General features: G+C 45.1%; 1 protein-coding gene across 2 annotated transcripts; it reads right to left on the bottom strand.

The window, feature by feature from the left end:
* Positions 1-6,400: 6,400 nt before the first annotated feature.
* tnikb (TRAF2 and NCK interacting kinase b) lies at positions 6,401-59,063 on the bottom strand. 2 transcript variants are annotated; one of them, XM_030756031.1, is made up of 33 exons: positions 58,594-59,063; positions 53,322-53,387; positions 38,134-38,190; positions 37,920-38,045; positions 37,674-37,784; positions 37,064-37,154; positions 36,812-36,942; positions 35,327-35,381; positions 34,756-34,834; positions 34,477-34,652; positions 34,320-34,386; positions 33,729-33,927; positions 33,384-33,500; positions 31,729-31,815; positions 28,474-28,671; positions 26,985-27,287; positions 24,831-24,947; positions 21,867-22,109; positions 21,451-21,557; positions 21,241-21,356; positions 20,783-20,859; positions 15,363-15,544; positions 14,333-14,447; positions 13,468-13,608; positions 12,433-12,541; positions 11,853-12,029; positions 11,616-11,759; positions 11,287-11,421; positions 11,104-11,204; positions 10,814-10,963; positions 10,027-10,186; positions 6,789-6,928; positions 6,401-6,676 (listed from the first exon to the last, which is right to left on the bottom strand). In XM_030756031.1, exons 1-33 carry the CDS (start codon positions 58,699-58,701, stop codon positions 6,593-6,595), a joined length of 4,269 nt encoding a protein of 1,422 aa, XP_030611891.1. In that variant the 5' UTR covers positions 58,702-59,063; the 3' UTR covers positions 6,401-6,592. The 2 variants fall into 2 exon arrangements, with proteins under 2 accessions (XP_030611891.1, XP_030611892.1); XM_030756032.1 differs by lacking the exons at positions 13,468-13,608; positions 31,729-31,815.
* Positions 59,064-72,089: the final 13,026 nt, after the last annotated feature.

Consider the following 72,089-nt stretch of genomic DNA (forward strand, 5'->3'; position numbering starts at 1 on the left):
AACATATAAATAGTGGATTTTCTCTAATGCCACCTAGTGGTCAAAGAAAGTACTCCCTCCATCTTCTCAGCACACTCTCCTCGCTCCTTAGTACACTTACTACTACCACTACTACTACTAATAGTAATAATAATATTTTGTAAAGGTGTTTTACTCTTCGTATGCTGTCAGGTTTAGATTCTCCATAATTTCAAGCATTTATTCTTACAGTAGTGAGGACTTCTGATCAGGGGACCGCAGATGAAAATGAGCTTTTAACTATATGTGGTACAACATATATATTCTGTGCATTGTCAAATAAATTTATATTACATTGAAATGTACCTACAAATACACAAATGAACTAATGAAAATAAGGTCAAAGAGATGAGATGACCTGTTCAGGGTAAACCTGACCTCCTCTCACCGAGTAACAGCTGGTAGTAGATAGCATCATCAATGATGTTTTCCAAAAAGCCACAAAATAAAGAAGTTTATGGTACAAAAGCTACAACGTTTTTAATGAAAAATGGGACAAAGTCATGTTTCTTACTGTGTTTCATCACCTCTTTTCTAACAGCTGTTAGTGTTTGGGACCTGAGGAATTCATCAATGGCTCTGTGTTTCATTTGTATTCATGTGTATTCAGTATGCAGCAGACTGACAGCTTTACCCCTAAAATGCTCAAAGCTATCATGGAGAACTGTTGTTAGAATATGTGCAGAATGTAGTCTGGTGTTAACCTTCTGGAATAAGCCACACCTTCTCTGAAAAGAACGTGGATGGCAGCATATGTTGATCCAAAACCTTCATGTAACATTCAGCATTAATGGTGCCGTCACAGTTGCCCCAGCCATATGCACCAATGCCCCCGACACCTTCATACCCCAATACTGGCTGTAAACTGTGATAAACTGCTGATGTCCTCTACAGCTCCAGGGTGGTCTGAGGTCCAAAGCAAACCTGAGATTCCTCAGGACAGTTTTCCACTTTGCCTCAGTCCATCTCCAGTGGTCTCCACAGAAGATGGTACATTTATGGATCTTAATTATTTGTTATTTCTTTAATGGTAGAGTTTGAACCTAGTGTGTGGATGCAGTGATGAGCTCTGTTTTTGATGCAGAGCTGCCTGAGGGTGAAGGAGTGTCCAAGTGTCTACAGTGCTGTGATAAAGTATTTGCCCCCATCCTGATTCATTAGGTTTTTGCATATTTGTCACATTTAATGATTCAAATCATAAAACAAATGTTAATCTTAGACAAAGATAAGCCAGGTAAATACCAAATGCAGTTTTACAGTGATGATTTCATTTGTTCAAACCTACCTGTCCCTGTGTGAGAAGTAACTGCCTCCTAAATCTAATAACTGGTTTTACCACCTTTGGAGCAAGAACTGCAGTCAAGCATTTCTGATAACTTGAAACGAATCTTTGTCATCACTCTGGAGGAAGCTTGGTCCACTCTTCTTTGCTGAATGGTTTGAATTCAGCTACATTGGAGGGTTTTCCAGCATGAATGGCCTGTTTAAGGTCAAAGCATCTCAATCTTATTCATGTCTGAGTTTTGACTCGGCCACTCCAAAACCTTCATTTTGCTTTATTAGCCATTCGGAGGTGGACCTGCTGGTATGTTTTAGATCTTTGTCCTGCTGCATAAACCAAGTACGCTTGAGCCTCATGGCATGAACTGATGCGGAGACATCATCCTTCAGGATATCCTCACAGAGAGCAGAATTCATGGTTCCATCAATTACAATTACAGCAGATCGTCCTGAAGCAGCAAAGCAGCCCCAGACCATCACACTACCACCACCACGTCTGACTGTCGGTCTGATGTTCTCTTTATGAAACCCTGTGTTAGTTTCTCCAGATGTAACGGTACTCAAACCTTCCAGAAAGTTCAGCTTCTGTCTCGTCAGTCCACAGAATATTTTCCCAGAAGTCTCGGGGGATCATCCAGATGTTTGTTGGCAGATGTGAGATGATCTTGTTGGTCGGCAGTGGTTTTCTCCTCGGAGCTCTCCCATGGAGGCCATTTTTGCCCAGTCTCTTTCTGATTGTTGAATCATGAACTCTGACCTCAGCTGAGTCCAGTGAGCAGCAGCAGAAGACCACACTGAGTGTCACACCTGGGGTTAGGGTTAGATTTCTGCTGCGACAGCAGATGGAAGGGCAGAAATGGGCGTAAACACCATGAGAGCAAGGATTCATCCTGCTTATATGAGCGGTTGAGGCTGGTGGTGTAACGGTGTGGGGGATATTTTCATACCCTACGGATGTCTGTGTAGATTCTCAGTCATCCAGGTCATAGTAGTCTCTGGAGCTTGAAAAAGGCGACTGGACTTCTTTTTGTTTCTTGAAGATGTTTCACCTCTCATCCGAAAGGCTTCTTCAGTTCTCAACCAAATGGTGGAGAGACCCAGGTATTTAAACCCCTGTGGGCGTAGTCCCCTGGAGGTGGTTATGACCCTCTATTGATCATGTGCGTGAACACATGTGCCCAGGTGTGAAGGGGGCGTGGGTCATATTTAATCAGTGGTTTCAGTTGAAACCAATTTAGGACTCCGCTCCATTGTTTCCTGTGGCCTATTGAGGTCACTGGAACAAAGGTGTGAATGGGGGTTGAGACATCTGGGAAGGGAGCTCAGGACAGCACTGTAAGCGGGGGAAAGTTGGTGACGTAATCCACCTCCTCTGTTCAATGATGGTTGTTCACAGTGGACATAGATGGCTTCTTTCACTCCTCTTTCAAACCATCTGTTTTCCCTGTCCAAAATGTGGACATTGGCATCCTCAAAAGAGTGCCCTTTTTCCTTCAGATGCAGATGTACTGCTGAATCTTGTCCTGTCGAGGTGGCTCTTCTATGTTGTGCCATTCGTTTGTGAAGAGGCTGTTTGGTTTCACCAATGTAGAGGTCCGAGCACTCTTCACTGCACTGAACAGCATACACTACATCGCTGATCTTGTGTTTGGCGGGTTTGTCCTTGGGATGAACCAGTTTTTGTCTTAGGGTGTGACTTGGTTTGAAGTATACTGAGATGTCATGCTTGGAGAAAATTCTTCTGAGTTTCTCTGACAAGCCTGACACATATGGGATGACAATGTTGTTCCTCTTGTCCTTCCTATTCTCTGTAGTTTGTGTTTGGCCTTCATTCCTGTGCATCTTAGCTGATTTGATGAAGGCCCAGTTGGGGTAACCGCATGTTTTGAGGGCTTTCTCAATGTGTGTGTGTTCCTTATGCTTCCCTTCTGCCTTAGAGGGAACACTTTCCGCACGGTGTTGTAGGGTCCTGATCACCCCAAGTTTGTGTTCCAGAGGGTGGTGGGAGTCAAAGAGGAGATACGCCCACAGGGGTTTAAATACTTGGGTCTCTCCACCTTTTGGTTGAGAACTGAAGAAGCCTTTCGGATGAGAGGTGAAACGTCTTCAAGAAACAAAAAGAAGTCCAGTCGCCTTTTTCAAGCTCCAGAGACTACCCTACGGATCTGCATCGTGGATGTTCAGCCAACAAATCTGCACAAACTGCGTGATGCTGTTATTTCAATATGGACCAAAATCTGAGGAATGTTTTCAATGTCGTATTGAATCTTTGCCATGAAGAATTAAAACAGCTAACCTGGTACTAGTAAGGTGTAGCTAATTCATACATACAGCTGCTACATACTGGCTGCTCTAACCTCCAGTCTTTGTCTCAAACACAGCAGCTCTGAAAACGTATCAGATACATTAAATCTGATTAAGTAGAACATCTCAAATCATCAACTCCTATTGGGCCAGAAGCTGCCATGTGACTGAGGTATGAAGAAAGAGAGCGGCTCAGGTGTAGTTGCTGTACAAGGAGAGGACATTTATTGAAGAATTCCCAACACCACAGATGTGTTACCAGGTCGAGGTCGTCTTCTGATTCAGACGAGGTGAAAACTCACATGCATATCACACACCTGTACACACACCTGCTCACCTCCACACACACACACACACTCAGAGGCTGACAGTCGTACATATGTTCACAGTCTTGATACGTACAAAAATTGAAATACAAATACAAATAATACCACAATAAAAACATTGTACTGTTTCAGATTTTTTTTAGAAATTCTTATAGCTATGTTCTGTACTCTATCCTGTAGAAAGACAACTAAGCTTTAATAAGTGAACATTATTTTTTGTCTTTCTCTAAAATGATCAGTTGGATATCATCATCATAAGGAAATTCTTACAGTATATATCTCTTTTTAATCTATGTGACCGTGCCTCCTGACCTTTATTCACAGGGTGCTGCGAACACCCTGCACATGTAAAAGGCTTCAGCTGGCCTTAACGAGCCATCACTCACTCCCCGCCACCTCCTTTAAAAACAACAAAAGAAGGTCAAGTAAAAGATGGAGCAGCATCCTCCGAGGTTCAGTTCCCGCCTTAAAAAGACGCTTCTGCTCGCTCCGCCCCAGCTGTGCTCTGGATATGATCATGAAAACATCTTTAATGGTAAATGCGTGAGTCTCCAGTGCACAGTTCAGTAGATAAAAGCCCTGATGGTGTTTCCAGCTCAGAGGTTTAGGATACACTGTCACCCCCCCCCCCCCCCCCCACACACACACACACGTATTGCCTCAAATTTACAACTCATAACAAGTGACAGTGGGTAAAACATGGATGCCATCATGCAAAAACTAAACAAGGCAAATGAACTACAGAGAAACCCAAACCAAGTCCTCTTAAGTATAGACAGATGAGGCAAAGCAAGAAAAGGTGAGACTGTCATCACTTCCTGTCTGTCCTCAACACCAGAGTGAGTATTTACACAAGTGCACACAGAGCAGCGTGGACAGACACAAGTAGAAACTTCCAGGAGCTGGCACCTACTCTACAGCCGAGTTTTCCCAACGTGAATATTTCCGTTATTGTGTTGCTATTGCAGCAATAGTACAATATCTACAACCTCCCCACCTGGGAACAGGCCGGGGCCAAGCAGCCGCCTGTGCAGCAGCTCCGGGACGCTCGCTGCAGTATTTCAGTCTCCGACGATGAAGAACAGCAGCGGGGTGTTCACACTGTGAGAAACGCCTGTCTGTGCGGCCTCATGGCTTCCCGCTTTCGTGAGGAGCTACATTAGAGAAACTACCTGCCCATCATCACACATATCACAATGATCGTCGTGACAACATGCAGCAACATTTTCATCATCTGACTTCAACATTTGGATTGTCACTCAAAGCTTTTCCACACTAAGTCGGGGCATTTTTAAATTTGGGGTATGTGCACATCCTGAGTCCTGATCTCACACCAGTGTTTCATTAATACCTGCATCCTTCACTGTGAGGACGAGCATCCAGTAATCTATAGCATCTTTTTATTAGTGAGTGATGTGTGAGATGATTAATAAGCTCAGTGTGTCCTTTTTCAGCCCTGTAACCCAACATGTCACAGTCATGTTGGTAGATTCTTCGGTGTAGTGGAGTGGAGAGCTGAGCAAGAAAGCAAAACTGTAAATGACGCAGTCAAACCCACTAACTGTTGATGCCTGAGCAGCTTAGTTTTGAAGAATAATGGATTTTAAAATAGAACAAATAACTTGTTAAAATCTGCGAAATCTATGAGTTGAACTCGAGCCAGTTTTTGGCGTCTGAAAAGGGACAACATTCATGTGACAGACATGGATCAGGACATACCTGAACCAGACTGATGAAAATAAAGATTAAAAAGAATTGCAGCAGATTCGAGGCTGTTAGTCATTGATGGTCACACTAGCTTCTCACTTCGATCTCTTTCTCTGCCTTTGAGTAACTCTTGAAACTATTTCTCTGTGAGGATTCTTTCAGTTTTTCCTGAAACATGAACTGAAAGATTCTGGAAAGGTTACAGTGTTTCTCTGCACTAAATGTTATATGAAGATTAAAATCTCAGGTTCACTTCCTATCATCACGTCTCCATCATAATCTGCATGTTTTAATCTTAATCAAGACAATTTTAGAAAGGAGGCTGAAAAAGCGCGAGTATTTTGGAGGGCCCCATCTCTGCAGAAACCGCGGGAGCTGAAAAATTCTCATGATTGTCAAAGTTTATTTGGTGCAGCTCAGACTCTGAACAGGCTTAGTGTGGATGTTTGCTCTTTAATCACAGTAAGAGAAGCAATATCAGCTGTGGGCCTGGTTTCATGCGAAAGACATCTTAAACTCCTCTCTGTAACATGTGACCTGCTGCAGGACTCGCAGTGTGAACACCCCATAATAGAAAGCCACTGATGTGCTACACTGAGAACCTCTGCAGCTCCCGGTGAATTGAGCGGGAGCTCGGAGGCCGCTCGGCCCGTCCGTAGGGGAGGAGGCGTCGTCCGCCGGCAGCACGAGGAGTTGCCTTTGCTCAGCAGGTGGTGACACCATCCACAGGGGGCTGCGGCGCCCCCTACAGCTGGAGGGGGTGGGGTGGGGTGGGCACACTCCTGCGGTTTCCTCCTGATGCTCAATCATCTGTTCAGCAGCAGATTATCCACAAACACACATACAATTTTACACACACACACACACACGCCGTCCTCCTCTCATCCCTCCGTCCCTCAGCGGCCAGTGTTCGGGGTGAAGAAGACGAGGGCTGCGGATCAAAGGAGGTCGAAGGGTTACCAGTTCATCATGGAGCTTCTGTTGAGGGTCATGAAGAAGACTTGACTGCTGCCTCCAGAGCGCACCGAGGCGAAGAACACCTGCGGGGAGAAGGCGGCCTTTGTTACAGGTGTGTTTCAGGTATGTTTTACTGTGATGGCTGATGCACGCCATCTGCCTTTGAGTGTGGTGTGCAGATGCTTTCGGGCACACCTTGTCGTTCCTCTCCGTCAGAAACTTCAGTCGCTGAGCTCGCTTGTGCATGAAAACTCCGTCGAGGTGTCCCGTCTCCACGGACCGGATCTCAATGGCCTTCTCTCCCCAGCCCATGATCTGGTTGGAGTGGATGTAGGCTGCAGGGGGAGGAGAGGGTGTGCGCGCACACACACACACACACACACACACACACACACACACACACACACACACACACACACACACACACACACACACACACAGAAGGGGATTGGACAGGAGAAGACTCAGCACCAGTCTCACACCCAGGCCAGTCACACCTCGAGGCCTCCTCCGCCTCACTTCCGGGAGATTATTGCAGCAGTTTCTGACGGACTGGAGAGATCAGAGTTCACAGAGATGCATCACGAGCCTGCTGGGTGTTCGCTTCGATTTAAAGGAGTTACCTGAGCTGCCACATTGCACCTGGCTGTCCAGTAGCTGCATCATTTTAGTGGTTCGCACGTTAAAGTCAGCCAATCAGAAGCTGGTTTAAGCTACTTTCACTGAGAGATGTGATTCTGCAGGGCGGAGGCCGAGCTGACGTAGCTTCTAAAATGTACATTTCCAAACAGTTACAGTTTGTTTGTTTGTGATGTTCACTACAGCTTCGAAAGTTCAGGGTCACTAAAACAAGCCCGATGCTGCCTCTCTTGGACCAGAAAGAGTCTTAATGTTGAGAGTTTCACTTCCTGGTTGGCTCAGGGTTAAAAGATACTTGCTCATTTATTCTGAGCCAACGTAGATGTTTCTCTGCTTTAGTTCAGATTTATAGATTCATTGTGTCAGACTCCAGGACCTGCCTGAGGATCATCACGTTTGTATGACTGTAGCATCATATATAAATGTACCACAAACAGGAGCTGCTGTTTGTGGTACATTTAAATATTTGAATGGATCATGTGTAGTGCATGAGACTCGTCTGAGATCTTGGATCATGTTTTATTTAGGTCGGGTCCACCTAGTCACCTGGGGTCATCGCAGCTTTGGCTTCTTGTTGCTTCTTTTTATTTTCAGGTCCCACATCCTGGGGACGGGGGCTCGACTAGCAGCTGCTGAGCGCTGCGTTTGTGCAGGATTAAATAGCTCAACGCCGGTTTGTACTCTTTATGGCCCGTAGCTGGAGGGGTGGGGGAGGGGCCGGAGCCAGGCTTGGCTGTGAGAAAATCTGGTCTGACAGTAAAATACACAAAAACATGTCAACGGGAGACGATGTCCACACGGAAAATGCAACACACACAGAAGCCACAGTGCTGCAGGACAGACACACAGTCGCACATATGCTTCATTGTTCAGGGTTAAGGACAGAGAGATCTGTAAGAGTGAGCATGAGCGCAGAAACACAGAAGCTTTGATTGACTTGGATCATCAGATTCAAGATGCATCCTTCGCGCTCGGCTGCGCTCCGGCTGGATTCAGCCCGACGCTTTGCCCTCGCACTGATCTCAGGCAGAGTGCTCAGCTCGTTTCTGTGGATCTCACCAACATTTAGTCTGAGCCAAATCACTTCAGAGCTCGAGCAATCAAGGATGAAAGCAAGAGCAAATGTTTCACAGGTAACAATGAGACACAACAAGTAAACACAGTGAACAAACAACACAAACTAAATCCATAAAAAAGTGAAAGATTCTCATAAAGGAGGACGACAGTGAGCTGGGAGTGAGGAACTGAGGCAGAGATCAGCTCATGCAGCCCATGGATGTTCAACACTTAACGTTAAAGGGATGCATCGAGGTTTTGGGATGTCACATTTTGGTCAGGTTACTCTTTCTGTGATGAGAACAGTGACACTAAAACTCTCCACGAGCAGATTGAGACGTTACAATGTGAGGAAAGAGCTGCTGATGTGTTTCCACACATCAAGTTTGTTGGAGTTCACCGAGCTGAACGCTGGATGAGTGAGAGTGGAGCACTGAACAGTCTGGCCTTTCCTGGCCTGAGGTACACTGTGCATTATTGTCCAGATGGGACTCTGATTTACTAAATCAGCATCATAAGACTTGAAACCAGTGACTGAGACCATAAACTCATCTGAGTTTACTATGGTCATACATAAAGTTAGAAGCAGTATCACTCTCCCGTAGACGTCGCTGTAATCAAACTTCTTTTTGCAGTCAGCAAAGTCGCCCCCTGCTGGCCATTAGAAAGGTTTGCATGCTGCCCATAGTAATGTGCAGCCCAGTAAGTTAATGGTGGGTGTGAAAATACATGTGGTAAAACTAAATACCAGTAATGAAGCCACCAATCAGAGCCTTGGATTGCATACAAATCAATGTGACTCGTTAGCAAATTATGTTGAGTTTAAGCTAAACAGCCCTTCTTCTTAAAGAACTGGCTTAAACTTGCATTCTTTCTAATGGCCAGGAGGGGGTGCCTCCTCTGGGTGCAAACAGAAATCAAACTGTAATGAAGTCTATGAGAAAATGGCCGAGTTCAGATTAATTTATGGTCTCAGTTGCTACTTTCATGTCTTCCTGAATAAAACCTGAGGCTGGGGTTCGCTAGCATCCAGAAGAACAATAAACCAGGTATACTTCAGGACGGCATCCTGGACGTGGTTTATGACTCATTTCCATCCCTCACTCATGATGCTAGTTTCAGAACACCACAGGGGTGATGGTGGCCGTCTCCAATGCTTCACAAACAGGACTTCACAAAGCAGTCTGTGACGCCGCAGCATCTGCCTCCCACTTTTATTTACAGTCTGTGGCATTAAAGCCCTGCGACTGCTTCCTGCATGTACACATGTTCAATACAGGAACACAAGAAAAACTTCTGCATTATATTATCATCTTCTAGCCAGAGCATGTTGATAGTATAAAGAGCTTCATTATGATTATTTCTTGTAAAAGCTAAAATAAATAATGAAGTCAGTTCTTTTAATTCTTGTGCTGATTTTAAAATAAACCTTCCTCAAATGGTAAATGCAGTTTATGGAGGTGATGGAGGAGTTTTTGTTCTCATCAGCTTGCCACATTGAGTAGATCAGCTCCCCAAAACCTGCTGTATCCCTTTAAGCAGGTAATGACACAGGTGAGACTACAGTCTGTGCTTCTTGTTTAAAGGTGAAAGCAAAAGGCAGGAAAAGGCAGGCGTGTTGCTTTGAGCGGAGAGGGGGTGTGGTAGATAGTGAAGTGAGAGATGATCTGCTGAGACCGCTCATAAGAGGTCAGAGGTCAGTGGGATCAGGGAAAAGCGAGCTGATTGGTTGACGTACCGACGGAGGTGGGCATCTCGCCCCACTGCAGCACCACGTCTTTGGTGATGCGTCCATAGGTGTTGACGTAGACGCCCTCGTCCTCGTAGCACAGCAGCATCTCCATGCCGTCCGTCTTGGGCAGAACCACGATGGCGTGCGGGGTCACCTGACCCTGAATCTGCCGGGGTGACAGACGGGAGGGGGGTGGGGTCAGGGGTGTTAGGAGCTGCTGGACCCCTCTAACATCTCCCCTTCCCCACCCTGAGAGAGAAGAAACTGCTGCAACAATAAAGCCTCCCGCTCCTCAGCCACGCAATTGCCATGGAAACAGACATGAGCACAGCGTGATTCATGACTGCCAAAAGCAATGAGAGGCGGTTGCTGTGGTTACTGTCTCCTTCGCCCGTCCATCTCTGACTGTAACCAAGCCAGGGTTAAAAGAGGACACAATTCACCCTCTCCGTCTCTTTCATTCATCCTCTGGATTCAAACAGCCGTTCATTCATTAAAAACTCACTCACTCATTCATTCATTCACTCCTTCATCTGCTAACTCACTTTAACATCTCCTCTTTCATTTCTCACTCGCCCTTTCACACATTCTTTGTTTACATCATGATTTTGTTGCTGGGACCGTCACACACTCACCATCTCATTTGTTCAGCTATTATCTCATTCACTCTCTCACAACACGCAGTCAGCAGTTTTACACACACACACACACACACACACACACACACACACACACACACACACACACACACACACACACACACACACACACACACACACACACACACACTTACATGTGAGGGGATGTAGATGTCGTAGGGGTTTCCAGAATCCACATCAATTACATGGAACCCAACACTAGAGCCATAGATGACCTTTAACCTCTGCCCTTCCTCGACAGTCAAGTCTACCAGCAGGGGGCGGTGCTGCAGGTCAGTGAAAGACTGACAGACAGAGGAGAAGCTGATTGGCTGAGGGGCAGTTGTGTATTTACAGAATTAAAAGAACTCTGTGACACCGAGGTCACGCTGAACTAGCAGGAGAGGACAAATGGTTGACAGATGATAATAAACTCACTGATTACCTTGAAGGCCATAAACTTGTGGTAAGGTTTGGGTGCCCAGGCATATATTTCAACTGAGTTCTTCAGAGCAATCACCAAGAATTTAATCCTCTCATACTTCACTGCAGAAACAAAGAGAAAACACTGATAATAAAAAAACTCTGAGGACAGGTTCACGTCCTCGCATAGATGATCTGAACGTACCAACTTTGTAATGCACGCAGCCCTCCAGGTCCCCGACTGTGATCCAGCCCTGCTTCTTCTCCACTTCAGGGTCATTGTGTAATATCCTGTTCCTCAGCCACGACAGGTAGTAAACACGCAGCTTGTTCTTCTTCCCTAGTTTGACAGAAATACACAAAGCAAACATGTTACTTTGTGTATTTAATGTCCTCATTCTCGTTACATAATTATTACCTAAAAATAATGTGGTAATTTTCTGGTTATAGATTAAATGTCGTGAGCGTCCCTGTCACTTTAAGGCAGTAACTCTATGACGTGACATCAGCTGCTGCAGAAGGAGGCGTGTCAACCTGAGATGGTGACCAGGACGTTGAGCCCCTCCAGGACGTCCATCTGTTGGAAGCGCCTTCGATTGATCAGGTTGTAGACTTTGCCTTGACCACTTCGATCCAGCAGCATGAGGCCATTCTCCGTCCCCACCAGCAGGTTCACTCCTGCACAAACACACATGTACGCCTCCTTTTTACTGCCTACATATCAGCGTGTGATTAAAAATGATCCTGAAGACGCTCACACGTCAGCTTTACCCCAGAGAGCTGCGCAGAGGATCTCCGAGTTGAAGCGTTTCTTGTATTTGCGGATCTCGGGTGTGTCGCTGTGCGGCCTGATGTTAGTTGGGTTGACGTTGACCACAGAGATCTTGCGGGCCTCGTTGAGCCTCGCCTGCTCCTGCTCCTGCTTCAGGAACTCATCCACAAACAGCGCTGCAGCACAAAGACAACAACGCACACCATCATCATCATCTTACAGTGGTGAGAGTGCCTTTACCTTTTTATTTGGACTCTATCTATCTATCTGTCTATCTATCTATCTGTCTGTCTGTCTGTCTGTCTGTCTGTCTGTCTGTCTGTCTGTCTGTCTATCTGTCTGTCTGTCTGTCTATCTATCTTACATCAGGCTGTGGTGGACGTGTGTTGCAAAGCGGCTTGCAGATGTGTTAAATTCAATCTACAAACCACAGTTTTTATATTTTTGTCCCTCGGATAATGTAGGTGTTTTTTCCTTTTCAGAAATATTTGCAAAAAAAATCTGAGATTTTTTTTTTTGCTGCCTCTTAGAGTCACCCAGGCCAGCAGGGGGAGCTGTGTGAGGCCTCCTTAAACCTACCTGAGGCAGAGTTTTTATCATCGTCATCAGTTGGGGAGGTCCCGTACACCCTTGGATCAACAAACGGGGTGAAGGAAGCCTTGGAGCCTCCGCTGCCTCCCATCCCATACTGCAGGTCACAGAAACAGATTTTACGGTCAGACACATGTTTGTCATTTAGGCTCAAATCAGTCTAAAAACAGGGATCAAAATCTAGGAAACAAAGATTTGTTTTTCTCCAAAGCATAAACGGGTCCTCATCAGTGTTTCCTTTATTTTGTCAGAGACCTGTATCAGGTGTTCAGGAGCAGGGAAGGGGAACTTCCTGGATCAGAGGCTGGAAAACAGAGAGGGGGCAACAAAGAGAGGGATCAAACGGGTGGAGCAGTAGGTCGAATCAAAAAGGACAGGGCGGGAAATTAAAGTTGCCACTTTACTCACTGATGAGCCAGCTGAGTTTCTTGAACGCTAAATTAGAACTGAAAGAAATTACTTTCCACTTTGAGTGCATGATTTTAAATGAAATATTTATCCAAATGTGGAGCTTTTGGGCCTCTCCATGTTACATTTGTCAATAAAACATTTGCTGAAATCTCGCCAGATTCATTTATATAGTGCTAATTAACAGCAACAGTCCTCTCAGAGCCGACAGGGTCACCGGCCGAGAATCCATTTCCCCAGATGTGAAAACCAAGGTGAGTTATCCCTGAGACCCATTGCAGGTCCGAGGGGACAAAACAGGATTCCCACTGAGTGACTTAAAAATCCGAGCAGTGCTGAAATCGTCCCTAATGGAGGGTGATGTTGAACAGGAATTATGGCTTTAGTTTTATGGCCAATTCTCTGAACCAGCACCTTTTATTAATATAGCTCACGAGCTGCATTAATGTCAGGCTCAAAGGGCTGGAGGTAATTTCCCACCCTGATGAAGCAGCAGACGGCTGGTTGGTAACGGGGAGCGTGGGCAGGTGTTGGGGTGAGCAGGTTTGTAAGGATATGGGTGGGTTTGGGGGGGAGAGGTTTTCAGGGCTGGTATTTGGGTGCTACTCCACCTACTTGGACCCCGGAGGCATCCCCTGGGGAGACCAGGGGGGAGGTGCTTTGCTGCACTAAATCAGGGAGATTGGTGCTGCCAGAGAACAGTTTGCTGGGGAAACCGTTGCTGGCGGTTGAGCTCCGCCTCCGTTCCCTGTGTTTCTGGAAAAAGAGAGAGAGGGGCGGGCTACTGTGCAGCGAGGCTGTGGTGGTGGAGGGAGGATGGAGCCAGCTGGATGCAGGCCTGTTTGTTTTGGTGTTATTTTTAAACTGGGGAGGGTGGGCACAGACAGAGCCCCCCCGTGTTTCATAGAGAATCTAGCAGAGCTGAAACATTATTTGAAGAATTATTTACCTCTAAAAATGATGCAGGTGACCCATACGTCATGAGGCCCAGGTTTACTCCGCCCCCTTACACTCTCCCCCACCTGTCCTGTCTACTCACAAACTGTCCTGTTGTAATAAAGGCTAAAAAGGCCCCAAAATATAATATAATATAAAATTTTGATCCGTATCTGAGATTTGAGGGTAAAACTGTGCATTAACCAAGACGGCGGCGCGCACAGACGCAGCGGCTCACGGCTCTTCCTTTTGGTGCTCTGTTTTGTACTTTTTGTCTGTATATTTTTAGATTATTATATTTTTATTTTAGAAAGTTTGACTTTCTATTGCATGGCACTGAACAGGAGTGGCCCTCCAATCTCATTGTGCATCCTGTACAATGACAATAAAGCCGTTCTATTCTTTTATTCAAATACACCAGAATGACCATCTAACATCACTGCAGCTCTCCTCGCCCAGAGACAAACCAAAAACTGCTCAAGTGATGAGTGTCGGCTTCTGTGGAGTCAGCGAGGCATCGGTCAAAGGTTAAACTGAGATTCACCTCACGCATCACCAGGGTGCTGTCCTGGGAGCTGTTTCCATATGAATCGTCGTTGGTGTCGTTATGATCTCCCGTCGTGCCGAATGACTCGTTGGTACCCTGACTTGCTGCAGGCCTGAAAAACAGATTTTTATAACCATCAACATGCAGACTTTGGCCTGTGTGTGTGTGTGTGTGTGTGTGTGTGTGTGTGTGTGTGTGTGTGTGTGTGTGTGTGTGTCCAAGTACCCGGAGAAACCCCACCCAGGAAGGCTGGCAGGTCTGAAGCACTAACCAGCTGCAGCCACAGCCTCATGACAGGAACTCATAGAAACCACTTACATGAATATATGTGTTTATAGACACTACAAAAAGCCGACCTTCAGAAAACTCTGGTTCCTTGTTTTATTGTTTCTCCCAGGAAACTCTGATAAACTGCAAAACCCTCAAGCTTTATTTGGAATATCAGGAATATGCAGCCATACGTTTTGTATATTTATCTAAATTTGAAGCACAGCCTACATTTACAGTCTGCACACTGTAATCTGTCACAACGACCCGGCGGGGCGTGTGCAGCTAATCTCTGCACAGATTATCAGCTGTTTCACTGTATCACACAGTAACAGTGAATCTTAGAGCGCGCCAGAATAAATAGATGTGAGATGAGACACGTGCAGCTCGTCTGAGCTTCCTGCATCAATAATTTAGGAGTGAACTGATGGAAAGACAAACGATGCCTCTTAGCAAATAAATAACAAGCTGCAACCAAATGTTGGTGCAAACAAAGTGTCCTCTGATTGCACTGCTCTCTGTGCTGAGCACCATCAGCCGTACCCCAAATAATCCTCCTAATAATATGGCCAATATTTACCAAATGGTCATAACGATTTATTCAGTATGATTTTAAATGTGTGGCTGAGCCCATAAACCCAAACAAGGGTTCTTATGTTTTAGCTGATTTCTTCTCCACGCATAGACCAAAAATGTTCAATATTCATGCACTTCTTTGGGTGCAAAAGGTCACTGATGGATTTATTTTCATTTCACTCACATGATGCGCGGGATATCACTGACAGCCACAGTTCCATCATTAGCCCCGCCCTCTCCCTCCTCATCCTCGCTGCTGTGGGAGTCCTCGCTGGACGAGGAGTAGTCGGTCACTTTGACGGGCGGGCGGCTGGTTTCCTCGCCCTGCCGAAGCTCTCTCAGCTCTTTGGCCAGAGCCGTCAGATCCTGCAGGAAGACAAATCCAAAAGTCATTAAACACTTTTTTTTTTTCCTGATACGAGAAGCCAGCCGTCTGCAGACCCAAAATAATCATGCAACAAACACAAGCCGACCCTTATGAATAACCAGGAGCAGCCAAAGTGTGACCGTTTTATAACTCAGGAATTTTTGTCTTTTTCCATTTTGAAACCTTAAATTCTGTTCATTTCAACCAATTCAATGATATAATGTGATTGGTCCATCCATGGATGCTGAGAGGCTGCAGCACCACAAAAGCACAAAGCTCGGGTGTGGAGACAATTTTGCATTTCATTACCTCTTAGATTCATATCACACGGAGCACAAAGTGCTTAATTAGCCGAGTCCGAGTGCTGAGAATGAAAAAGTAAAAGCAATTCCAAATGACATTTCAGACTTCAGCTGAGACCCATTCAGCACCAGAGACGAGAAGAAGAATCTATAATGAAAGGTTATGAAGAGCTGTACGAGAATTCATGGCAGGAAACATTTTTACTAGGCGTGGGACTCGATTAAAAAAATTAATCGAATTAATTACAAGCTTTGTAATTAATTAATCAAAATTAATCGCATTTTAATCGCATTTCAATATTTGACATGAGAAATATTAATTTAAGTTTGGTTGATGAATAAATCAATATACATAAGCTTAAACTTCAAAATGTTGTTTATTTTCCCACCAGTCTACTACACAGACCAACGAAGGGCAGAAGTGCTCCTGTGATAAACTCCTGAAATTAAAGTTAAGCATCATAACTGGATAGTTTTATTCAACATTAACGTCTCACTTAATATAGTTGGAAATTAATCATTCTCTCAGCTGTACTCCTTGATGTTGTTATGCTTGTTTTAACAGCTTATTTTGAATAAAATAATTAAAATTAAACCACAAAAAGGAGAAAAAGTTCGTTCTCCATTTAACAGCTGCTTTTACACAGCTGTGCTTCACAGTCATGGTTGCTAGGAGACATGAGCTACGCAGAGGTGAGGGCAGCTGATATGAAGGCTAGCTGCTCACTTCCTCCCTTTGTGGTGTGTTTTTTTTTTTTTTTGCCTTTGTGGTCTTCGTGGGCTGCGAAAGACGTGGGCCGGGTCCTTCGCAGGATGCGGCCCCTAATTTGGACATTGTGCGTCGATATAATCTGTATGCCTGGAACTCGCGCACTGAGAAACGTTCCACGGTGCAAAGTGCGATTAAAATGCGTTAAAATTTTTAACGCGTTAATTTCCCCGTAATTAATTAATCGAAATTAACGCGTTAAAGTCCCACCCCTAATTTTTACCATTACGAATATCACAGCAGCACATGGATACATCTGTATCAAATATGGCACCTGATTATATTTCAGTGTGGAGCTTCACTTTAAATCTAAAACAAAGCTGAAATGTTTCTGACTGCAGGTGATTAACGCTTCAAAATGATCAATAATTAAAAGAAAATCTGTCAGTTTGATCTGGAACAAAGTGCTCCAGGCCGACCCAGCTTTCGGATTATTGCCCCCTGCTGGCCATTACAGGGCATGCAGGTTTAAAGCTCGTCCATCTGTTATCTGATTACAAACTAATAATCTGACCCTAATTTAGTGATGCAGTGAAAAGTGTTTAAAACACGCCTGAAATGTAATTTTGTAACCCTGCAAAGCTTTAATGCAGGGATGTCAAACTCAGGTCACGCTGATCTGAAGAGAACCTCCCCTTTCTGTCAGTGTAAACATGCTTAACTACGCCTGTCATATCTTCATATAAAACAAAGAAGGGCAACTTCAATAATACGTCTCAGTTTTTCTACATGATAAAGAAATGCTGCAGACAGAAATGTGTCATCACAACGTAAACTGTAAGAAATAAATGTGTAAAAAATGTCTGGTAGCTCATCCACCAGAAAACAGGGAAGAAAAAACATTTAATCATTTATCTGTTTGCTGTAGTATGAATGTGGGGGAGGTCATTATCAGGAGGAACCTTATAAAAATACAGTTAAAAGTTGAAAATTTATGCCCTCCTTCACATTTTCCAAAGCTGCTCAGTGGGCCACCTTATGTCTGACACCCTGCTTTAATGTCTCAGCTCTCCTGCATCTTTGCTGTGCTGCAGAGGCTCAGAAGCTCAGAGCAGAAAGCAGATGGGTTTTTGTGCCACCATGCAAACTGTTAGTGAGTCCTCGATGAGAAGGGCAGCGAGCAGGAGGACGGTGAAGTGAGAGGAGGAGGACAGCTGAGCTGCAGATGCCACCATGCCTCAGAGGGGGAAGGTCAAAGTTCAAAATGCTTTAAATTGAGCCTATGTGATATTTTACAGTAAGCAGCCAGAGATACATGCACGCTGCTGTGTCCCGCCTCCACACATTCAGACATTCAAACAGGTAAGAACAGCTCTGTGATGGTTTGATGCTCTAATGAAAGAAAAACCAACCAGCAGATATTCAGTCTTTACAGGTGAGGTGCTGTATTCACAGGTAGTAATGCTACTCTTGGGCTAACATGAACGACTGAATGCAATTTAAGGTAAACTGGAGGTGAAGTTTTGACTGTATGACTGGTTTATTAAAATGTATTAAAGCTTCACACCTGTGCACACCTGAGAACACCTGTGCTGTGTAAGCTCTATAAACGACATCTGGGTGGCTTAGTGGTGAAGCCGGCGACCACATACAAATGCCGCGCTGCAGTGCGGGCGGCGCGGGTTCGCGTCCCGGCCCGTCGCCAATTTGCCTGCGTGTCTTCCCCTGTATCTTTCCCCATTTCCTGTCTCTCTCCACTATGATAAAAAGCCGCTGTGGCCAAAAAAACAAAACAAAAAAAAAAACAACTAAATAATCTACACAAAATGAAAAAAGAATACAAACATAAAATATTAGAGATAAAAAATAGATTTTATAAAACAACATGAATACAAAATATTTTAAATTTTTAAAAAATTATATCAAATATGATTACTCTAAAAACATTTATTACAATTTAAATAATCAGAACTATAAAAATAAATATAAAATTTTATAAAATAAAACAATTTAAATGTTTTCTGTAAATATTCATATAAATAAAATATTGAAATATAAAATAATATAAAAACACAAACATAAAAATGTATATGCTTTTAAATCTGTAAATAATCAAATGTTATTGGATGCAATAAAATAAATATATTAAATATAAATACTTTAAATATTAGTACACTCTCTCAGTCACTTAAAATAACCCTGGAGGGGGAACAGGGGATTGTTTTGTTTGTTAACAATATCGCAGCAAAGCTAATTGATTCATGCCACAAAGGATGGCCACTGACCCTGAGGTCACCTGATTACTTATAATTGGGTCAAAGTCAGAGGTCATCTAAGATTCACACCACAGACGCATCCTACAAATCTCAGCTGAATTCGAATCTCGGCGAGGTCAAAGGAAAGTTGCTGTCATGGACAATAAGACCTGTGTGCTGGAGAATGACACGTTTGTGAGACGGACAACATCCAAACTAGCTAGTGTCTGTTGGGGGCGGGGCTTGTTGTGCCTGGCCACTTCCTCCCAACCAGAGACTCATTTTACAGCTGCCAGTGAGACATCTACATGTGAATATCTACAATTCACAGCAAGGAAAACGTGCACAGGAAGCTAACAGGAAGTGGACACGTTGGGGGGGGCCTTACCAACTCCTCCTGATGAGAGAGAGAGAGAGAGAGACACAGAGAGTGGAAATGAGAGCAGAGAGGTGACAACAGGAAGCACATGTTTCATACAACAGTGAGATGAAAGGAGGATGTCATGAGTCCCATCGTAACTGATCCCCCATCAAATACAACTTCCTGTCTGACACAACAGGAAGTCACAAGAACAGAGGAGAGAAAAGAGGACGCGGCTTTGACACGCTTCTCACACGTCGAGATCTTTTAAATTTATTAATAAAAAAACATGATCCAGACCAAAACCACTCTGTTACACTTGGTAACATCAACGAAAGACATGGGAATGTTTTCAGAGAGCGGACACGCTTCCCGAGGAGGAAGTTTGCTGGGACACCAGGACAGCTCATAAATGTGCTCACATTCATTTATTCTGGAGAACTTTTGAACATTTTTGAAGCCGAAGGATGAAAACAAACTGAGGACATTAAAACAGAGTGTTTTAGAAATATTGAGGAGCTTTTAGAGAAAATTGGAGCTGACAGTTTATAATCTGCAGAAACAAAGATGGTTTCCTGAACTTTCAGAGAAAGCGAACCCGTTTTTGAAGATTTTAATATTTTGTGGAAAACAAATTATTTGATTTAAACTGAGAACTTTTGAGGAAGTGGTCTGAAAAACAAGGTGTTTTACAAAACTAAGAATATTTTGGATAATGAGGAATTTTTCTTGGTAATTAGGAACATTTTAAGAAGAGAAAAACTTCAGTGAAGACATGGTTTAAATTCTTTGGGAATTTTAATTTGCTTGAAAAGCAAAGATGGATTTTTGGAGGTGTGGATGAAACTAAGGCCTAGAAAATGTGGATATTTTAAAAGTTAGGATTTCTTTTGGAAACTGAGAATATTGTTAGAAATTCTGGAGAAATGGGGACTGATGAGAATATGAGTTTAGAAATATTGAGGATATTTATGGAAACTGGAGACACTCAGAGGGGATTATGATGACGTTTTAGAGATTTTTGAGAACTTTCTAAGAAACTAAAACTTTAAAGACCAATAAAAGTATTTTTGGTATGAAAAACGTCTTTAGTTTATTACAAACATGGCATGAAAATAGGTGAAAATGTTTGCTGTCTGAAAGCATTTAGAGGTTTTCAAAGGATGCTTTGACTTCATTGTTTCTACTTAAAATATAAGTGAATGAAATCAATTTTGCATTTATCATAAACATTATTTATTGACCTTGTTTTTAGCTTGGATTCAAACCGCTGAGCCTATGAGTCACTGTCAGAGAATCAAACCTGTGGAGCTAATGTCAGGACTTTATTCATTCAGAAACTTTCCACATATGTGAGGATGGGTGTAGGGTGAGATGATGAGGAGGAGAGGATAAAGTGAGAAAGAGGGATGAAGGAAACATCACTAACCTCGTCTACAGCTTTCTTATAGCTCTGACGGAGGGTGGAGGAGGGATGAGGACAGGCAGAGGTTAGTTCAGAGAGAAGAGTCACTTTACTGAATGAGCATTTTTAAGCACACGCGGGTTTGTGGGACTGACACACACAGACGAAGGGCTGCAGGAGTGTGTGTGTGTGTGTGTGCACTCACTGCAGGCCTGCTGGGCCGGGTCATCTCTCTGCTGTCGTCTTTGGTGTCGTGACCTTCAGTCTTAGAGGCTGAATTACCTGAAGCATAAACTAAAGATGTCATATGAGCGTGGAGAAACAACCACTATGTCCAAAACATCAGGGCATTAGAGATGTCAGATGACGTTACACTGTCGTGCAATACCAGTTTGTACCACAAGGTGGTGCAGCGAGTCAATGTAACCTGTATTAGGAACATGCTTTAATTTACCATGGCGACCTGGGAAAAAAGGAAAGCCTCTTAAGGGTGCAGGACTAAAATAAAGTATCAAAAGCTCAATAACACGGCCCCCTGGTGGTGAGAGTTTTAATTAAAAATTTGCAGAGCGTAATTACTAGAAGCACCTTTACTCTGAGACAGACCTCCAAAGGTCAGGTTCAGGTAAGGTTCAGGGGTCAGTGGGACCCATGTGGACTCACCGCGCTCGTTGGAGCCTCCCTGGGAGCTGGGGGTGCTGGAGCTGGAAGAGCTGCCGCTACTTGTTCTCTTCAGGGGAGCGTCCATGGACATGTCAGTCCTCCGCAGGTCAGGGTTGCTGCGGTAACACAAACACAGCGTTGTCTCATTCATGACCGCAAACAAATAACTGCACCTGCATTTCCACCGGTCGACATCACAGCTGCGCGTACCTGGCCCGTATGAGGTGGGCGCCGGCCCGAGGGCCGAGGCCTGGCCCGTTTCCCGGGGAGTTCTTCCTGACCAAAGCCGGAGAGATGGAGGTCGTCCTCTGAGGAACCTGGAAGCATAAAACACCAGCGGGTTTTCACAGCAGGTCAAACATCAGAATTTAGGAACAAAACAGCCACAAAAGCTTCTTTACATCATTTCCTGTTTCACAAAATGAACTCAAATGGACCCAAATGCACTTTTCTCATTAGATCAGTTTGAAGTAGATTTTTAGATTTTATCAGAAGACTCTTAAAAAATAAAAAATGTAGAAAAACGAGTAAAAAGGTCAAAGCACATTTACACAACTGAAACAGTCTGCAGAGAAAAGCGCACACACATGGACACACACAGATACGAACACACGGCATGCAGAGACCTTGGGGGGCATGTCGTCGTCCTGCCGCAGCCAGGAGCTGCGGTCCAGCTTGTCGAGGGGGGGTGCCAGGCGGGACAGGGGTGGGGGAGGAGGGGTGTCAGAGGTGGGGTCGGAGTTCTGCCGGGGCATGGGAGGCCGGGAGGGGGAGGGCGACGCCGAGGAGGAGGAGGACACGCCGTGGGGGTCATACAGGGACTGGGAGCCTGACAGGCCGTGACTCTTCACCTGCACCAGGTGGGCCATCTGAACACACACACAGACACACACACACACACACACACACACACACACACACACACACACACACACACACACACACAAGAAGGAAACAGGCAAGGGGAGGAGGAAGAGCAGGATGAGGACAAAGTGATCAGGAGGAAAGTCAAGAGGAAACGTTGTGGGAGGAGTGCTGGAGCGGGAGGAGTGAGGTCACGAAAGAGGGGAAACACTCCTTGGGGTGCATTCATGGTCAGGTTGAAAAGTTAGAGCGTTTAGTTTAAGAGATTAATCACTCTGTCCTTCTGACAACAAACAAACAGCTCCACCTGCTGGTGAAGCTGAGCAAAGCTAAAGGACACGTATCATGCAAAGCCTACTTTTTTAGCCCTTAAATACATTTTGTTGTGTACTTTCAGTGTGTAGCAGTGCAGGAAATGTAAATGCATTCGGTTCCAGTGCTGTGTAGATATCTTTATATTCTTTTTGGGTCACATTTTTCAGGCTGTTCAGTTTTCTCTAGTCCCTGTGACATTTTCTGTCCTGTGACGTCACAGTATTTGTCGTGGAACTGCTAAACAAGGGCATGGACATCTGGCTTACCGAATTCATGAATCCGCCATTTTTTTCTTTGTAGTCCAAGTTCAGTCATGCCAAAGTTGTAAGTAGACAAGTCAAAATGTTCGGTTGTTGGGTGTATTAACCCCCACGATTCCTGACTGAACGGGGTGGAGTGGAACATAGACATATATACCCATAGACACATATACGTAGACGCCTCGTTGACTGGGTTGGCCGCTGATGTTACGTAACTGTGTGTCCGCCATATTGGAGGAGGCAAAGCTGCGCTGTGAACTAATACACTTCATAAAGTGCCTCTCTACAAAGTTATTTAAGTTAATGCATTCATTCACACATTCAAATATGCACTAACACTGGGAAACTGTTCGGCACAAAATAATAATTTTGTTTTCCAACGTCGCCGCCATATTGGAGGGGGCAAAAGCGGCCAACATAACGTGAGAGAGATGCTGCACTCTGGTTCTGTGTGGAGTTGTTTGAACCATTTTACAGTCAAAATGGGATCACATGGGCTTACCTTTCACAGGTAAGACTGAGGAATTGTTTTTGATCATATTTGGCCATTCTAACATTTTGAAATTATGTCTATGGAGTGGAACGCTCTGCGACCTGGAGGGGGGCGGGGCGTGAAATGTCTCATTCACATTTAAAGAGTCCGCACCAAAATGGGTTGCTCTAAGATGCACATCAAAAAAGGTGTAAAAGAGGGGTCTGTGGTGCAACAATAATGAGAAATTCATACCAAAGCATTGCAGTTCTACTTTATATAGACGACAAGTGAATGATTTACATATAAAAAAGAAAGGTTTTAAAAGCATGATACGTGTCCTTTAAGCTCAAACCTGAGAGTTTCTCCACATTTTATGAGGTCATATAAATACGTGCATTAACTCTTTCTTCATTTTTTTGTCTCTCCAAAGATGTTATTCCTTTCTCCTACAATTACAACTACATGCAAATGACCAGTTATGCAAATTAGGTAATGACATCATATAGCAACTTTTAGGACAGCAAATAGCTACTTTCCTTACTGAGGAGTGGGCAACAGTGCTTCACACATACTAGCTTTACTCGGCAACCACTGAAGGAGGTTTCCTTTTTTAACCCGCCCAGGAACGATGATGTAAACAAACCCGGTATGTTATTATAGTTCAGTTAGCATTCACTGTCCCCATAAAATAAACAAACAACCATAAACAAATATTTACATCTAAATTTGGTTGAAAGGTGAAGGACATTCCTGCCTCCTCAGTGATGCTGAAGACTCCTCAGACAACCAGAGGATTCTGAGACCCAGACCCAGACCCAAGCTAAAGCTAATGCTAACAATAAAGTTAAATCCATATCTTTACCTCTGTAAACCACCACAGTAGACTAACTCCATCACTGTGCCTGTTCTGTGATGTGATTGAAGTGTGGACCCTCTACCAGGAGCTTTCATTTTGCTCTTGACAGCAGCTGCGTGCCGGAGCGTCGCTCCAGCCAGAACCCCAGAGGGCGGAGAGCTGACTCATGAGTCGCTCCGCTGAGCTCCCTTGGGCTGCAGATGAGGAAAGATACCAGCTGCGGTCCAAGACCCTGTAGTTGGAGTTCAACCACAGGATGAAGGACTCACTGAAGAGGCAGCTGGTGATGTTGCCCGGTTACACGCCTCATCCCCATCCTCCACCCTACTGCTAGTGCAACACTGCATCACTGCCTGCTGCTCCATCACACCCAACAATCTCCTCATTAATCCTCCTCTCACTCCAGCTCCTCTCACACACTTAATCCCTTCCATTTAAGCCTCTCTGGTACTAATGAGGCTCTGTGCTCAGCTGCTTCACCTTTGATGGAGCCAACAACCACGTGTGTCCACAACCAGCAGACACATGCTGACCTCTGTGGCTCCAACACATCACACTAACATGCATCCATGAGCACCTGTGGTGCTTTCCACAGATTCAGTGTGCTGGAGTCGTGTCTGCACGTGCATGAGAATCAAACCTGTGCAGGTGCACAGGTTTGATTCTCAGCTCAGCTCAGCTCGATGATGCTGTCGCGCTGACCTTTCCTTCACTGCTCTGCACCGTTTTACCACAGAAATGACTAAATAACACCTTCAGGCTAAAGAAACACACACATTTAACACACTTAGACACACACACAAAGACACAGGTCGCACACCTGAGGCTCGACGGAGCGGTGCATGGGCGGAGTCCGGGCCTGCTGGATGCCCCCGCTGCTGAAGGATTCGGAGCGCGGTGGCAGCGACGGGTCTGAGATCCGGTTGGAGACTTTATGCTGCAACGCAGGAGAAGAGAGTTCAGCATATAGTGTGCCTCCACCTGAGACACACACACACACACTACAGGCACCCAGCACGCACCATCAGGCAGCGCGTCCACCATGAAACTGTCCTCTATGGTGTGTGCGTGTGTGTGTGTGCATGTGTGTGTGTTGGAGAGGTTTCCCTGCAGCTGCACTAATGTCCAGTTTTGTGTATCAGGTAGAAATAAACGTGTCTGAGGTCAGACTGTGACATCAGAGGCTCATTCTGTGCAGGATAAACTGAGTGTCATCCTTTTACAACCTTTTTATGGTGTTGCAGTGATGTGCAGTTTTATATTCAGGCTTTTTTAACAGCACAATAAGCCAAACACAACATCATGTGATCTGTGCTGCACAGTAAAAGGAATCTGTGGATTTTGGAGAGCTGTCATAAATCCACTGCAGAGGCAGGTTTATCTTCTCAGACCTAAATATTGTCATATATGTTGCTGCTATGATGCACGCATGTCCTCACAGGGTCACTGCAGATATTTCTGCTGCGTTATTGGAGGAAAGTCTGCAGACTCTAAGAAATGATTCACTTCATAAAAGCAACATTTTTATGTTTTAAAGCTCTTTGTCACAGGAAGTCTCAGAGAGGCTCGTTACATCATATTTACTTGTATGGCAGTCACATGAATAAACTCCACTGTGTTTCATGCTTTAGTGACATGCGTGGGTAAACTTCCACACTGTGTCAGGAATGCAGAGTGAATTATTTAAGGACACTTTGCTACACGTGCAGGAATTTTCCTTCTAACTGGATATTTTTACAGCACTTTGTGTGTTTGAGTAAAGTGGAGTCTGGGCGCCTCTTCCTCAGCTCTTCGTCATCGGTTACATAAAGCGGAAGTCTACATCAGATATCATGATCTGCGTCACAGGTAAAGCTGCTGATTAGCTCTCCACATTTCTAAGCCCGATGGTTCGAGCTGGCTGTGGCGGCGTCTGCGGCCCCCGAGGAGCTGCACATCAACGGGGATCATTCTCTCTGTTTTTAGAGAGAACATTGTGATGGAAACATTTCTTCCTCTGAAGCTTGAAGGAAAATCCTGGGGGGGCTGAGACCAGGGTAGACCTATCTGTACAGAGTGTGCTTTCCATGCTCGGCGTCCATGGGGACAGAGACTGATATAGCTGCAGCTGTCCTACATCTGCCCACCGCCTGCCACCAGGGGGCGGGTCTGCAGATCTGCCCTAAATGTGTATCTGTCATCTGCTTTAAGGTGGCCTTGATTTACGGATCAAATATGAAACATTAACCTGCAGTTTATGAGCTCATATCAAGTTAAACCAACATTAGAGAATAAATAAAAACCTGGAATTTAACATAAAGTGAAGATGAAGCCTGAAAGAGGAAAGCAGGTGAAGTCAGAACCTGTTAGAGGGCAAAATCAAAAACATGCAGTAAAAGAGCAGCTCTCAGTCTGGGGGACAAATCAGGATTTTAACTTTTACCCATTTTTATCCTCTTTCATATAAACTGATGTAAATATGATATAGGAGCAGAGGTGTGAGGAGGAAACCAGAGTGAGAGCTGCTGTGGTTAGAGATCAGTCTGCAGCAGCCTGTCAGATGGAAATGATGATGTGCAGATGTAAAGTTTTTACAATTCTAATCACAAAACAACTAAATATTTAATGTCAGTGTTTTTGTTTGTGCATTTGTAGCTCATATAAAAATCTGATTTAAGGGTCTCCCGTGGAGTCAGTGCCCAGCATGCAGAAGCAGCACCGGAGCAGCTCTTTGATGGGAAATGTGGGTTTTACTCGTGTTTCCGCATCACTACCAGGAAGAGGAAGAAGAGGAGGAAAGCACTGAGGGAATTAAACCAACGAATCCCAGTGGAAATGGTGAGAAATGAGAGTCCACAGAGTCCTGCCAGAGTTACAGTGGGACAGTTCACCTGGTTAGAGAAATGGAGCTGTTATTAGAGATTAGAGGGGGGGTTAATTAGGCAGCCCGCACAGATGGCAAGGTGAGGAAGCATCCGTTCATCCTCTGACTAACCAAGCGGTCAGGGCTGCGGCCCCTGGACTCAGCGTTCCTGTCAGGACTCCTGTTGGGGCTCCTCTGGAACGCCACTGGCTCAGAGTATGCCGGCTCGGAGTCGGGGACGCAGGTGATGCGGATTCGAGGCGCGTGAATGTGATGTCTGGAGGGGCTGACGTGAGCAGGGTAGGAGGGGGGGCGGGACCGAGGTTTGTACCCGGGGAGCTTCAGGAGCTCCTCGAAGTTGATGTCTTGTTCCTTGAAGGAGTGATATTTCTTTGGGGGGATTCGGGGAGAGTTGCTCTGAGCCCGACGCATCACCTGGAAGGGAAGGTGAGTGTTTAACAGGGCAGTGGGCAGAAGATCATGCACGTCTTCACGTGCACGCTCACAGATGAAGTGAGAGAACTGATCTGTATTTGTAAAACCGGAGGAAGAGGTCACATGTTATCCATCTTTACAGAAACACTCCAAATATCTGAGTTTCACTCCAAAAGGCAGAAAAATCTCTCTTCACTGAGAGTGACCGACATGGATCAAATCTATTTAAAGCTGCTTTAAACTTTTGGAATAAAACTCTTAATTTGGTCATTTCTCAGCCTGCTGCTTGTTGTCTGCTTCACCTGGAAAATCAAGAAACAAAAATCAGAAAGTTGTTATTTTGAGGATCATCGCAGACTCGTCTGCAGATCAGCTCCGAGGATTCCTGCAGAGCGGAGCGGAGCCCTCCGAGAGGCCTTTCACTCACTTTATGAAAAACACCTGTTTGTGTGAGTGGAGTTGCTGCTCACTGAGTTTCCTTGTTCTCACTCCCACGTGCTTCACCTGAGTCTGTATGTGCACATTTGGATGTTAGCAGCACCACCTTTGAACCTGCGATTGTTTCCACTGGGATCCAGCGCTGCAGCACCACCTCCTTAGAAACTTTTACTGTGGCTAAAAGATCATTTAAATGTAGTCAAATCAAATCCCAAATAACTCAAATCATCTGCATCTATAGCTGCACATTAAATTGTAACTGTGCTGTGAAATATGAAGTGTATGTAACTCATATTTACCATGTTCCACTGGTGGATGTTTGTGTTAAACAGGTATGTAATCCCTATGAGCTAAAAGCTTCAGACTGATCTAAACACTCAGGTTCAGACATTTTTCTCTACTTTTGGTTCTATGTGATGTCAGAGAGCCCTAATATGGTCATCACTGTTTACGAGGGGCAGCCAATCAGAGGGAGGTTGATTTAAACAGCTTGTTTCAGAGAGAGGCTGAACTGAAGGGCTGCATGGTGGTCCTGTGTAGGAAAAAGAAGAACTCTGAATCATGCACAGTTGCTCTGTTAGAGTTTGTGAGTAAATAAAGGGGCAGGATGGCCCCACTTTCCTCATTTTGTCAGTCTTCTGTTAGATGCTGAGTGACTGAAGGATTTTTGTTTAGCTTTTTGTTTGCATGCATGAGGATGAACCTGCAGCAGCATTGAGATAAGTGTAAAACAGGAACGGTGAGGTACCTCTTTGGCCCAGGAGGGCTTGTCGTTGCTGCTGGGTGCCTGGTCCTTGTAGTGGTACAGCTGCTTCTTGTCCTGCGGCGGACGCGGCGGCTCCTGCTGCTGCTGCTGCAGCGACACCAGGTACGCTCGCTCCTGCTGCAGCTGCCTCTGCAGCCGCTCGGCCTGCCGCTGCTCCTCGATCTGCTTCCTCTTGTACTCCTGCACACAAAGCAGAGACGCGTCAAAGCATGGACTCCACGTACACGTACTGGACACCCAGAGCACTGCCCCTATGGTGTGTTCAGATCAAACACAGAGCCTGCCAGCTCAGACTTTTGATCCAACTTTTATATAAATGCAGAAAGAAGCAGAAAAAGCAGAGGGAGCGGAGACAAGGGAATACCAGCTATCAGCTGTAGGAAGGAAGCGGCTCTCCCGGCTGTTAGGAGGGGATGTTTGTGTAACTGCATCCACATGTCTAACATGCAGAGCAAATATAAAGGTATAGATGCTGCCTCTCTGCTGCTGCTGTCTTCCATCTTGGCTCAAACCTGCCAGACTTCTGCTTTTTATTGTAATGAAAAATGAGGCAGCAGGGAGAAGTTGTTTGATCTTATTTCAGTTACAAACACGTTTGGAAAGTCAGTTGAGGTGGCTCGGGCATCTGATTAGGTTGCCTCGTGGCCGCCTCTTGGGTGAGGTGTTCCAGGCATGTCCCACTGGGAGGAGGCCCCATGGTAGACCCAGGACACGCTGGAGAGATTATATCTCTTGGCTGCCCTGGGAACGCCTTGGGGTCCCTCCGGATGAGCCTGAGGAGGTGGCTGGGGAGAGGGAAACCTGGGCTTCTCTGCTTAGGCTCCTGCCCCCGCGACCCGGCCCCGGATAAGCGGAAGAGAATGGATGGATGCATAGATACATTTAATTTGATGTATCACGACAATGACCTCTGACCTCTGGGCTCTCAGTGTCTGTCTTCTTCTTTGGTTGTGCTCTGCTTTGTCCTGCAGGTGCTAACTGGCTGCATGAGCGCAGTCTCACAGTCTTTGAGCTGAGCTGTGACATCACAGCATCATCACAGCAGGGAATCCTGCTAAATATGAAATGACTGACCCTAAATCAAAGTAGCGCTCGCTCACGTTAAAGATGCTGCAAACCTGCTTTACTTTGTGTATAGTAACAGTGACATTATGAGTGCACCTGAGTTACAGCTGCAGGAACATGCACGGCTGCACAGCATTGCTCAGATGGACTTCTGATAAAGTTTAAATTCATGGAGCACAGCCTCGAGTCGCAGCTCACGTCAGGCTTGGAACCGCTGGATGCCATCATGTTATGTGTGTGTGTGTGTGTGTGAACTGATAGTTCTGATGTCACTGATAGATGAAGACGGCATCATCACAAACAGCGATGCTGAATAAAGTCTTTCCACGGCGACAGCCATCGACTGCCACGCCCACCGCCGTGTGCTGACTGATTTGATGCTTTGTAACTTTTTTTGTGTAAAACAGAAAAAACCCGACGTGAGTCATCTCCGCTCGGCTCACATTGATCGATTATCGACTGCCTTCACCTTCATGTCACAATTTATTTACCTCAGGAGAAACGGGCCAACTTCCTGGAAACCATCAATGAGAGCTCCTGCAGATCCGGACTCACCGTCTGCACCTGAACACACCTCAGAGTATAATCTCAATGATCCGGGCTGGACTCATGAGTCAGGAGCTGTCATTGTAACTCTAATAACCTAAAGGTTCAGAGAGTTATTCAGAAGAGATGATCAAAGATCAAAGGTCTCTTGGCTGTGTACCTGGGGAAACCTGTCCAGTCAGGTGCTGACAGGGAGGAGGAGACTTTTCCTGAATGAGTTTAGGAGTTTTCATCAGGTGGAAATTAAAAAAAGGGTTTCCTGCTCAGTACGAGCTCTTGCTTTACTTTGGGGTTCAGTGGTTGCTTTTAGCTCAGCGGCTTATTTGGAAGGTAATCAGAGAAGAAGAAGGAGAACCTCAGTAATGACTCAGCAGCAGTCTGATTCAGAGCTCCTGCACTGAGTGTGAAGCTGTTGAACTCTGAACCATTTCAGGGTGGATTTTTCCTCTGGTGTTCTTCTGGCTCGAGCACTCAGCAGGAAATAGTAGCCTCACGTGTTTTCACACTGCAGACACTCTGTGAGGTTCAGTCACAGCAGGTGCTCAGATACGGGACACAGAGATGGACACCATGATGCCCACTCAGCAGGAGAAGATGCCCCAGATTAGCCATTAGTGCAAAGTCAGAATTAGATTAGGGAGCTGAAGAGGAAGGAACTGGCTGAAAGCTCAGAATGTCACTGCAGATAAACAAGGCATTTCTGGGTGGTTTTGAGTGGGGAAACCTAGTAAAACTGATCACAGATCAGAAATCAAGCAAACCAAAATCCAGAGCTGGGCCTCACTGAGCATCAACTGTGAAACCTGAAGCCCTTCTTACATGCTCACTCTCAGGTCACCCCTCCTGTTTGCTCATTGGTTGAACAGGTGAACACATGCCACACGACTAAAAAACTCCAGCGTGGGTTTGAGTCCAACCCGTGACCCCTGCTCGCTCCCCGCTGTGCTGCCTCATATCCACTGAAGGCAAAAATCCCCCCTGAAAAAAGAAAAGTTTACCTGCTGTGTTTAAAACAGAGGTTATGAAAGACAAACGTGACTTCTGGGTCTGAAGCGCTTAAATGTGATTTATTCTGCCAGCAGGGGGAGCCCCCCCCCCCCACTCTGTGACTTCATTAATCTGCTGTTTCACTGAATAAAACATGAAGTCTGTTGTAAATTATGGTACTTATGTTCTAAGGAGGATCACCAGGACGTGCTGATAGGCTGTCAGCGAGCACACAGATCGGTTTAATAACAGCTGAACACTGAGTGATGTCATGGTGGCTACATCCATCTTTTACACCGCCTACACTTTCAAAGATCAAGCTAACAACTGCTACGCTGCAGGGCCGCAGTGCAGGTGTGCACAGAACCTGAGGAACCATTCAGGTGGTATTTACAGCATAAAGCATTGTATGTAAGATAACTTAATCCAGGATTAACAGATCCTGGTTTCCCTTCCTGAGTCTGGTTCTATTGGAGGTCCCTTCCTGTTAAAAGGAGGTTCTTCTGCCTCACTGTCACCAGGTCCCTGCTCACAGGTTTTCTCTCTAACATTTTAGGGTATTTATCTTATGATATCAGGCACTGTGTTGTTGTGAAGACATCAGTCTGTGTCTGTTTGTGTGTTTGTGTGCTGTGTTACCAGCAGTAGGGCCTGCTCCTGCAGGAGCTGCTGCTGCAGGATCTCCAGCTGCCTCTGCTCCTCCTCCAGCTGTCTACGGATATACTCCTAACCAATCAGGAGACCCGGCCAGCACCACGGGCAGCCAATCAGAAAGCAGCCGGGTGGCGCGCAAGCAAATCGGAGCCCAGGCAACCAGTGACATCAGCGGAGCAGGAAATAGAAGAAAAGGAAAGAGGAGGAGGACAGCCAAAAGTAGGAGAGGTGTGAAAGTAGGGATTTAGTCAGGAATAGGCGAGGAGGAAAAAAAGAGGAGCAGCAGGGGCGTAATTAGTAGAACAGAAAGACATGTTTATTATCGAGAGGACAGCATGAAATCAGCTGTGCAGGAGGAAGACATTTCTCTCTGAGAGTGAAGGAAGGTAACTGTGAGTCATTAATAAGCCGACTGTGCTGCAGCCTGAGGATGGATGTGTGGTGATACTACAGCCAACAGATCCATGGATGTTGTAGTTCTGTGGGTCTCCACACAGAAATACTTCAGTAAAAGTTAAAGGTTTAAAGTTAAAATGACAGTTTTCTGTCTGTCAGCTACACCTATAATCATCGGCTGCAGCTCGAGCTTTTAGAACGGCCTTTTTTTCCCTCAGTGAAATCACAGATTTTCCTGGACCAGGAAATGCTGCAGACTGAGCAAAAGCAGAGGGAATAACATTGGAAGTTGGGTGGAAAGTTGGTGCTTTGCATTGCTTAGAGCTTTGAGACAAACAATAATCGATAACAGCAGAATTATTTGACATAAAAACCTCAGAAATGAGACCTTTCAGTAAAGTATTTTTAGCCTGTAGAGTGCTGGCTTTGATTTCCAGAAACTGCAGCTTAGATGCTTCTAATTAAACCCCCATTTAAAGCAAAGCCAAATCTGACTGAGGGAGACATTTGTCCTGCTAATTCTTCCTCTCACAGTGTTCTCTGAAGGTTGTAGACCTGCAAAAGCAGGAAATTTGGTGCAAAGTTCTGGCATAACCTTTTTAAATATAATACTGTATAAAAGACATAAAATGATGCTCACTTAGTTTCACACTTAAACATGCTGACTTTTAATCTGAGCTCTAAAGACACAAAATCCTTCATTTCCCATGATGCACCTTGGAAATGTCTTTTCAGCTCCCAGTGAATAAAGCAGCAGTGATGCTGTGGGTTTTCTAACGGGACAGGAAGTAGAACTCATTATATGGAGTAAAATGTTCATTTAACTGTCAGATAATCGAGTGTGGGAACAAATAAAAATCAAAGAGCACAAATTACTGTTGCTATAAAAGTGGAGGAAATTCATTCGTATTTGTTTCACAAACTGTCCCACAGTTATTTCCTTTACCAAGGTTAGTGAGAGCTCGTTTAAGTGTCTTTTATTCCTTTTTTTCTATTCCAGCTGAGATAAAGCTCATTCATTCACGTAAACCTCTCTCTGCAGCACCCCCTGGTGTCTGGAGGCCGACATCCACACTGTAAACATGTGAAATGTGTAGTTTACACCTGTTGTAGGAGCCTTAATGTTATTACAGCTGAGCATGTGAATCTATGTAGAGAACTTCAATTATCACAGGTACTGGCTGCAGAGGGGCTAACAAGCCACGCCTCCCCGTATGACACCTGTCAGTCAGGTGTTTCCTTACCTGCTCTCTCTCTGCGTGCCTCCTCTCCTCCTCCCGGCGGAGCTGCTCCATCTCCTCATACCTCCGCCTCTGTTCTCGCTCCTGCTGCTTCCTCAGCTCTCGCTCGCGACGCTGTTGCTGTAGGTGGAAACAATTTTACACCTCAGCTGTGTGTGTGTGTGTGTGCTGCACGTCAGCTCTGTTTTCCTGGCATCTGGATGAGCTGAGGTGCTAACACACAGGTGTGATGAAGATGAGTGATTTCCTGAGATGTTTTTCACAGATTGAAACAAACACCTCTCTTTTATCTCCATCTGATTCTGCGTAATGAGCCTTTAATGAGCGACCGTCAGGTCAGAAGGTTACCTCCTCCAGCCGCCGCCGCTGCTCTTTCTGCTCTTCTATACGTTTCTGCCTCTCGGCCAGTAGTTGGCGCTTGTGTTCCTCGTTCTGCTGCTGCTCCAGCTGCTGACGCCGGATCAGTTCTGATCGCTCCTTATTGGCCAACTGCAGACGCAGGAAGTCCCGCCTCAGTGTGGACTCACCGGGAATGTTGATGATGGAGCTGGAGGACGGCCAATCAGAGGAGAGTTAGCGACATAATTAAACAGAACTGCGACTTCTATAGTTTTTTAAATGACGTTTGGCTCTTTACTCTCTGCTGCATCAGTTGAAGGCTGAAGATGAGCAGCGGTGATATTTATGTAGCACTTTTTCATTAGCAGTAACCACAGACTGTATAAAAACCATAACACCACCCATTTGTTTGTGAGCATAGTGACCGTACTTGGATGAGGAGGTGGAGTTATCAGGTGAAGTGAGCTAGCTGTAAAGCAGAAATATCTGCAAATAAAATCCTGCAGGTTCACACAGGTTTGTTATTGTGAGCAGTGCCTCAAGTGGGCATTAGAGGAACTGCAGCCATAGCAGAGGCTGTGGCTGCTACAGTAATCCCACCTGGGCTCTCCTATGTCCCTCTCTTCATCCTCTTCCTCACTCCCACTGTACTCGTACTCAGTCTCGTCTGAGGGGAAAAAACAGATCTCAGGTCAGTGTTTGCATCTGCTGGAACAGCTGTGAGCCGAAGCGAGTCGGCAGGGCGGTGCCTCCTCACCTCTCTCGCCCCTCCTCTTCTTGGTGCGGTCGATGTGGTCCTTCAGCTGGATGCGGACCTGCCGCTCGTTGGGCAGGTCTCTGATGAACGGGTGTTTGAGGAGCTGCTCGGTGCTCGGCCGCTGGCTGTGACTCTTCACCAGGCAGCTCTCTATGAACGACTGAAACTTCTTCGACCTGAACACGAGCACACAATTATTTCAAATCATGAATTATCTGATAAATTATTCTCCGCAGCTTTACCGTCTCACATGTTTCTGTGTGTGTTTGAGTGACTCACCACTTCTTTGATTTGAGTCTCGGGGCAGGATTTCTGGGGATGAGGAAGAGCGCTCTCATTGGATGCATGTCGCACAGAGCTGAGGAGGCAAAAGGAAGGAAAGGAGAGGAGTGCAGATAAAAGGAAAGAAAATAAGGGGAGAGAAGAGATGAGATGACACAAGTATTAGTGCAGGAAGCAAAAGAGCCAAGGAAAGGTGAGTAGATGAGGAAAGGAAGCAAGAGGAGGAAAGAAGATGGGACAAGACAGAGGAAAGGAAAGGAAAGGAAAGGAAATGAGATGAGATGGGACAAAAGGAAAGGAAGAAAATGTAATGATCAGAAGGCATGACAGAAAAGAGCAAAGGAAACAATCCAAAGGGGGAATAAAACCAAATAAATGGAAATAAAATAAGAGGAGAAGAAAGGAAAGGAAAGGAAGCAGTTAAAGTAGGAGCAAAGAGGGGAGGGGGGAGGAGACAGGAAGAAGGTGCAAAGCAGAAAGAGAAAAAGGGAAAGACGTGGATTTATGTGTTGAGCTCGCAGACAAACTGTGCTGTGAGTGTCAGCTGATCACAGTGAATCACACTTACGTGGAGCTCCCTCTGCCATCTCTATAGCTGTGATACCGAGCGACCACAGATCACTCTGCAGAGAGAGAAACACCAAACGTTCACATCCTCGCCGCGTGTTACCGACTCAACACTTTGCAGAGATCTGATCGCTGTACTTGTTAAGTGATAAAAATACAGTCAGAAAAAAGTGCCATCTGTGCCTGTTTGTGTCTGTCTTTAACGTTTCATCAGCATTATCAGCGCCTTTCTGTTTTTAGCTGCAGATCTGAGCGTTGGTTCTGGAACATGAACTGAGGGCTTCTTGTCACGTAAAGCCCTGGAGGGTTGGAGTTAATGGTGTAGGCGCACATCCTCCACCGGCTCGCCGCAGGGGTTCGTCCTGTCCCCATTACAGTAACCGCTGCACACTCGCTGATTTCTGAAGGAAGGGTTCTCATTTCTGTCGGTGCGCTCGGGTAGCAATAATCAGAGATTACACGACTTCACAGAAACAGCAGATACGATGTGAGGGATTGTTTTTAAAGGTCAGCGTGTGTTTGTTCACAGCTACGAGCAGTTTGACTGCAAGAGCAGTTTAAGAAAAAGAAAAAGAGCAGAAAGTGCACGTTTATCCTTCTTTCAGTCATTGAGATTTCAGACTGGATCTGCTCTGCGGGGATCGCCCCGGTATTCTGTCCTAGCTCGTTGGATCCAAACGCTCCTTTATTCAAATCAAGCAAACACGGAGGTGAAAACATCCAAATTCATTCAGAGCAGCTGTTCCACTGATGTTTCATACGAGCACTGTTCATGCACAGCAGGGCTTTAATGTGAACCGTGCAGCAGCGCGTTCATCACTAACCTCACGCTGTGGACAGGAAACAGAAGTTTCACAAAGTGAGCAAAAGTTCTGCAAACACACAGCACTGCTATCACTGTGGAGTTACAGGAGGAGGGAAACTATAGCATCCTTTAGTTTATGTGTATATGAAGGCTAAATGGTTCTCATGCTGAGGCTCCCTGACGCTGACGACACGAGGAGATCCCATCCACAGCAGGCCGGTCATGAACGCGCTGCTGCACAGTGTAGATTAAAGACATGGTCTTGAACTAATATGAAGCCCAGAGAGAAACAGGAGCACCTGACCTCACCTGAGTCTCATTTATCAGGTAAACTCTCACCTCTGTGCTGTTTCCCTTCAGAAGATGACCCCTGCAAGGAAACTAGTCCATAACCAAAAATAAGATCAATGCACAGCCAGGACCGCCGCATGCTTCGTTAATATAAGTGCCCACGTTCTTATTAATGCATTAAACTAATATTATTATTGTGCTTCTGCAGCCTTTCTTCAGGCAAACACCGTCTCTATCCACGAGCCGAGGGCTGCAGGATCTTCCAGTAACAGAAAATCACTGATAGGTGTGCAGGTTACCGTGACGATGTGAGCCGACTCCTTAAAAGTGAAGAGTTAAACCTGCTGAGACCTTAATCCTGCGTCACAGGCCTGAGTCGTGCCCAGTTACCTTGAAGTCATAGGTGGCATCAGGATTCTCATCACAGGCGATGACCTCGGGGGCCATCCAGTACGGGGTCCCAATGAATGTGTTCCTACGTCCCACCGTACGGTCCAGCTGAGCACTCACACCAAAATCCACTGCACACACACACACACACACACACACACTGAGCTATGCAGTTCATTTGTTGATCAAAGTCCCCTCAGCAGCACTGGGGGGTTCAGCGTAGTCACGATTAGGATTTAACTGCCTTCTCACCCAGTTTGACCTCAGCGTTCTCCGTCAGCAGCACATTCTGACCTTTGATGTCTCTGTGGATGACCTTGTGCTGGTGGAGGTGGGTCAGACCCTGGAGACGAGGAAACGATGATTGAAAGCAGGTCAGGCTGCAGCAGACATGTTTGAGCACTCTTTTAGCTTCAGGTTCATTTCTGATTTTTGAGGCCAAAATATGCTAAAGATACACAGTTACTAAAACGAAACAACAAACCACATGTGCACACATGCCTCAGGAATCTGTTTTTTTCTGGTCAAATTCTCTCATAAACTTACATGTTTGTCCTAATTTTCTTTTTTGTAAATTTCCCATTTTTTCTTAATAATTTCCACATTTTTCCTGTAAATTTGTTCACGTATATTTGACAGTTTTTCTCTCTTAAATTTGACATTTTTATTTTTCTTGCACATTTCTCTAGCAAACCTGCCTGGTTTGCTAGAGAGAAATTTGCCATATTTTTCACATACATGCAGTGGACTTTCTTATGTTTTGTAAAAACTCTGGAGGCGTTCCTCTGGGAACCTGCTGGGTGTTTCTTATGTTCATACAAGCACAGCTTCTCCTTTTCACCGTCAGCACTTGGGAGCTCACCCTGAGGATCTCTCTGCAGATGTAGGCGATCCACTCCTCCTTCAGGGAGTTCCCTTTGGTGTTTTTGATCAGATCTGTCACCGAGCCGGCCCCGCAGAACTCCATCACCAGCTGCACAAACACACAGATGACGTTAGACTGCAAACCTCTGGAGAACACTTAGTTTCTGTGCAGCAGGACTGGTGCTCCCGTCGCTTCGACTCATTTCAGATCTGCTAAGAAAACCTGTTTGTTAGAGCGACTCACCCACAGCTGGTCGTCCACTCCTGGAGGGTTCTTCTTGATGAAGGCTCCATAATAGGTCGCTATGTTCCTGTGATGGCTGTACTTCTTCAGCATGTTGATCTCAGCTTTAATCTCCTCCTCCTCATCCTGAAGCACACACACATTGAGTCAGATGCAGCACGATGCTAATAACATACACAGGAAAGGGCTAAAGGCAGCTGAGAGTGTCACTCACTCCTGTGACATCCATGACCTTGATGGCAGCGAGCTGGCCTGTTTTGACATGGCGACCCTGAAAAACAGACAGAGAGCAGATCAAAGGGACGAGTCACCGATTTCCATCTGGGACACGTCTACTCAACATTTCCTTTAATCTCTTAAGAAGAAGCAGAAACCCAGTTTAGTAATTCCAAGTTTGGGAGAGATTTCTGATGGGGTCTCAGCACCCCTGCAGGGGGCGCTCATGGGGACCTTTTGGGAGAAAACTGTGTAGATGTATTGATGCAAAGAATGACTTCTGCCTTCAAATAAAGACGGATGGTAGAAGCACAGAAGCCGTCAGCTTTAGACCCCACAGAACGTTACCGTGACGTTTCCAGGGTGGGCTGTGTTTCCCTGTGGGGGGTCACGTTTGACAGCACGTGGTCCTGATCATCAGCGATAATGTGCACCTGTTTGCAGCTTCCTGGAGCAATAAATGCACCGCCTGTTTGTTTAGAGTCGCTCAGTCATGTGTAACCAGATAACTGTCACAGAAATGAAAGATGAGTCTGTGGACAGTATGCTTCACACGCAAAACTGTGTCCAGATCATTACAGTCTTAGGTACACCTCATCAACTGCTCGCAATGATCTAATCAGCCAATCACACGGCAGCAGCTCGATGTTCAAACGTCAGCTCCTGAAGTTCAGACCGAGCATCAGAATGGGGAAGAAAGGTGTCTTTGGCATGCTTGTTGGTGTCAGGCAGGTTTTAGAAACTGCTGAAGACATTCCCACACAGCCGGCTCTGAGGTTTCCAGAGAACAGGAAAACAGGAAATATCCAGTGAACAGCAGCTCTCTGATGACAGAGGACAGAGGAGCATGGCCAGACTGCTTCAAGCTGATAGGAAGGCAACAGGGACTCAACCGCTGGTTACAAAGTATGCAGAAGAGCATCTCTGAACACACAACATGATGGGGTACAGCAGCAGAAGACCACACCAGGAAACTAAGGCTACAGGTCACACAGACCCACCAAAACTGGACAGCAGAAGAAAAACATCTCCTGGTCTGATGAGTCTGATTTCTGCTGCAGCATCCAGATGGTAGGGTCATAAACAGCATGAAAGCTGCGGATGTTTTCTTGGCACACTTTGGGCCTCTTAGTACCAGCTAAGCATCATTTAAACCCCACAGCCTACCCGAGTATAGCTGCTGACCATTTCCATCTCTTTATGATCTCAGTGCATCATCTTCTGATGGCTGCATCCAGCAGGATAACACACCATGTCATAGAGTTCAGATCATTTTATTTGTAAGGTGCCAAATCACAGCAACACCCTCAAAATGATCTGAAATGGTTTCAAACTGGTCTCTGGAACATGACAGTGAGCTCGCTGCACTCACACACTCCACAGTCACCAGGTCTCAATCCAATGGAACACATTCGGGATGTGGTGGAACGGGAAGTTTGCACCATGAATATGCAGCTCATAAATCTAGTCTCACGTCAATATGGACCAAAATCTCTGAGGACTCTTTGGAGCAACTTCCTGAATCTACCTAAAGAAGGATTAAAGTGTAGGTGTACCTAATGAAGTGGCATAATGCTCTGACTTATGCTCAGTATCTTTCCCCAAGCACTGGTCATCACATCCAACCCAACTTTGTTTCTTTGTGTTGATGTTGAGGCACACAGCTGGGCTGTGAGTACACACAACAGCTGTCGTTAATAACAAGGTTTTATTTAAAATCTAAAGATGCATAAAGCCCTTTAAATTCATGGTCAGGCTTTCCAAAGGGGGAAGGCCGGCGGTGACCACGGGGAGCTGCACGGGGAGCTGCAGAGCTGCAGCCTCTTCATCAGCAGGAGGACTTAAATAATTTACAGTGAAGCTGAACTAAAATCCAACGTCTCCTCCTTCAAAGCAAAGCTGGTATCACAGCAGCTGTTAAAGCGAGAAAGTGGAAATTCATCCACCTCACCACACACACACACACACACACACACACACACACACACCATTTCCTCATGGTAACCTAGCAACAGGCCTGGCAGTGAGGGCAATGAATGAATGTGGGGTTGGAGGAGAAAAGCGATGGTTTCTGTGTGTGTGTAAGGAGGCCGTGGTGTTTCACACACTGGGTCACTTTCACATGTGAGTCCCTCAGATTCACACACACACACACACACACACACACACACACACACACACACACACACACACACACACACACACACACACACACACACACACGTCTCGGTTACTCAGCGTTGCATCAGACGCTGAGTGTATCTGACAGGCCGAGATCACCTCCGAGTATGGAAAGTCTCTTCATCTCTCTCTCCGTCTCACATCCTTTGTTTCCTGTTTTATTCCACCGCCTCGCTCACGTTCTCTCACCATCGCTGAGCTTTTGATAATTCAGCATCATCATTATCAATAATTTTAGAATCATTTGGATTAAAGCTAATCTAAAGCCCTGATTACCATGCCAATCAGGGATTACTGAAAGCTGACCTTGGATCTGCCATTAATGATCCAATCAAAACCTTTGTACTCAGATGCCATTTTAATAGATGTGCTGTGAACCGGCTCCAACCTTCACCCATTAAGAGCTCAAGTGTGCTTCAGCCTCCCTTTAAAACATGATAATTGGTTTAGGCTCCACTGTCTCTCAGTCAGCTGGCTGACAGGCAGGTAGAAGTGGAAACCACACAGCAAAACTGGCCATTAATGTCAGTCTGAAGCTCCATTTATGCTCGCTCTGATGGTTCTCAGTACCAAACACCACGTCATGTTCTCGTACCTGAGGAACTATCCACGGCTCTGACCTCAGACAGCTGCTGACCTCAGAGGTCAGGATAAACCTGAGAAATGAAGCTCGTCCTTCCATTGCCGCTCTGATTACAGTAATTACATCCCTTATTAGCTCACGGGCCGCTAACACACTAATATAATCACCACTGGGCCAACATAGCAAAAACATGGCTTCATAACTTACAGTACTGTGCAAAAGTCTTGAGCCACCACTCATTTCTTTATATTTAGCTGGGAAAATGAGAAAGAGATGATTTATTGAAGCATATGAAAACATAAATGGAAATACAGGCTATAAGGCAAAAGCAGAGTCTGTGCTGCTATAATGAGTTTGAAAGTCAATATTTGGTGTGACCTCCTTTATACTTTCTGAGGAGCTTCCTGCAGTTTCTTTAAGCAGTCTGCAGGAACGGTTCTCCAGGCTTCCTGAAGGACATTCAGAGCTCTTCTGTGGATGTTTCTGCCTTTGGTTCTGGGCTCTGTCATGATGATCCCACACTGCTGCAGTGATGCTGAGGTCTGGGCTCTGATAGAGTTCACCTGTGTTTTTATATCCAGGGATGTTTTTACTGAACTGGCAGTGTGTTTGGGATCATTGTCATGCTGAAAGATGAAGCCAATCAGATGCCTTCCAGATGGTGGATCGAAATCTGATGGCACTTTTCTGCATTCATAATTCCATGAATGTTGACAGGATCTCCAACACCACTCAAACCATGACAGAGCCTCCACCGGGTTTCACAGATGGTTGCAGATGTTCAACCCAGCTCTTGTGTGGCATACCTCAGCCTTTCCTCCCTGCTTCCCTTCCTGACAGCTGCACTTCCACTGAGACCACCTCTGATGGAAGAGCAGATGATCAGCTCTCAGGTCCTGTCAGGTCTTTTCCTTAAGGATGTGACTTTCAGATACTGTTTATCTGCTGTAGTTTTTTAGGCCACTCACCTCTTCTTTTGTCCACCTCTTGTTCAGTTTCCTCAAATCTTTTAAGGACACTGTACACACTGTGCTGAGATATGCCAACATTTGTGTGACAGCTCTTTGGGAATCAGTTTGTTGGTGCAAAAATACTATTTTATATTTGTAAAACTATTATTGTTGGCATTCTTCACAGACTCAACTAAAGAAAATGGAACAAATGTGTTTTTGTGACAGGCTGCTGGTAACAAAGTGTCTAAAGTTGCTCGTTGCTAAGCTGTCTGCTACGTGCAGACACAACACGGGTTCATCCCTTGAGTGAGGTGGCTTTTAATGCTTGAATGGTTCATAGGTCAGAGTCACAGCGACTGAAGCTGAGTGAAAAAGCAGCCAATGTCCTTTTAAAGAGCTTCAGAAAGCTGGAGGACTATTGCTCAAGAGCACTTTAAAAACATCACAGGAGCGTTGGAAGGAAAATATCAAGAAATGAAGGGAAGCTCAGGATATTTGCACAATACTGCATATTTATTAAAAATACACCTTTTCCTACAGAAGCACAGTGTGAAGATGTTCACCTGCAGTCAACACAAGTCGCCACATTTCATTGTGTCTGTAACGATTTCTCAAGAAAGAAAAACCAAATACAAGAGAGCAAAGAAAAATCCAGAGTCCTTCATCTGAAATAAGCCAGCGTGTTATCAGCAGAAAGAAACAGGGAAGCACAGGAAACCATGGAAATCTGAGGAATGCTGGAAAGCCTGAATACAAGTGGTAACATGATGATCTGATGAGGAGGACACACTGAGACACAGGTGTGGCACAAAGAGGGCAGGAAACCGAGCCAAGGCAGGAAGTAAAATTAACTCAAGTGTTTAATAAGCAGACCCTTCAAAGTAAAACAGGAAGTGCCTAATCATGCCACAATATTCTGTGATTTCTGATCATCTCTCTCCCTGTGTGGAAGCCCCTTCCCTCAGGTCTTCAGTTCAGTCCTGTGAGTCAAATATCGTGCGTCGTACGGTTCCAGCCACACCAGCCATGAATTGAGTCACTGTATCTAAAAGGATGTCTTGATCCATCATTTGTGATATTTTCTTTAGAAAATCAAGATGACTAAAGTCGAAATGCATGATTCAAAATTCCTGGATCCAGATGCAGATCGACTCCCAAAGTTACTCATTTGTAGGCTGGACCAAAACCCACCTCAGGTGAAGTTCTCAGCTGAAGTTCTCATGCAGATCTGTCCGTAACTTTCTGAGTAAAGAACCAGAGAAACCAAACCAATCACCTCCTTGGTGGAGGTCACCTGACAGAGTGTTGCATCCTTTCCTGAAAGCTCTTCTTTCAAGGCTAGAAGGTGAAGTCACTAATGGGCAGCAGACACACAGAGTCACAGATGTTCACAGTTTCAGAGCCCTGACTCAGTTTGCAGGCCTTTCCAGGCAGCTCTGGCAGATTTGAGGGGATTCTGGGATTTACTCAGCAAAGTTATAATCCATAAAGTCAGCGAACCTGCTCCCTGGACCTCGGGTTAAGTGTGTGAAGTGCTGCTGTGACTGCAGGACAAACGGCAGCGATCCAGCACGATGAGGCAATAACAGGCGAGGCAGATAACAGCGGGGAGATGAGAGGCAGAGATAGCATCTTGGAGAGCCTCTTTGTTTTGCTATCTCTCTTCCTTTGACGCTGACGGCCAGCCAGACAAATCTCCCAAAGGTGACACAGAGCTTCCCGTGTGTGTCTGTGTGTGTGCGCACGCGGGACTATGGCAGAGGCGGGACGACAGGAGGAAGCTGCATTAAAGCAGCACCTGAATCCACACATGCAGACGGGGAGATAAAGATAGCAGCAGAGAGAGAACAGAGGGAGGTGGCAGGTGAGGAGGAGGAGGAGGAGGAGGACTGCAGGTAGAAAAGGGCAGAATATCCTTTTGAGGCAGCCTCAGGCGTAAAAACACACCTCAGGTCCCGCGTTCAGACAAGCCTCGCATTCCTAACCTGAACACAAGTCCTGACATATGAAGGCAGAAACAGACTGACAAAAGTTCCTGCAAACACACGCCTGTGCACGAGCGTGGGCTCCTGTCTGCGTCCTGTTGTCACAGAAATACACAACTTCACCACATTTGGTGTTTTAGAGGCGACTGTGAAAGGAGAACCACAAAGAAGTATGATTCTGCATTTTAAAGAAAAACACACAAACAGCAGGCTGTTACTTCGTGTTCAAACCCCCAAACTGGCAGCAGCTACACCAGCTTATCACCATTCCCACAGTACGAAATACCACCACGCTGTCACAGAAGCTCCCCTCTGAGATATTCACATCTGGTCTCAGTGCCATGACATACCAGTGGCAGTGAAAGTGAAGATGATGCCATTCCTTATTGAACACGTATGGATGGACACTTTAAAGCACCGGCTACCTTTAAGAGCCATTTTTAATGTGCAAAGAGGCCGTTTAACCCTGATTCCCAAATGTAACCAAGTGGTTTGGAGGCTGAAACGAAAGCATGATGAGTGCAAACAGCAGCAGCTTTATTGTAGCTTCATGTCAGGTCAGTTTGTTCTGACACGGCTCACGTAACATTTCTCATTTCTTAGTTTATAATGTTTACAGCTTCCTGTAATTGTACACCGAACAGACTGCACAGACATGAATGTTTCAGCCCAATCTGGCCCTCATCTGCAGCTCTCTGTGGGCCACTGCTCCACCTGACATGGGCTAGGTGTGACAGTTAGACCAGCGCTGGCCTATATAACCACATTCACCTGCCTCATGACTTTGGAGCCACATCCTGACCACAAATATTTGCCAGTAGTGTAACTAAGCCATAAGTCCCAAAATAAGCCCAGGCTACAACCACAGCTGTCCAGAAACATGAATGAAATATGAATATTTACTTTAAAGGACGAAGCAACATTTAAGCCTCAGGTCGAATAGTTGTGCACGTCCCTACATGAGCTGCAGACTCCTGCCTGACATTCATCTCACGGACTGCACCGCTGTCATTACTGTCCTATTCCCGGCCTGAAACACTGCATTCATTTCCCACTGCTCCTGTCTCAGCTCCCTCTCCTCACCCTGTGCTCTTACAGCCTTTGAAGAATGAGAGATTAGCACTGAGACCTATCCTGAGCTGTGCTATCACAGAGGGCACATGAAAAAGTGAGGCCATGGCAGCAGTGCCTTAAAGCTGACTTGTGGTTGGACCCTCTTGTTTTTAGATTAGAAGACTGAATCTCATGTCATACAGATGTAGGCTTCAGGTCAGATGAGCCAGCGAGGAGAAAGGTGAACTTAGCAGATCAGGTAAGCATTAACTGTCCTGATGCTAACGCTGCTAGCTCAGGTCTCAGGAGGACCGTGGCTTTGAGATGAGTGGCAGCACTACCAGCCTGACATCTCCTATGGAGGAAAAAAGTGCCTGAATCTGGATTTTATCCTTCCTGCTGGCTCCTAACAGGGAGAATGGTCCTCTTTGCAAATGTGAGTCACGACTCTGCCAGACTTTTTCGACTCTCCAGAGAAGACCAGAGAAGGTCGGTGCTTTAGGACCGACGTTTCTGAGACGTAAAAATTGTGCAGGTAGAGGAGAAGAATAAATAAGCTGCACCTACAGAAAGCACGCTTTACTGCAGCAGGTCATGGAAATACCAGCAGGGGGTGTCTTATTATATGGAAGTCTATGGTGGAATGACCCTACTTCCCACTTTATTTATGACCTCAGTAAAAACTGTCCTAATGTCTTTATGGTTTCAATCACTAATCAGAAGTCTTATTTAACACAGCACGGTGTTTATTTAGTAAATGAGTAAATGGCTCCATTAAAAGTAAAACAGGTGATAAACAGGCTGTGATTTAGGGAGTGGCTGCCTCTGATTTCACAGATGCTTCAGAAGCTCAAACATGTGTGTGCTTCTGTTTCTTTGTCTTAACAAACCTGGAAGCAGCTGAGTGCTGAACCAGAGATCACCTGCATATGATGAAGGTCTGCTGATGACTCACCTCCTACAGAAACCACTGATCAAAGGACATTTTCTGATTAATCTCTGTGCCTAAAAAAGGAATGAATAGTAACACACATATAGTCCAGCCTGTGATGAACTGCACATGGTTACTTCACTGCATGAATCATGAGTCTGCACTAATCTGAGGTTTGATGCCAGGAACTGAGATGCCGGTATTCCCAGGAACCTGCTTCCCAGAATGAGCTCTTCTTTCCAGTGAAATGCAGAACAACCTGGAATTCTGTAACAAGCTAACAACTGCTGAAACAAAGGTGGATACATTTTCAATGGCTGCAGAAGCTTGGACTAAGCCACCGTGAGACTCGAGGTCAGGCTGATGGTCCTGCTGTCACAGAGAGAAGAGGCTCCTGTGACGCTCAGTGTTGCTTTGGATCAGAGTTGCTGCTTTCTCAGCTCCACGTGAGGCCAACTGCTGTGTGAAGTGGGTGCAAGAGTTGTGTGTTTCAGGAAGTTACAAAGATGCAGCAACTCCAACTTTAATGAGACCAAACAAGCGTAGCTTCACGGCAGAGGAAAGAAAACTAAGGAGGAAGTCCGGTGTGTGTCCCCGTCCACGTAACTGACTGATTTTATCTCACAGCTGTGACACGTGGGAAACGTCTGCCTTCGGGGTTTTCGGGCCACGAGTTTATGTTAGAAAGATGCAAACAAATAAAAACATTAAACCTGAAACCAAAAACTCACAGAGTTAAAAAAAAAATGACGTCACCTTTATGACTGTTTCACACTGAACATGAACCGCAGAGACGAAGAGATCCAACATAATCCTATCTTCATGTGTTCTGCTACACCTGTTTCACTACAGGAGGGACTATAGACTGTATATAAACGATGGAAGTAGCCACCGATACGCCACCAGCTGTCTGTGGACTCCACGTTTTGAAGCCTGAAAAACAGCATTTTTGCTGGTTTTGTTGGTTTCAGGAGGCCCCGTAAAACCTGCCACCTCCAGGAGGAGCAGTGATTTACTCCAGGGGCAGCATCTGTAAAGATGCTGGTTTTATTTGTTTGGTGTTATAAAAAGGTAAAGGAAGATTGTTGGGGGGGTTGTACGTGTGATTGATAAGCTGCCCTGACACTCCTACAGCAACATTAATATGATATTGCAGGAATAAGACTAACAGGAAGCAGCCTGTTCAAGTTCTCGTTTAGGTTCGTTTTTCTTCTATTTCCTCTGAAATGCCTGCTTGTTTCCTTGTGCTGAGCCTTCACTGAAGCCGCAGCAGGAGCCAGCCTGTGTTTTTATTGGCTCCTTCTTCATACGGTAAAATCAGCCTGAAAATTGCAGACTGCTGTATGAAGTGTTTCTGAATGCTGTAGGAAGTAACCGAGATCACTGGCAAACAAAAGCCGGTGACATCAGCGCCTCCACAGCAGCTCCTGTCTTCAGACCTCCTTTTATAGAACTTCACTTTCCGAGCTCAAATCAAAGACTTCCGTTTATGCTGAATTAAAGGACTCCAGCTGCCAGGAATCTGCTGGAGGTGATTGAGGGTGAAGGCACCGCTGAAGCTATTATAAACCGGATCCAGCATCAGAGTTTTTTAGGTTCACGTGCAGACACGTGTGTCATTGTTGCATCTTCATGCATGAAAAGCATGAAAGTTTCCTGCAGGAGAATCCTTATTAAGGCTGCTGAGTGAATCAAACTTTACTCTATTAGCAGTGAGGAGAAATAAGAGAGAGGTACTCAGAGAGAGCTCGAAGGCTGCAGGAGCCTCTCTCCGCTTTAATCAATATAACAGATTGAATAAAGTCCACTCTGTGAGAGCTCATTCACTCATTAATCAAACCCAGTGAAAAGCAAAGCGGCCTCCTTGGCGGTCGAACCCTCGAGTGCGAGCTTTGAAACTCAAACGAGCGCGATCAAAAGGTCACAAACAGCCGAACCTGCTGAAAAGGGTCTGCAGTGAGATGCAAACTTTGAGCATATCTTTTATGCTTTAATGCTCTCCGTGAGCACTCTCAGCATCATTCACATATTTCTCCTTCATTGCTCGCTCACGGCCTGTAACTGTGAAAGATTGCTAAACCGGGAGCCAGGAGGGAGGCGTCAGCAGCCCTGAGGGTGGAAAAAGATCTGAAAGCTGCTAGAAAACGTTGGCAGGGAGGATGAATGAAAAAGGATTCTGCTTTAGTTCAAAAAATGTCACCAAACTGGACACAAGCTAACTGTTTTTATCACAGCGCTCGACTTTGCTTTCAAATGTTTCCACTCATATCCAACGTTTGATTTCATCACCCGCGCAGCTTCACTGTAATTTCCTTGAAAGCATCACTCACGTAATTGCAATTTCTTATTAAGTTTAGAGGATAATTTGGTGCTAATTATAGTAAAATGGAGACGCGTCGTATTAATTAATCTGAATTCATTTCTAGCATAGCCTAGAGAGTCTACTAAGCAATTTGTTTCCAGTATAAAAATAAAATCTTACCTCATAAAGTGACAGCTATCAACTCAGGACTGCAGATTCTCATTTAGTGGTGAAGAAGAAAGTACACCCCGTTTCACTTTCAGGTTTTTTGTATCAGGACATAACAGAAAATAATCTAAAATTACTGAAAAACAACAACACAGGACTGATTATAGCGTGTTAGTGTTCACAGAAATGAAAACATGCAAAAAACTCAAGCCTGCAGAGAACACATATAGGATACGTGTCTCGTATACGCCATGTTACATGCGCACATGTCACAGTATGCTTACGACCATATATGGTAAGGAAAAAGCCAAGAATGTTGTTTATTACATGCTGTAAACTGCGTTTGGTGTAACCCACGTGATCTTATTGTGAAAGTCCGAATAAAAGCGCTGCGCAGGAAGCGGTCCTTCAGGACAGATAACTTCCGCTCAGCCGCGAGCTGAGTTCAAGGAACGGATCTCTCCTCCTTGCGCAAGAGTTGTGTGTTTGTTCTCTGAGTTATTAAAATGATCTGAACCTATCAGAAAACATTCAAGACGGCCTCCATCCATCCAGGAGCACCAAAGTCACACCAAGGTCAGATGAGGAGCTGCCAAAACCCCCAAGAGCTACAGCTCACCCTCTACAGTCCTCAGTTAGCATGTTAAAGGTCAAAGTTCATGGCAGTGGCTTGTTTGGAAGGCCTGCCAGGAGAAAGGCTCTCCTCTCTAAAAGAACACGGGTGATGGTTTGGGCTTGTACAGGACCTGGAGTCAAATGTAAGCTCATCTGTACTGTCACAGATCCATGCAGAGGTGAGGACAGAGGAGGAGATCACTGAGACTTCCTCCCATACAGGATGTTATAACAATTGAAGAAAATAAGAACAACCCCAGGTTTGTTTTCAGCACTGTAGCCAGGCTGACAAAGAGTCAGAGCTCTGTAGAGCCGAGTATTCCTTTCACGTTAACTAGTAGTGACTTCATGGATTTCTTTACAAATAAAATTTTAGACATTAGAGAAAAAATTATTCATAACCATCTCAAAGATTATTCTTCATGTTCGGCTGCTTTCAGCACTGCTGGTATTTGTTTAGACTCTTTTGCTCCAGTTGATCTTTCAGAGTTAACTTCAATAGTTACTTCCTCCAAACCAGCAACATGTTTGTTAGATCCCATTCCTACTAGACTGTTCAAAGAAGTCTTTCCAATTATTGATGCTTCAATCTTAAAAATGATCAATCAGTCTTTATTAGTTGGCTATGTACCACAGACCTTCAAGGTGGCTGTAATTAAACCTCTGCTTAAAAAGCCATCACTGACCCAGCTGTCTTAGCTAATTATAGGCCAATCTCCAACCTTCCTTTTCTCTCAAAGACTCTTGAAAGAGTAGTTGTAAAACAGCTAACTGATCATCTGCAGAGGAACGGTTTATTTGAAGAGTTTCAGTCAGGTTTCAGAATTCATCACAGTACAGAAACAGCATTAGTGAAGGTTACAAATGATCTTCTTACAGCCTCTGACAGTGGACTCATCTCTGTTCTTGTCCTGTTGGACCTCAGTGCAGCTTTTGATACTGTTGACCATAACATTTTATTACAGAGATTAGAGCATACAATAGGTATTAAAGGTACTGCACTGCAGTGGTTTGAATCATATTTATCTCATAGACTACAATTTGTTCATGTAAATGGGGAGTCTTCTTCACACACTAAGGTTAATTATGGAGTTCCACAGGGTTCTGTGCTAGGACCAATTCTATTTACATTATACATGCTTCCCTTAGGCAGTATTATTAGAAAGCACTGCATCAATTTTCATTGTTATGCAGATGATACTCAGCTTTACCTATCAATGAAGCCAGATGACACACATCAATTAGTTAAACTGCAGGAATGTCTTAAAGACATTAAGGCCTGGATGACCTCTAATTTCCTGCTTCTAAATTCAGATCAAACTGAAATTCTTGTACTCGGCCCCACAAATCTTAGAAACATGGTGTCAAACCAGATACTTACTCTGGATGGCATTACTTTGGCCTCCAGTAACACTGTGAGAAATCTTGGAGTCATTTTTGACCAGGATATGTCCTTCAATGCACATATTAAACAAATATGTAGGACTGATTTTTTGCATTTGTGCAATATTTCTAAAATTAGAAACAACCTTTCTCAGAGTGATGCTGAAAAGCTAATTCATGCATTTATTACTTCTAGGCTGGACTATTGTAATTCATTATTATCAGGCTGTCCTAAAAGCTTCCTGAAAAGCCTTCAGCTGATCCAAAATGCTGCAGCTAGAGTACTGACAGGGACTAGAAAGAGAGAGCAGATTTCTCCCATATTGGCTTCTCTTCATTGGCTCCCTGTTAAATCTAGAATAGAATTTAAAATTCTTCTCCTCACATACAAGGTCTTGAATAATCAGGCCCCATCTTATCTCAAAGACCTCATAGTCCCATATCACCCCAATAGAGCACTTTGCTCTCAGACTGCTGGCTTACTTGTGGTTCCTAGGATACTTAAGAGTAGAATGGGAGGCAGAGCCTTCAGCTTTCAGGCCCCTCTTCTGTGGCACCAGCTTCCAGCTTGGATTCAGGAGACAGACACCCTCTCTATTTTTAAGATTAGGCTTAAAACTTTCCTTTATGATAAAGCTTATAGTTAGGGCTGGATCAGGTGACCCTGAACCATCCCTTAGTTATGCTGCTATAGGCCTAGGCTGCTGGGGGGTTCACATAATGCACTGTTTCTTTTCATTCACCTTATTTACTTTGTTTATACTCCACTCTGCATTTAATCATTAATTGATATTAATCTCTGGCTCTCTTCCACAGCATGTCGTTTCTCTCCCCTCAGCAGATGACCCCCCCCCCGAGCCTGGTTCTGCTGGAGGTTTCTTCCTGTTAAAGGGAGTTTTTCCTTCCCGCTGTCGCCAAGTGCTGCTCATAGGGGGTCGTTTTTGACTGTTGGGTTTTCTCTGAATTATTGTAGGGTCTTTACCCACAATACAAAGCGCCTTGTTTGTTGTGATTTGGTGCTATATAAATAAAATTGAATTGAATTGAATTGAACATGCTGCCTGACAGGGTCTTGATCCCCCTGCTGCTGCTGTGATATTTCATTAATATCCATAAGCACAACATACTAGTGAAATCAGAATCCTGTAGCTGTGAAACATACAGATTATCAGACATGTGCAATAGATCATCCTTATAGAAGGTTTCCCATGACTGGGACTCCTTGAGTGAGTCTTAGTGTTAAAGTTGTGTTGCTTCTCCATATAAGACTTCATAGAACTCTTTGACCAGTTATGAAAGTTTATTAAAGTATAACTGCTGCTTTTAGTCACTGCTGAAACAAGCAGGGGGTCTCCTGTTTTACAGTGTCTTAATTTACCCATGATGCCTCCTGAATGAGTGCAGGTTAACTCTGTTCCATCAATCATATCCACACAGGAGGTGTTGCCTCGTTGAAGCGATCAATACGGAACATCCAGCAGACGGAGCAAGTTCGCTGGATCTCCGTGTGCATCAGCAAACATGTCTGAGTGTGTTAATTGCTTTCAAAGTGAGACCCCCCCCCCCCCCCCCCACACACACACACACACACACAGAGCCGCTCTGCTTTTACAGCCAGCGTGGGCGTCTGAGGAGAAAGTTAGTAGTTTGAGTCAAAAATGAGATATGATGACATTAGTGTGCGCTTGTTTTAGAGACAATGGAGGACAGCATGAAGGGACTTTGTACTCAGTGTCTCAAAGCACGTTTTTCAGAGCCAAAGTACAAGATTTAAAAAGAGCAAAGGAGGAAGTATTTGGCTACGTTCACACTGCAGCCTGAAGTGACCCAGATCCGATGTTTTTGCCCTTATGTGACCTGTATCTGATCTTTTCATGACAGTCTGAACACAGAACCGATTTTTACAAATGTAACCCAGGCTACTTGGATATGTGGTCCTAAATCCAATATGTATCCAATCTTTTCAAATGTGACCTGTGTCTGTACGGCCAGGTCGCATAAATCCGACCTGCACGTCACTGACACTCGACAAACGTCACTATTCTGCGTCCTGATCCATGTTTACTTCCGCACACACTGAGCACGCTCGCTACGTGTGATGCTATTGCATCCTCTACTGCACATGCGGGACACTTTTAGGTTGTTTGCACTTCACGCAGGAGATCACATACAAGTCACATATATTTGGAAATGTGAACGACCACGCAGAAAAAAAATCGGATTTCACAAAAAATCCGAATTGAGCATTAAGGCCTGCAGCGTGAATGTAGTCTAAGTTTCTAACTAGATTAACTTTCTGTCTTTAATGGTCTAACGAGTTCTCAGAATTAGGTGGCAAAAGTTAATTAACACCATTTTCAGCAGATCAAATCACTGGCTAATCAAACCTTTTATTCTGTGGCTGCACTACAAGGTTTACGGCTGCCCGTCAGCAGGAAACAAACTGGGAGCTCCATCCATCCCAACCTCTGCCCTGTGGCTCCAGAACCATTAAAAGACACTAAAGCAAGTCTGAAGTTATTGATATTTACATTAAATGAATCATGTGTTTCCTTTTTGTATCCATGATGTTAGACTGTCAGCTTTAATTATAAACAAGTTCAAACCTTCAAGAATTTAAATTAATTTGACAGAATAATCCCTGAAAGTCAGCCCTGCGACAGGCTGGCGACCTGTCCAGGTGTACCCTGCCTCTCACCCTATCACAGCTGGGATAGGCTCCGCCCCCTGTGACCCTAGAAAGGATAAGAGAGAGAGAATGGATGGAATCCCTGAGAGCCAGGAGCTGAGGCCTCAGGCTGATCTGAACAGTTTTTTCTCCTGCAGCAGAGTAACAGACTGTGCAGCTCAAAAGCACTGGGTGCTGCCCCTCTGCTGGCTTCCAGAAGATGGCCAGAATAAAACTGGCTTTTCCAGAGGAGGGGAGAGAGATTCACATTTCTTTTCATGGATTTCATTCGTAACAATAGAGGGGACTTCACATCAAGGACACAAAAGAGTGAAAGTAAGCCTGTTTTTGCACACTGCCTTACCTTGTAGACCTGCCCATAGGTGCCATTTCCAACCAGTTCGACCAGCTCAAAGATACCAGCTGGGTCCTGGATGTGAAAGAGAGCGGGGGGGGGCAAAAAAAACAACATTATTGAGGAGAACTTAACTGTGATTCACTGCTGAACAGGACACAAGATGGATGAAGCAATTCAAAGTGGAATTTGACCTTCATGCATACACTCATTAAAAGGTTGACTGAGTAGTGCATACCTGTGGTATTACCCTGTAAAAGGCCTCCCACTGTCACCGCACTGCTATTAGTCTTTCAGCAGATAACCTCTTACTCTTACAGACTGCATTCAAACCACACAGCCAGACATGTTTGTTATGAGCCTTTCATATCTCCTGTCCTACCACAGAAAACTTAGATGAGAGAGTTCAGGTGGACAGTGGGAAAAGCACCTATTAGTCAGAGGTACTGCTGCTAATGTCAGCTAACTCTTCATTACTGCTTCCTGAGATGTGCAAACCTCGGTTTTCCTCTCCTCCTCATCATTTACTCAGTTTTGGAGAAATCAGCTGGCAAAGCTTCTACTACAGGACAGATGCAGATCATTGAGATCTGCTTTAATCGTGGCATTTCCCTTCGGGTGGTTTTCCAAAGGGAGGCGCCCAACTGGGGTAGACCCAGAACCTTTTTTCATAACTCATCCACCTAGACAGCGGAGTTGGGGCGTGGCCGCTTTGATTGACAGGTTTCCATATACAGCCAGCCTGAGCTCCGCTCAGCTCCAGCAGTCACTTCACTGAGCCGCTTTTAATGGATTATCTGACAAATAACAACATGCTGACTTGGTGCTGGTGTTTTATTAGTGTGTTAATTAGCAGATATGTGCACCTGTGCAGGTATTAGCTATAGTTGACATGTTGGTGTTCTCTCCCCATTCATTTGATTAGGGGCTTCAAAATACCTGATCAAGATGGTGGCCAAGTGGCAGGACTCGCTTCTGGAAGCTTAAACTTTAAAGAGGCTCAAGAGAGAAAGGAGACATTAAAGGTAGCACCTAAACTGCAGGAAAAAGCACACAGCAAGCTAACACCAGCACACTTCCTGCTGTTGAGTGATATCTCCAAGAGAAGGTGGACATCTCTGCAGCTTATATCTCCAAAGCTGAACCTCTCACACCAGAACAAAGCAGGCGGAAAAACAGCAGCACCACCGGCCAGATATTTGATTTTAAAAGGTCCCTTTAAAAATGCAGCTTATAACCTCCATACAGTTACCAACACGTATTTCATACGCACGCACGCACGCACGCACGCACGCACGCACGCACGCACGCACGCACACACACACACACACACACACACACACACACACACACACAGATAATCTTATCTTCAGGTTTATTAAAATTCAGCAAACCTCTCCCAAAACACAGATGTGGATCTTAAAGCATACCTGAGTGCTGCTGGTATTAGTGTGTGTGTGTGTGTGTGTGTGTTAGTGTACAGTAGGCCACAAGAGAGCGTTAGTACTATTACAGTGAAGCCACCTGAGGGGGATTAGCTTAAAAAGCAGCGTTCCTTTTCACTCAAGGTCAAACAGAAGAACATCTAATCCTGAAGGAATGTACACACACACACACACACACACACACACACACACACACACACACCTGTGCACAGCTTTTACCAACCATCAGACCACACATGCATGAGAAAACCTCGGTGTGAAGAAGAAATTTGGATGGTAAATGAGGGGAAAAGCTGCAGCAACAAAGGTCTGCATTTAGCCTGAGGGGCGGCTAATGAGATTTCACACCGACATGTAAAACACAAGTTTGTATCCAAAAGCTGTCTGCAGCTGGGGACCACAGTTAATGCAATCGCTACACCTCCTGCACATATTTGAGGAAAGTCATGAGCTGTGCATCAGAAATATTCATTTTCCTCTAATGAATCCTCCCAGGATTTGAGCTTTTCCTTATCTGATCCCCTCTTTAAACTGCAGCCTGTGATATTGGAGTACTGCAAACACAAGCTGAGTGCAGCTCTGTGTACAGAAGTGATGCAGCAGGGCCGAGACTATTGTCTGCCACAGGTATCATCTCTGCAAGCTCTGTAGTGCAGGAAAGCTGCAGCTGAAACCATAATGCCATCATTCCACCATCCTGTTCTCTGACATAAATGTGATCGTGCTGGGGAACAAACCCTAACAAAGGTGAACCGCTTCAGCTGCAGGTTTCTGAGCAGGAATCAAATCCATTTAACAAACATTTAAAGGCTGACTGGACTAAATCCAAGTCTACTGTCAGGCAGAACCATTGAACTTCATGACTTCTTCTCAAAATATGAGGGTCAGAGGAGACACCAGAGGACACACAGATGAGACATCAGAGGACACACAGAGGAGACAGAAGAGACATCAGAGGAGACACAGAGGAGACATCAGAGGACACACAGAGGAGACAGAAGAGACACCAGAGGAGACACAGATGAGACATCAGAGGACACACAGAGGACACATCAGAGGAGACAGAAGAGACATCGGAGGAGACACAGAAGAGACATCGGAGGAGACATCAGAGGAGACAGAAGAGACATCAGAGGAGACACAGAAGAGACATCGGAGGAGACACAGAAGAGACATCGGAGACACAGAGGAGACATCGGAGGAGACACAGAAGAGACATCGGAGACACAGAGGAGACATCGGAGGAGACACAGAAGAGACATCGGAGACACAGAAGAGACATCGGAGGAGACATCAGAGGAGACACAGAGGAGACATCAGAGGAGACACAGAGGAGACACCACTGACTGTCTGATGAAGAATGAGATACAAGTGTGGCTGGATTATTGATTGACTCAACTGGGCTCAAGACCCAAGGGGTCAGAAGGTCAGTGGGCTTCGAGTCCAAAATTTCAAACACATTCAGTACAACAATGAAACACAAAACAACCACAAAGAGACACAAACCACCCATAAAGACATTCAAGACAACCAAAAAGAGTCAAAAGAACCACAGAGACATTAAACATGCCCCCACAGAGACCCACGGAGACCAACAGAGACCCACAGAGATCCACAGAGATGATACAGTGCTGTGTTTTTGTGTCTCCTTCAGTGTGCGGGTTTATTTTGACCTTTAGTGTCTGATCTCTCAGGCGACCTCGCCACCATGAGGAGGAGATGGCAACTGCTTTAAAAATGCTTGAGACCTGCCAAAGCGCCTGCGCTCCCGACTGCTTTTAAATGCTGGTAAAATTGCAACTACATAAGATAGAGCAATAATTCTTTTTGCATATAAAACCAGAGGATTTACACTTACATATCATGCTTTCAATGTGTCCCAGAGCGCTGTATCCTTCCTCCTACAGGTTCACAAAAATCGCGTAGAAACCGCTAACAACAAAAACGTACTCCATGTGCTTTATCATGTGCATTAGCATGTACAGCTATGGCATTTCTGTATCTAGCATAATATGTAGATACAGAAAATGGTTTTCAATTTCTTTGTGGGTTAGTGCACTCTTTAGCTGCCTTATGTAGTTACTATGGATTTCCTTGATACATATTATTATAATTAGGGTTCTGAAGGTTCTATTGATGTATAGTAAGTTGAAATATTCCACGTGATGGTACTACAGCATGTATAACTAACGATATGGTCTGGCAGACTTGTTCTATTATAGGTCTCAAAGGGGGAACACTGCAGTGCTACCTGGAGCTGTGATTGTGATTGGCCTCCTACCAGCTGATACCATCAGTCTGTCCTCCCTCCTTCATTCAAATTTTTGATGCAAATAAATTTCTCTGATCTCTCACCTGCTCTGTTTCTGCCAGCTGATGTCAAATCTACAAAGACATGCATCTCCATCCCGTTTATGCAGGAAGCTGTAAAACGATGTGACAAACACCAAGGTCATGACCCCGCGTGAGACTCAGATATTAATACAGCATCTGACCGGCTGACTCAGCTCTCAGAGGAGCTTAACCCAGCCCGAGCATCCAGCCTGTCTGAGGGTTAAACTATGTGAGGAGAGGATCACACGAGAGCATTTGGGACGTGACGCTCTGCAGAAACAGGAAGTGTGCGAGTGTGCTTGCGACAGGCTTTGCGTCATGCAAATGTTTCCCCCCAGCTTTATCTGCTGCGTCCTGGCTGACCTAATTTCTGCTCCTCATGGAGACAGCAAAGGATTTTTACAAGAAAACACACACCGCCTCCTGTCCCTGCTCACATCTTTGTCCCAACAATGTGTGTGTGTGTGGGTCAGAGATACAGAAACACACACTTGCAGTCCCACCCGGTCGATCATGTCCAGACTTGATCGTTACTCTGCAGGTACATCTGTGTTGCATAAGCAGCGGGGGAAAGAAAAGGGAGCTGTGCCACACACACACCCACACACACACACACACACGCACACACACACACACACACACACACAAAATGCACACAAAATAAGAAAGTTTATACAATTGTGACTCTAGCATCAGTTTTCCCCTCTCTCTCTCTCACACACACACACACACACACACACACACACATTCCTGCACTGTCTCCGTCTGCACATCTCACATCCTCGGGGCACGCGCACGTGCACGTGCATAACCCCGGCTGCTGCTGCTGTCGCCACAACATCACGAAATGGCGGAACTCGCTCCTGCTGCGGTTATCATCGCTATTATTCCCGGTGTGCGTGCGTGTGTGTGTGTGTGTGTTTTATGTGTGTGTGTTACGAGAGAACGAAAGCGCGTGCACCAGAGGCTTCTGTGTTTGTGTTTGTGTGTGTGTGTGTGTGTGTTGTGGAAGTGTCAATGAGCAGGCAGCTTAACATCTGCCTCACATACTACAGACAGAAGCTTCTATTATGCCGCCTTGCGCACGCGCATGTGTGTGTGTGGTTGGTGCACGCGTGGAGCAGCAGCAGTTCGGGGCCTCATTACGTCACGTCCCAATTGTTTAGAAAAAATGAAAAGAACAAACAACAACAGCGCGCGTGAGCCCACACTCTGACATCCGACGTGATTTCCTCAATCACTGGCCGCCGTGCACGAGCATTACAGCCCCTACGCATATACCGTGGTGTAGCTTATGTGCACGCGCACGCACAGCAGAAGCAAAAGCAGAGGAAGGCGCGGGGAGACGCATCCATCGCTGGAGAGAAGGGAGCGGGTGAGGATGAGAAGAGGAGAAGGAGAGGAGAGGGAGGGGTGGACAGGTGTTCACAGATTCACACGCACGCGCGCACACAGACAGAGTCACCTCATGCACGCGTACACACGCAGGGGGAGACATTTACCCGTAGTGCAGACAGGTCTATCTCGTCCAGACTCCGCGCAGGGGAGTCGCTCGCCATGGTTCTCTCGGTAGATACGGGACTCAAGATGGAAGCTTCCCCAACGACCATCGACCGAGAGGTGCAGAGCGGCGGGGAGGAACACACTCACACTCCTGTGCAGTAAACAAATCCCCCCACCCACCCCCAAAAATCCCCGAAAAGATCCTGGTGCAGACGGTGCTTCAGCCCGAAAGGAGGAATGAGCGCTCCGGCGGGGAGAGCGGCCGGAGGAGGGAGGCGATGTTCGCGGAGCTCCAGGTGCTGCTACATGCTGCTCGCTCTGCGCCGTGAATCCTCTGCTACATGCCTCCACCTCGACCCCAAGATCCGGACACTATGAAGAAGGGAGGACGCGCACGGGCAGAGAAAACGGGAGGCGGCAGGAGAGCGCACAGCAGCCGAGGCGCGCTACGAGCGTCCGTCCGTCCGTCTGTGAGGCGGAACAGCAGCGCGCTTCCCGGGAGTGGCCTGAAGAGAGGAGGCTGCGCTACACACAGAGACGCCCACAATGTCACACACATACACCTTCAGTGTGATGGTGAAAAAGCACATTTACACAGCTGGCTGTTCCTGTATGGCAACATATTACAGACAAACCTGAGCGGCAATCAGCTCACACACACCCTGAGGCGTTAAATGTCAGCACACACAGGAGGGGCCCTGCCCTTTTTGCTCCACTGCCAGCAGCTTTTATGAAACCCACATGAGACTCCTTCAAGACTCATTTCTGCCCTAATGTCAAATCAAAGGGACGCTTAAGTGGTGACATTAGTGGCCTCTCTGCTCAGGCTGGGCCCAGTTTGAGCCTCCGATTATTCTAAAGATGTAAACCACAGAGAGGATCCCCGAAGACTCCCAAACATCTGGATAAAAATATTACATCTGTTGCACTTTTTTGTTAAGATGTTGTCCAATAAGTAAAACCGCTTAATTTTCTAGAAAAATACACAATACAAACAATACGTTCCATAACATACATCAGCTCATGATGTACAGCTTGAGTACTTTTTTTTTGATATAATAAAAACAGGGGCAGCTCTGGGTTGGTGTACTTTAAAAAAAGAAGAAGGGGAAAAATGCTTCATCTTTATGTGTAACTATTAGAACTGTCATCATTTTACTTTTTGCTTCCTTCAGAAACAAGCACACTTTTTCGTGACTCCCACAGACTGTATATGGAAGATGGAGATGGAGGCTTGCACACGTTACCTAGGCAACTGGAGTGTAGGACATTGACCATCAGCTCCACAGCAATAGTCACAAGTGAACTGATTTTTGGTGGATGAGGCTCAAACCTTCGCCCTGAAACGGAACCTGTGAAGGATCCGAACGATGGTCTGTGCCTTTGAGGGGACCTTTGTCTCAGACAGAGCCTAAAGGTCATTATTAAGACACCAAAAAGCTAACGTAAGCTAGCTGTGCATTGCACAGACATACCTAGCTACAGCATGTCTTCCACAAAAATTTATTTTGGCCAGATATTTACCGGCTATTTCAGCATTAATGAATATTCATTACTTCACTTTTGAGAGAACCGCCCATCATCCATCACTGAGACACCCATAAATCATTTTGACAGTGCAGTCGCTGCTCACTGGGCAGCCCCAGCTCCTGTCGCTTACATTTCCTCATCGCTGACTCTCTAACTGTGTCCTCAGTACCATTCAAGTGCTAAAACATCCACTCGTACAGCTGAATGTACTCTAGCTACACCGGCTGGTCTGCTGACAGCAGGCTTCGTTCAGCTGCTAGCTGAAGGTCAGAGGTTAAAGGTGCTTTTGTAATGCCCTTCTGCAGAGAAGTGTTTCAGGCACCACTTTTTTTCAGCCCAGCACTGTGAATAAGAATCTTTTTAATGACTTAACTGATCAAATAAAGCAGGGGTGTCCGGCCCCGCCCACTTGCGGCCCGCGAATTGATGTTAAAAATAACATACAATTTGGCCCTTTAAGTTACTTTTTTGACATTTCGCTTAACCCTCTTAATTGGAGGGGAAGGCAGAATGTCAAAAAAATAACTTAAAGGGCCAAATTGTATGTTATTTTTAACATCGATTCGCGGACCGGAAGTGGGCGGGGCCGGAAGCGGCCCGCGGGCCACAAGTTTGGACACCCCTGAAATAAAGGTTACACTGCTCCATATATGTGTACAAATCAGTATTGCACTAAAGTACAGCCCCGCCCTGGTCGATCCCACCTCAACACCACAGCAGCTTCTTCACATTCTGTTGATATCTTCAATTTGTTTTGGAAGATTTCACAATAATTCAGGGGGCCTTCCCGTGTTTCAGACTGTGTAGCTCCACCCCCTTCATACTCCAGGCTACAGTGACCCCCCCCCCACCCCACCCCTCCTGAAAAGGACCACAATGAGTCTGGAGTGTCTTTGTGCTGCTCAGCATCGCACTGTGTCTCTGTGGCTGTTGTTACTTTGTGTTTAGTTTGTGGTGGTCAGGTGATCTCCTTGTGTCCTTTGCTTTGTGATTGTGTTGCATGTTTGTGCTGCAGTGTTGTGTCTCCAGTTTGTCATCCTTTTGTAGTTATTTGTGCTCATGTTCCTTCTTTTTGTTACATCACACTAATTTTGTGGTTTGTTTGTGTCTCTTTTGTGTGCCATTGTAGCATCTGTAGCATCAGTAAGCTGTGACTGTCCTGATGGGGAGCTTTCTATGGCTGTTCTTTGCAGACAGTTTGTGTGTCTTCGTGGTGGCTTCCCATATTGTTGCTGCTGTGTGATGATCTTTGTTGTGTGTGTGGTTGTGATTGGTCTGTTTTCAGTCCTTCTGTGTCTCATTGTGGTTGCTTTGAGTGTCATTTGTCTGACTTTACAAGCAGCTTCATGATCCCAAGGAAGGCCAACAGTTTCTTTATAGAAGGGTACAGAAAAGTTAAAGTGGACCGAGCCTTCCTCACAGATGTGCTCCTGTTTGCTCTCAGACTGGATCACTGCAGCACTCGTGCCCACAGTCGCAGATCGATGGCTCATTATGGAGAAAATAAGAATAATAACAGTAATAACAGTGATTAGCCTCTTCATTCAGGCTACAGGTGGGCTCAAGTTCCCAGGACACACCTGAGTCAGGCTGCAAGGCAGCTATTTCACACACATACACACACACACGCGCGCACACACACACACACACACACACACACACACACACACACACACACACACACACACACACACTAAGCTTCAGATCTAAGGTGGGAACTCTGAAGCTTCATCATGTTTGTTTCAGAGTGGATTTGACAGGTAAACCCACTGTACTGCAGTGGTTAGCACGGTCACCTCACAGCCAAAAGGTTCCTGGTTTGAGCCCCGGCCTCAAAGGGTCTTTCTGTGTAAAGTACGTTCTTGCTGGTCACAGGTGTGAATGTTCTGCATGTAAAAAAGTGAAGTTCTGTTTGAATGTTTGGTAAAAAATATGATTTTGAGCACTTTTTCTAGTTTTGACCATGGAAGCACTTTAAAGTGAGATCAGGAAGCAGCTGCATGACACAGGAACCAGATGGTGGTGAATTTTTCACAGGTATGAAGCTGCTGCAGGTTTTGGGAAAAGCTTTTGTTTCTGGAGCTGAAACAGGAAAAGGGCCGGACACAAACACCGCAACAAAGGAGTGATGTCCACATACTTTTGACCGCATTTAACTCATGAATATTTGGCGCCATCCAGTGGACGAAATGATAACTGCAGGCCGGAGCGCTCTGGGGTAGTGGGAGGTTTCCTGAGGACAAAGCTGTGTTTGAGTCAGCGGGAGAGAGCGGAGAGGAGGAGGAGCACGCTCAGGTGTGATGAAGGCAGTCAGATAGTTTTACTTCATTGCTCAGCAGATGTTATGTGATGTTGAGACGGCATCGTCACGCCTTCTTGGTTCCAGACCAGCTAGCTTGCTGGGCCCGAGTTGAACCTGTTTTTCGGCCGAGCACCGAGTGCTTTCGTGGTGGAAAAACCGCTGAACGGTTCAAATACTGGCACCGGCACCGGAACCTCGTTGGTGGAAAAGCGGCCCCTGTGCCATCCCAAAGTCACAGTTAAAACATTTCACAGACATTCTCTAGCACAGTCAGTCTAAGGCTTTACATTTTGGGTTATTCTCAGTTCCCATCATCTTTACTGAGATAACTGGGTACCTTACCTGTGAAACACAGAACAGGATACGACAGTTCAGCATCTGTGTTAATCGGCATAGCTTTACACTGATGTCGGATACATCTTGCTCTGCTAATCCCTACATAACTACAGTGAGTACAGTTACATAAAGGTACTGAGTGATCTTTAACATTTTTTAAAAGGAAGTCCTTAGCTGATTAATTTTAAATGGGGGGAGGGGCAAAATATTTCACTCTAGTACATTTTCCTATTGTTTTCTTAATGTCCTTTAAAACACATATAGGCCTAGGCTGCTGGGGGGTTCCCATGATGCTCTGTTTCTTTTTATTCACCTTATTTACACTGTTTATACTTCACTCTGTATTTAATCATTATTTATTATTAATCTCTGTCTCTCTTCCACAGTGAATCTTTGGTCCTGTCTCTCTCCCCCCTCACAGCAGATGACCCCCCCTCCCTGAGCCTGGTTCTGATGGAGGTTTCTTCCTGTTAAAGGGAGTTTTTCCTTCCCACTGTCACCAAGTGCTGCTCATAGGGGGTTGTTTTTTCTCTGTATTATTGTAGGGTCTTTACTTATAATACAAAGAGCCTTGAGGCCACTGTTTGTTGTGATTTGGTGCTATACAAATAAAATTGAATTGAATTGAACTGTATGCCAATTTCCAATTTAACAACACCGGTTGGTGAAAAGCAGAAAATTTCACAGGTAATTTAGTGATATCAAAGTCACATCTTAACAGGAACTCAATAATTCTGCTAAATACCAAAGAGGGGACAACAAACCGAATTTCATGATTACTTCTAAGAAAGGATTGTAGCCATTTCAGTTTTAACACACCATTCATTATTTCAAAATCTATTTTTATAACTCAATCTTCATAACATTTAACTACATTTCCTTTTTTGATATAGTGATGTTTGTTTCTCCAGATGGAGTTAAAGTTTAATTTATTGATTTCCTTGATAATTTTGGAGGGCATAGATAAGGAATATGCAGGGTAAATAAATCTTGATAAGGTCTCCATTTTGGTAAGTAAGGTCCTACCAAAAAGAGTTATTTCTCTCTGTAACCAAGTTGTGTAATATTGATTTACATTTGTTGAAATTATTTTCAATATTTCATTTGACAGTACTACCTTCATTTTTTGTTACCCAAATTCCCAGGTATCATACCTCTAGTTTGACCCTTATGTTGTATAACAAAGGTTGAGAGCAATCATGGAGGCTCATTAATTCACATTTCTCTAAATTTAGATTTAGGCCTGAGGCTTTGGAAAATACTTCCACTGTTTGGATGGCCGATGGAATCTGGTCTTTATTTTTTAAGAACATAGTGGTGTCATCTGCTAGGAGAATAGGAGAATAGGAGAGGTGATGCACTGCATCCTTGCCTAATCACTCTATTTATGATGAATCTTGGACATGTTCCTTCTCTTAATCAGACACAACTGTTAATGCCTGGATACAGCATTTTGATCACATCTAAAAAATTTCTCACCGAAGCCAAACTGTTTAAATGTCTCCAAAATAAAAGCACATTCCACCAAATCAAGTTAATTAATTTGGTTTCTTCCAATTGTCTCTCTTTTTGTAATTTTTTGCTGTAGGAAATAGAGAATTTCCTCACAGTGAGTTTTAAAAATTCCCAGTTTTGTACTGCTGTAACTAAATTTGCATCATTTTTAACATCTTCAATTATTTCCTTAATGTTTATACAATATTCATAATTTTTTAGTAAGTTGGAGTTGAGTTTCCAGTAACCTTTGATTCTCTTTCTGGGTCATTATTTGATATTTGGAGGTTTATAGTGCAGTGATCACTTAAAGGCAAAGGTGGGAAGTAACAGTAAAATCTACTGAAGTATAAATACTTTGTTACTGTACTTAAGTAGATTTTTCAGGTATCTGTACTTAAGTATTTATTTTTCTGAGTACTTTTTACTTTTACTCCCTACATTTTTACACAAGTATCTGTTCTTTCTACTTCTTACATTTTCAAAACAGACTCGTTACTTTTTAACATGTCAGAGAAAAGTTTGCATTTCTGTCAATCATCAAACGATCTGAGCCTAAATGGAGGAATAATAACAGATAAGAGACAATCGTACTGGCGTATCCTCCATCACCGGGGCGTATCGGGTACAAAGGGATTAAATATACAAACCCATATGATTTATGTCTCATTTATAATGCTATAATCGGGGGTTATAGCGGGCCGGACCGAGTCCGTAAGTTGTGCTCGTGGGACATAAACAGCTTAGCTAGCGCTACTGAAGAGGAGCGAGCATGAAGGGAGTAACATGTGGCAGGTAAATGCAACGTTTCTAAATGCTCAACAAATATCAGCAAACACACAAAGTGTGCAGTTTGTCACACAGTGTGTCTGCTAGCTAAAAGAAGAGCTGCTGTATTTCAGGGAGAGCAAAGAGAGAGAAGTTCACTCAGAGATGGAGAAAGAGGACAGGAGAGGAAGAAGAGAGGTTAGAATTAAAGGTAAGGACTGCAAATCAAACTGAAGTATGCTGACTTTATGTAATTCAAAGATTGTATGAAAATACTGCAGTTTAGTGTGTAATAAACAGGTCAGCTTGTTGTACTGTATTTACAGTAAAGCTCTGTGTTGGTGCACAGTGTTTGTGTTCATGGTCAGAGTTACAGGTTACATCAGTGCAGCAGAGATGAGTTTGAATCAAAGCTGCTGATGCTGAGATTCATTCACTGAATCCAACATTTCTACAGCCTGTATGCTGTCAGTGTAGGGGATGGAGATCAGCTCAGAGAGCTGTGAAATACTGGGTTACATCTTTGTGAGTTCAGTTCATCCACACAGAGCAGTAAACCTCAGAGCAGCAGCAGCAGGTCAGCTGATCACAGCCTGCACACCAACATCATTTACTGCAGCTTACAATAGAAAGTTGTGATTCTTCTCCCCATGCAGAGCCACTACAGCTGATCTTAGGGTTCCTCCACCTTCTGAATCCCACTGTAACCCCTGAGTATCCTCATGTTGGTGTTTAGGTGGAGGCACAGTCACCCTCTGCTATGGAGGACACAGAGAACAGAGCTGTGTTTAAATTCCCTTTAACAGTTTGTGTCCTACATAACAGACTCAAGCTGAGTGCATTCATTAGAATTAAAATTTAGATTGGAATAACATTTGTGTTCTCATGTAATATTATTTTATACTATTACAATAATATATAATAAGGTTCAGTTAGCTTTACAGAAAAATAGCAGGTAGAAACATCCTCCAAAGAACTACTTTTACTTTCTTACTTTGAGTACATTTCAGAGCCTGTATTTTTTTACTTTTACTTAAGTAAAGAAGTTGAATCAGTACTTCAACTTTTACCAAAGTATTTTTTAACACAAGTACTTGTACTTCTACTTAAGTACAGAATCTTAGTACTTTTGCCACCTCTGCTTAAAGGGTGACACAAGATGTTGGTGTCAGTGATGTGTCCAAGAATGGAATCTGTAACTAACCAGTAATCTGCTGTTATAATTTAGGTTTCTCCAAACATCAACAAGTTTATTTGCATTAATAAAGTAGTTTCTCTATCACTGTTGTGACTTTATGTAATAGCTGCCTATTTTTTCTTATTATTATTATGTCCATAAACATTGATGGTAATAATCAAATTGTTGTCAATGTCTAACACACATGCTGCCCAGTGTCCATCTTTATCCATTCCCTGCGTTATAACCTTACCTGGACATCTATTAAGGCAGATTACTACTCCTGCACAACGATTGGTACTATATTGGTGCCATGGCTGAAAATGATCTTATCACCCCATTGTTGAGTCCAAAATTTCTCATCTGTAGGTTCCAAGTGTGTCTCTTGAAGAAAAATACAGTTAGCCTTTTGACCTTTGCAAAACAAAAAAATGGCTTTATGCTTAATAGAGTCTTTGAGCCCTCTCACATTCAAAGAAGAAAAAAAGAATCTCAGTCTTTAAATTAAACCTTGAAAGCATATAAAACAGTAACAACAGAACACGAGAAAAGGAATGAACCTTACGTACTAGGAAGTAGAGTAAAAGAACCTTGAGAGGAGTCCCCTGAACAGTCCGATGAATAGAGTTTCTCCACTATTAACCATCAAACCAACGTATTATACTGCTAACACTTCAGCCTGAAATACACTTTCCTTTGATGTAGGCGAAGGGTCCTCTGAATCCAGCAGCCTTACCCTTGCCTTCTCAATCCTTGGCCACAGCGCCTGCCTGGATTTCCAGTCTTCCTGGGTCAGGTCCACCGCAAACTGCAGATCTGTGATGACTTGGTTTGCTTACACACTTTGTCTCTTATATTTCTCTTGACAAAGAGGATTATAACTTGTCTGTGAAGGTTTTCTGCTGGTCTCCCCACTCTGTGAACAATGTCAATGGCATCCTCCATCTTATCAGCCTGATTTGGTAAGTTTCTGCTTAGCAGTTCCACAACTTAGGCACTGATGTTTTCTTTTCCTTTTTGCCTTTAATGCGCAGACACCATCTTCATCGGTATCTTTCTTGACTTAACAAGCGCTCGTTTATATCCTCCTTTTCCTTTTGAAGAAGTTCTGCTTGTGCTTCCAAAGTTTTAACTTTGTTCTTGCACTCTTCAATGTCTTCAGAGTTGATCTGTACCATTCTGGCGATTGTGGCTAGCATGGCGTTGTGCTGCTGTAGCATGCTGCTATTGTCATCCAGACGATTATTATTCCCAGCACTTCTAATGCACCAAGTATGGATCCAACTGTTTCCTCAGGAACGGCCTCACCACTGTTACCTTTAACTTTCTTTCCCATTTATTCATTTTCTGGAGTATTTGCTGGTGTGGTAGCTCCTCTGTCTCGTTTGCTACTAGCATTAGCCACCTCCATTGCCATAGCGTAGCTGTGCTCAGTGTCTTCTGATTGACAGCTCGGTGCTGGTTCTTTTTTCAATATTGCGCATCCCTTCGTTGGCTCATTTTTCTAACCCAAACCTAGCAGTTATATATTTAGTGGAGTTCACTTTGTTTTCTAATTAATATCGGGACTCATGGAGGAGCTCTGAGTAACGCATCCATTCAGCACACCATTGACACAGAACTCCCTCATTCTTCCATTTGTCCTCCTGCATCATTTCCTGTTTTATTTTGGTAGGTTGTGTTTCAGGTGCACTTTTACTTCCTCGGGTCTCTTCGAGGTCAGTTGTGTCCCCCAGCTTCCCGGGTGTCTCTGCCCTAATTACCCATCTGTGTATCTTTAGTTTCAGTTTTCTTTTTGTCGCATTGCTTCTTTTCTTCAGCCTTGTGGTCTCAGGTGGTATAGCGGGTCATCTACCAACTGGAGGGTTGGTGGATTGATCCCCGACTCCTCCTGTCTGCCTGCTGAAGCATTCTTGAGCAAGGCACTGAACCCTGAGCTGTGTGTGACAGAAAGCTCTTCAGCATAGATAAAAGCATGAGTGTGTGTGATTGGGTGAGACTGCCATGAATGCTCAGCTGAGTAGAAATTCACTACATGAGTCCATTTGTCATTTCCTTGCTTCTTGGCTTTTTAGCCTTTCTGGATGTGACCTTAATAAAAAGTTAACTTTTAGTTACACCAGCCTGTTTCTGGGTCCTGCTTCCTGCTACAAATCTCTACAAATCCACTTCAAAAAACTTGATTCTGAAGAGGCACAGTCCTCTGAATCTGCAAGAACATTCACAGCACCAGTGTCTGCAACAGTGTGAATGGGATAAATGACTGAGAATTGTTATAGTTCTGGAGGTATGACACACTTAAGAGTCCTGCTCACCCATACCACCCTGGAGATTCACTCATACAGGTCTGCAAGAAAAATGAATATCAGAAGGATGCATATGTGTGAGGGAACAGCAGATCTGTCAGTATAACTGTAGAATTAATGGGGATAATATTTATACCACAGTGGGTTAAAGATAATAACCAAAGTTTCATATTAGCTTTGAGAGCTTCTCAGCACTTTCAAGCATTAAATCTGTAAAAGTCATCATGGAGATTTAATAGTCATCATGACTTTCATAGCAGAGGTTTAGAGCAGGGATATTATAGTTAAGGAAAACAAACGAAATAACGAAAACTGAAATTGAAAAACATTTTCGTCAACTGAATTAAATAAAAACTATAATTAAAAGGAAAAAATGATAACTAACTAAAACTGTATTGTGAGTTTAAAAACTAACTAAAACTAGCTGAAATTAGAGATAAAATGACCTTTGTTTTCATGTTTGTCATTTTATTTAGCTTTGTGGATTGATATGAAATAATTTTTTCTGCTCTAGCAGTTTAAGCTGTAGGCGCCATCGGGCAGTTGTGTGCGTGCGCGTGCTCACTGCACTGGTCCATAAAGTAATGTCAGCGGTCTTCCGAGAAAGCGGCAGAGTCCCATATGGCGTTTCTTTGAATACGACAGCACAGATAGAATCGAGAGTCTTGTTGTGGATGATGAAAAATGAAAGGAAACCGCTCTGATCCTACAGCCTAACCCGATGCACCTCTGGAGAAATGTGATTACTTGTCGGGTCCACGCAGCCCACAACGTTGTGATTAACCTGTTCAGTCCTTGTGCTTTTCTGACTACTTTATCAGTCAGAGAATAACAATTAGGAATAATAATCAAAGCATCGATTTAAGGACTCACAAATGTCAAATTCCTGGAGGGAGACTGCTGAAACTATTGGAATGGACGTGAGGGAATGAAGAAAGTGAAAAAACAGGGACAAATATGTTTGCAGCCAAAAAACTGAGACAAAGAGCGAGAACCAAAAGAAGTCCCAGCCTGCACCACATATAAAACACCAGCACACGACCACAAGGTAATTAACACACTTACTGTAATCCAGCTACACAAGCAGAAATGCGGACATGAGGTCAGCCACTTTGTAGGTTGTGTACAGAGGCCGCAAAGACCCTGCAAGTCTAATTACTGAACATCTAACCAAGCTACCTCTCTGACCAGCTCTGAGCAGCTTCATGTGGTGAGAACATTTCTGTATTATTGTAGGTCTTTACCTACAATACAAAGTGCCTTGAGGCAACTGTTTGTTGTGATTTGGCGCTATACAAATAAAATTGGATAAATTTTTTATAACACAATAGTCACTCTTGCACCTTGAATCTTGCACCTGACAAAGTATGAAAAAACTAAGACTAACAAAAAACTAAAACTAACTGAATTAGAGAAAAAAAGTAAAAATGAATTGAAATTAAAGTAGTACTGAGCTAGTGCGTGAGGTTGAGAGATACCAGCTAGACATAGTTGGGCTCACCTCAACGCATGGCCTGGGCTCTGGAACCAGTCTCCTGGAGAAGGGCTGGACTCTGTTCCAGTCTGGAGTTGCCCTCGGTGAGAGGCGGCGAGCTGGGGTGGGTATTCTTGTATCCCCCCGGCTTGCTGCCTGTACGTCGGAGTTTTCACCGGTGGACGAGAGGGTAGTTTCCCTGCGCCTTCGGGCTGGGGAACGGGTCCTGACTGTTGTTTGCGCTTATGCGCCGAATGACAGTTCAGGGTACCCACCCTTTTTGGAGTTGCTGGGTGGGGTGCTGGAGAGTGCTCCATCTGGTGACTCCATAGTCTTGCTGGGAGACTTCAACGCTCACGTGGGCAATGACAGTGAGACCTGGAGGGGCGTGATTGGGAGGAACGGCCTGCCCGATCTGAACCCGAATGGTGTTTTGTTATTGGACTTCTGTGCAAACCACAGTTTGTCCATAACAAACACCGTGTTCGAACACAAGGATGTCCATAAGTGCACATGGCACCAGGACACCCTAGGTCGCAGGTCGATGATCGATTTTGTAATCGTATCATCAGATCTGCGGCCGTATGTTCTGGACACTCAGGTGAAGAGAGGAGCTGAGTTGTCAACTGATCACCACCTGGTGGTGAGTTGGATCAGGTGGCGGGGGAAGATGCTGGACAGACCTGGCACACCTAAACGTATTGTGAGGGTGCGCTGGGAACGCCTGGCAGAAGCCCCAGTCCGGGAGATCTTCAACTCCCACCTCCGGCAGAACTTCGACAGCATTCTGAGGGAGGCTGAGGACATTGAGTCCGAATGGACCATGTTCCGCACCTCCATTGTTGAGGCGGCTGCTCAGAGCTGTGGCTGCAAGGTGGTTGGTGCCTGTCGTGGTGGTAACCCCCGAACCAGATGGTGGTCACCGGAGGTGAAGGGAGCCATCAAGCTGAAGAAAGAGTCCTATCGGGCTTGGTTAGCCTGTGGGACTCCAGAGGCAGCTGACAGGTATCGACAGGCCAAGCAGAATGCAGCTCGGGTAGTGGCCAAAGCAAAAACTCGGGTGTGGGAGGAGTTCGGTGAGGCTATGGAAAAAGACTTTCGGACGGCATCGAAGTGATTCTGGCAAACCGTCAGGCGACTCAGGAGGGGAAAGCAGTGCTTCACTCACACTGTTTATAGTGCAGGGGGGGTGCTGCTGACTTCAACTGAGGCTATAGTCGGACGGTGGAAGGAATACTTCGAGGACCTTCTGAATCCCACTGACACGCCTTCTGTAGTGGAAGCAGAGTCTGGGGATGAGGGGGATGACTTGACCATCACTGGGGGTGAGGTCACTGAGGTAGTTAAACAACTCCTTGGTGGCAGAGCCCCTGGGGTGGATGAGATTCGCCCTGAGTTCCTGAAGGCTCTGGATGTTGTAGGGCTGTCTTGGTTGACACGCCTCTGCAACATCGCGTGGAGATCTGGGGCAGTGCCATTGGATTGGCAGACCGGGGTGGTGGTCCCCATCTTTAAGAAGGGAGACCGGAGGGTGTGCTCCAACTTTCGGGGGATCACACTCCTCAGCCTCCCCGGTAAGGTCTATGCCAGGGTGCTGGAAAGGAGGGTGCGTCCGTTAGTCGAACCTCGGATTCAGGAGGAACAATGCGGTTTTCGTCCTGGTCGTGGAACGCTGGACCAGCTCTTTATCCTCTCAAGGATATTCGAGTGTGCGTGGGAGTTTGCCCAACCAGTCTACATGTGCTTTGTGGACTTGGAGAAGGCATTCGACCGTGTTCCTCGGGGTGTTCTTTGGGAGGTTCTGCGGGAGTATGGGGTGTCTGGCCCATTGTTGCGGGCCATTCAGTCCTTGTACAACCACAGTGAGAGCTTGGTCCGTATAGCCGGTAATAAGTCGGATTTGTTTCCTGTGGGTGTTGGACTCCGTCAGGGCTGCCCTTTGTCACCGATTCTGTTCATAATTTTTATGGACAGAATTTCTAGGCGTAGCCAGGTGGCGGAAGGCTTCTTCCTTGGTGGCCTCAGAGTCACATCTCTGCTTTTTGCAGATGATGCGGTTCTGTTGGCTTCATCACGGGGGGGCCTCCAGCTCGCAGTGGAACGGTTCG

Source organism: Archocentrus centrarchus, chromosome 20 (genome assembly GCF_007364275.1).
Source record: "Archocentrus centrarchus isolate MPI-CPG fArcCen1 chromosome 20, fArcCen1, whole genome shotgun sequence".
Classification (NCBI taxonomy): Eukaryota; Metazoa; Chordata; class Actinopteri; order Cichliformes; family Cichlidae; genus Archocentrus; species Archocentrus centrarchus.

Excerpts from the sequence above, each read along its gene's own strand:
- tnikb (XM_030756031.1), bottom strand. The coding sequence starts at position 58,701 with ATGGTCGTTGGGGAAGCTTCCATCTTGAGTCCCGTATCTACCGAGAGA. Across the intron at positions 13,609-14,332 it reads GCACCCTGGTGATGCGTGAG|AAACACAGGGAACGGAGGCG; the intron begins GTGAATCTCAGT and ends CTCTTTTTCCAG. Across the intron at positions 10,187-10,813 it reads ACATCTACATCCCCTCACAT|ATTCAGGGTCAGGTGACCCC; the intron begins GTAAGTGTGTGT and ends TCACCCCGGCAG.